Source organism: Pelophylax lessonae (genome assembly GCF_965119305.1).
Source record: "Pelophylax lessonae genome assembly, chromosome: 9".
NCBI classification, from domain to species: domain Eukaryota; kingdom Metazoa; phylum Chordata; class Amphibia; order Anura; family Ranidae; genus Pelophylax; species Pelophylax lessonae.
Window position 1 is genome coordinate 73,014,661 of NC_138776.1, and position 72,089 is coordinate 73,086,749.

A 72,089-nucleotide genomic window follows, 5' to 3' on the forward strand; every position below is an offset into this window, starting at 1 on the left:
GACCCTCAGAAGGTTTTAGCTGTTCTACAATGGCCTCACACCAGTGGTCTCCGTTCCATTCAGTGTTTCCTTGGGTTTGCCAACTACTATCAGAAATTTATCAGGAACTTTTCCTCTTTGGCCAAACCTATCTCAGATCTGACCAAGAAGATTCCCACAATTGGACGTCTGCTGCCATCCAAGCTTTCGAGGCCCTCAAGTCTGCTTTCGCTTTGGCTCCCATTTTGTCTCATTTCAATTCTGGTTTGCCCTATGTCCTAGAGGTGGATGCGTCTGAGACGGGAGTAGGCGCCCTCCTGTCTCAGCGTCAGATACCTGATGGACCTTTACTTCCTTGTGGGTTCTACTCCAAGAAGCTGTTTCCAGCTGAATGCAATTACGAGATTGGAGACAGAGAGCTCTTGGCCATTATCCTGGCTCTCAAAGAGTGGAGACACTTGCTCAAAAGTTCTGTGGTTCCAGTTCTCATTCTTACTGATCATAAGAATCTGACGTATTTCTGAGGTCAAGAGGCTCACACCCCATCAGGCCAGATGGGCCTAATTCTTGTCTCATTTTACCTATGCGATCTCCTATTTGCCCGGCTCCAAGAATGTTAAGGCTGGTGCCTTGTCTCACCAGTATTCTGAGTTGTCCAGGGAGGACTCATACCTTCAGATCATATCCTGGCTGCTATCTGTACCAACTTAACCTCTCCTGTTGGGGAACAGATCTTGGCTGCCCAACCTGATGCTCCCACTGAGAGACCTGCTGGCAAATGTTTTGTACCTGAGGGGTTGTGCATCAGACTGTGGCGCATGTATCACATTTCCAAGACTGACGGTCATCCTGGTAAGAACCAGATGTCCTGGACTATTTCCCGTCAGTTCTGGTTGGCATCTCTCCGCACTGATGTTGCTGTGCATGTAGCTGCTTGTTCGGTCTGTGCCCAGGACAAATCTCCTCAGCACCTTCCCTTGGGCCTACTGCATCCCATTTCCAATGGGGAGCACCCCTGGTCTCACCTGGTCATGGATTTTATTGTTGAACTTCCCACGTCTCGAGGTTACATGGTTATCCGCATGGTTGTTAGCCAGTTCTCCAAAATGTGCCACCATGTTCTGTTTAAGTGGCTGCCTATACCACTCAGGAGCTTGCCTTGGTGTTTGCCAGGGAGGTTTTCCCTTTTACAAGGGTTGCCTAAGGAGATTGTCTTGGACCCTGGGAGCCAGTTTGTTTGTCTCCAGGTTCTGGCATGCTCCCAGTTAGGTATTCCACTCTCCTTCTCGTCGGCCTACCATCTGCAGTCCAATGGTGCTGCTGAGCATTCCAACCAAGCTCTGGAGCAATTTCCCTGCTGCTACAGTATATCTACCATCAGGACAATTGGGTTGATCTGCTACCCTGGGCAGAGTTTGCCAGGAACTCTGCTATCAACTCTTCTCCTGGAATGTCTCCATTCATGGGCAATTATGGGTTCAAACCCACTGTATTGCCCGAGTCGTTCTCGCTACATGACATCCCGACTGTGGAGGATTGTCTTCATGCCTTTCGTTCCTCTTGGTTGTAGATTCAAGATTCATTATGGGTCACTGCACAGCATCAGAAGCTCTAGGCAGACCAGAGACGTTTATCTGCTCCTTTGTACCAGGTCGGGGAGAGGGTGTGGTTGTCAACCCGTAATCTTAACCTCAGGGTGCCCACTCCAAAACTGGCATCCAGTTTTGTTGGGCCTTTTTGTATCCTCCATAAGGTGAACTCAGTGGCCTATGCCCTTGGTCTTCCCCCTGGCATACGTATTTCCAATGTCTTTCACGTGTCACTTTTGAAGCCACTGGTTTGCAGTTGCTATACTTCCTCACTTCCTCGCCCTCTTCCCATTCCTGTGGGCAATCATGAGGAGTGGGAGGTTAACAGCATCTTGGATTCTTGTCTGCTCCGAGGTCAGGATCAATACCTGGTGCACTAGAAGGGTTATGGTCCTGAGGAGCACTCCTGGGTTCCCTCCACTGATGTTCATGCTCCCGCCCTTCTCCACGCTTCCCATACTCACTTTCCTCAGAATCCTTTTTTTGCTCTGCGGAGCAGGGGCCGTTGAGGGGAGGGTACTGTCAAGGTCTTACCTTGCCCTCCTGTTGGCAGCCATCTTGGACATGTGCAGAATGCTGCCTCCTATAAGTTCTGATTTCATCACCACTTGCCTGCTGCCTGGGTGTCTCACAGTGATTATGCAGCACACCTGACTATATCTATCACCTGATGTGTTGCAGTCCTTTCCCTTGTGTCTGTGCTCCAAGGTGCATCTCTGCTAGCAGTCTTCTGTTCTCCATGTATGACCTGGCTTGACTGAGAACTTTCCTGGCTCTCGACCCCGCTTCAGCAGACAACCCGGCTTCGACAGACAACCCGGCATCAGAAGAATACACACTTCTGGACTCGACCCCGGCTTGGATGACTACCTGCCTCTGGACTTGACCCTGGCTTGCTCCTGATCTCACTTCCTCACTCTTGCTTTGTGTTTATTGTTGTTTGCTCCAGTAAACTGCTTTATTTTACCTGCATACCCATGTGGTCTGGTTTTCTGGCACTCTGACAACTACATTGCAGAGTGCATGAACATCATGAGAAATGTAGTTCCAAAACATCTGAGGTGCCAAGGTTTGCCATCACTGCCCTAGGGCCTATATCAATGGCATTTTGGCTTGTCATCAGTTTGAGATGCCTCTGAGGTCATTCAGAATTCACTGACAGATGCATTATACCTGTAGGTGATCTCCTTCTGAGATGCATCTGGACAAAAATTATGTTTCCTTCTCTCCTCTCAAGCAAAACTTTCTGCCTGTGCCCTGAATGCTAGGTCCTGGCGGTAAACTAAGCTGTCCATGCACCAAACACCTGGAGGAAAAGAAGGAACTGCAGCACCCTAATGATGTCAATGTGCATAAATAGCCAAAATAGCAGTTCTTGCCTGAAGGACTGCCCCTTCCAATGCGTTTCACCCAATAGGGCTTAGTCAAAGATATGGGGAAGGCTAGAAGGAGGGTCTGACGTCAGAATTTGCACTTGCAGCCTGATGGATTTTATGTACTTACAATCTGCTGATGTGATCTTCACATGTGTAAATTTAAGCTTTTATTATTTAATAAAGCTGTTTTCTGCTACTATTGCCTCTTTATTTTATATTGTTGGGGACTCTGTCATAAGGGAATCCCCTGCAGTCTGGATGGATTAAGATTGGCGCTGTGCAGTGAAGTATAAAGCAACGTTAGACCTTCCATACATAGGTAGTCAATTATTTGGTAAACTGCTTTCTGATGGAGATTGACGTTGGGTGTTATTTCATTATCTGATTAGTGACCCTGAACATTTTTTCATCTTCGGACACTGGATATTTGCATGGGCTATTGTTTGGGCACTTAATCATAGGTTTGCACTATATAGGCCTCCTTTATGTGAGGAGGTTTGATGTATTCCAAGAAAAAATGCATTAAAACACTGGTCTCTATAAAGGGTTAAGAAAAGAAGAAAAGGAAAAGAAAAATATGTCCCACTTGGGACGTCATAGGCAAAGGTAATCAAAAAATTATAAATGAAATAAAAGAAACAAAATAAGAGGAATCTGCACATAACCATAGGAGAAGAGAAATGAACAGAGGAAGGGAGGAAAGAGAAGGGAGTTGATATTGGTGAGAAGGTGGGGAAGGGGAAGGGGAAGATGTAGTGGAGGGTGGGGTTGGGAAGTGGATGGAGAAAAAAAGGGAGATTGGGATGAAGGGGGAAGAAAAAGGGAGAAGAAAGAAAGCAGGGGGGGGGAGTGAAAAGTAGAAGGGCAGATAATCTGTGCAATAAACATAGATTACAGGGACGTAATCGGTGTGTGGCACTTTCTTAATTTACTTGTGAGCTGCATTTGACCTGTTTCAGGTGGGTTTTGCATTCCCATAGACTTGCATGGGAATGCACCATTTGCTTGGGGCAAACAAAAGCCCATTGACAAACGCCCTAAGAATGCCAACCAGTGTTGCTGAATGTTGGTAGCCTTGAGGTCCTCAGCAGCGTTGGAAAAATTGTTGACCAGCAGGTGATCCAAACCAGACATCTCCGATCAGCAGTGGGAACGCAATGCAGAGGTTTCCATATTGCCTCTAAAAGTGGAAGGAATAGCAAATACAGAGTATGTGCAAGAACCCATAGCAGCCTATCAGATCGTATGTTTTATCAGAGGAGCAATGAAAAGTGATTGTTAGTAGTTACTACCTATTGCTCAGTGTTGTTCTCCCTAATACAACAGACCTATGTATAATGTAGGAGGAGAAATTCTAGACTGATTGTTTTAATAATTGCATACTCTAGTTCCTGCATTATAACTTTGATTATACAAGACACTAATGAGGAATATGACAGTGCATAATCAAGGAAGGTTAATTAGATCACCTTTAAATGACAGTATATTTAATAAGTAGCATTCAAATTAAAAGAAAAAAAAGTTATAGTTTAAAAGGTTCTATTGCAATTTTGTCTGTGATGGTCCTCATTTTTTTTAGGTCATAGTGTATCTAGTTGTAGTTAGTCACAAAATATACAGTTAGGGGTAAAGTTAGGACACAGCCTAAGAATTCACATAGGGGTATAATAAAAAAATCTGAATAGCAATTTACCCAGTGAAAGTGCACATACACATGTACACTGAGCAAAGAGGGCAAAAATGAATGATAGGCTATTCCCCATGCTAGATGAATAATTTTAATGGAATTAAAGGGATAATACTGCATTTAGCCCCTAGAAGGCAATAATTACTATATGAAATTTCTAGGAAATTTAGCACCCTCTAGTGGTCAAATGCAGTATTTACTGTTTTAAACCAATGAAAAAGTTTGGATTGTCAGAGAAAAGAGCCTAATAACATTTGTTTTTCCCCTGTTTGAATAGAATGAATAGACATGTACTATGCTACGCTTTTTTTTTAAGGTATACCCCATCCTCTCAAACTTGAACTTTCAGTTATAAGTTGGCAAAGGAGGACTGATTCCACCAGTGGCTATTTATAGTAGTGATCGACCGATATTGTTTTTTGTTGCCGATACCGATACGGATATTTTGGCCATTGAATATCTGCCGATATTAGCAGATATAATTTAAATGTTTTTTATTTTATTACTTGACAGGTACTCTTGTGGAGAGATCTGTGGGTCTAAAAGACCCCAAACCCCTCCTCTGCCCTTAAAAGCATTCAAAACGCCAAGTTTGGCTGTTTTAATGCTGTCATTTTTTTAAATCTGGTGCCGAGTACCTGGAAGTGATGTCATGACATCACTTCCGGGTTTTTATATGGAGAACCGATCAGAGCCAAATGCAGCTTTGATCGGGTCTTCGGCGGCCCTGCAGGCTGGTTGCTCAGGTCTCCCAGTGGGACGGGAGACCCAGGCGAGCCGCAGAACGTCCCCTCCCGCTCCTTGTAATGACAAGACAGCCGGCCGTCGGCTATGGACGCCGGTACTGGGGTGATGCCTCTAGCTGCAGGCATCACTCCAGTACAAGCACTTTCCCGTTTTGCTGATAATCGGTCGATCCCTAATTTATAGCTCCTGGTTAGGCTGGCCACAGAAAGACAGATTATCACTGTTTGTTCTCATTAGAACATGGGGCTTTATTAAAGACCTTACATAAGACAATGCAATTGACAAGCTGTGTAACATAAGTAACAGGCTGCTTGCTAAACTGAGCGAGATATCATAACTTCTCACTTGTTGTGTAAAGGTAAAGATGATGATAAACAAATGCTCCATTCTATCAGGATGGGCAGGCTTGCGTTCAACAAGACAATGGTCATTATGAAGCTGAAATATTTATTGAAGATTCCAAAGAAGGCAGCCTATTTCAGGAATCTGCACTCCCTTCATCAGGGCTCACAGACAAATACAAATTGGATTATTGAATAAGTAGATAGATAAGCAGGTTCCACACACATTGTGTAATGTTTACCAAGAATTATTGCAGTATTCTCATGGTAGGCCAAAAAAAGCAAAATATGCTTACATGTTGATTTAAATCAGTGGTTCATCACTAGGTTCATACACTATTTGACCAAAAGTATTGGGACGCCTGCCTTTACACGCACATGAACTTTATTGGCATCCCAGTCTTAGTCCATAGGGTTCAATATTGAGTTGGCCCACCCTTTGCAGCTATAACAGCTTCAACTCTTCTGGGAAGGCTGTCCACAAGGTTTAGGAGTGTGTCTATGGGAATGTTTGACCATTCTTTCAGAAGTGCATTAGTGAGGTTAGGCACTGATGTAGACAAGAAGGTCTGGCTCACAGTCTCCACTCTAATTCATCCCAAATGTGTTCTATCGGGTTGAGGTCGGGACTCTGTGCAGACCAGTCAAGTTCTTCCACCCAAACTCGCTCATCAATGTCTTTACGGACCTTGCTTTGTGCACTGGTGCGCAGTCATGTTGGACCAGGAAGAGGTCATCCCCAAACTGTTCTCACAAAGTTGGGAGCATGAATCTGTCCAAAATGTCTTGGTATGCTGACGCCTTAAGAGTTCTCTTCACTGGAACTAAGAGGCCAAGCCAAACCCCTGAAAAACAACCCCACACCATAATCCCCCTCCACCTAATGATTTGGACCAGTTCTCAAAGCAAGGTTCATAAGACAGTTACAGGTACCATATATTAATTCGTAACATTTAAAGATATATTATAAAGCTTTTATTGGACATAGCACTGCACTGCTCTATTACAGAGATAGATAGATAGATAGATAGATAGATAGATAGATAGATAGATAGATAGATAGATAGATAGATAGATAGATAGATAGATAGATAGATAGATAGATAGATAGATAGATAGATAGATAGATAGATAGATAGATAGATAGATAGATAGATAGATAGATAGATAGATAGATAGATAGATAGATAGATAGATAGATAGATAGATAGATAGGATGTATCACTAGAGGGGTCACCTAAAGGGGGTCCTGACTCCTATATAAAGATATTTAGTTAGATATCATTTAGAATATGATGTCCAGTTCTGGAGACCTCAGTTACAAAAAGATCTGAGAAATAAAACATTTTAGGAGGGATTTCAAAAACGTAAAGTTATTGTAAAGTCTCTTTTTTTTTTTTTCAAACAACAATCATGTTATACTCACCTGCTCTGTGCAGTTGGTTTTGCACAAAGCATCCCGGATCCTCCTCTTCTCGGGTCCCTCTTTGCAGCTCCTGGCCCCTCCCTTCTATCGAGTGCTCCTACAGCAATGGCGCCGCTGCTGTGTCTCAGCCAATCAGGAGAGGGCATCCCAGACAGCCTGAGGGACTTGTGGACATGGCTGGACAGAGATCAGGTTCAGGTGAGTATTAGGGGGGCTGTGGGGGGTGCTACACACAGAAGGTTTTTAACTTAAAGCATAGAATGCATTAAGATAAAAAATCCTTCTGACTTTACAACTTCTTTATTGTATACAGTCTGGAGAAAAGAAGGAAAAGCGGAGATATGATTGAAACCTTTAAATACATCAAGGGGGTGAATAAGGTTCAGGAGGGCAGTATTTTCAATATGAAGCCAAGATCAAAAACACGTAGACAAGACCTCAAACTAGCAGGAGGAAAGTTCAAAACTAATCTTAGAAAAAGTATTATTTAACAGAAGAGTGGTTGATGCTTGGAATAGACTTCCAACAGCAGTGAGTCAGTCAACAGTCAGCCCTGGTTCACACCAGTGTGACTGAAATCATGCTACTTTAGCGCGATTTCAAAGCCACAGATCAGTGCGATTTGGATGTGTAAACTAATGGGCCACACACACTATAAGATTTTCTGAAGACTTTTTCCTTTAGACTTACCAAAACCATATAATATGAGGTCAAACCTAAACACTTTCAATTTGTATGCAATCTGGCAGGCCCTTGCACTACATAGAAAAGGTGAATCTGAAGGAAATCTAACCACAAAAGTTGGATAGTGTGTATCCAGCTTTAGTGGGGCTTGCCACTTAATTTAAGAGAAGTCAATACAAGTCCCAATAAAACTGAAGAAAAGTCGTGTAGGAACCTTTTTAAAAGTTGCTGCGACTTGAGTCACAATGATTTGAGCGGTTCCGTTGTTTCAAATAAGGAGCAACTTATCATACGATTTTAAACTGTCAAATATCATCATCTTTTGTAAGTGAGATCTCCATAATTGGACATGGTATTCTAAATGAGGTATAACCAAAGATATATATATAGAGTGATCAGGATTAGACAGACAGACAGACAGACAGACAGACAGACATCCTGACATCCTTGAATGTATTCAACCAAAAGTATGCACACATGAATGTGTACTTTTTTTTTACTTGCTACCTTCAAGAGCTGTCATCAAGGGCCCAATAAGTTTTTATTTTGTTTACAATGATTCCTTTATGCCATCACTCCTACACCTATGGCATGTCTTGTATCCATTTTTTCCTCTAAAAGTTTGCTAGCAGTAGTAGCATGGGATGTTCTAACTTCTTCTCAGCAGGGGTGCCTTTTTCTCACTACATTTGCTGTTTGTACCTACTTTGCTCATGGCATATGTACTCAAAAAAATATTTTATTAAGGCATATAAATGGGCTACCTCAAAGCAGAACTAAACTCCACAATACTTACCTTTGCTTCTATGGTCCAACGCCTGCAAGCTTCTTCGCTGGTGCTGGCATATTCTCCTAGGTGCCAGTCTTTTAGCATTTTCAAGTGGTTGTAAAAGCACAAGGTTTTTTATCTTTATGCATTCTACGCATGAAGGTAAAAAACCTTCTGTGTGCAGGAGTCCCTCAGACCCCCTAATACTTACCTTACCTGCCTCTCCTGGGACTCACACTCCTGATTGGCTTTTGACAGCAGTGGGAGACATTGACTCCCGCTGCTGTTAATCACAGCCAGTGAGTCAATTAGGAGGGGACAGGCCAAACCGCAGCTCCATGTGCAAATTGACACACAGAGGCACGGGTGGGGAGCGCCCCTGCTTGGGTGCCCTCAGAGCAAGCTGCTTGCTGTGGGGGCACCAGGCAGGAGGGAGGAGGCAGGAGCACCAGGTGGAGGACCCGAGAAGAAGAGGATCCGGGCTGCTCTGTTCAAAACCACTACACAGAGCAGGTAAGTATAACATATTCATATTCAGTAATACTTTAAGCCACATGTGTCAAAGATATCTGAATCCGGCCTTCTAGGCCATTTCATGTGGCCCTCACACCCAGGGGAAGGGGTGGAAGTGGGATGTGAGCAGTCTGTGAAAGAGAGCTGATTCCTGCACACTGTGCATAGCAATCCCTAAACCCTGCACTCAGTATGTAGCGCACTCCTCAATACTGCACTCTGTACACAGCACACTCCTGAACTCTGCATGTAGTGCACCTCTGAACTCTGCATACAGCGCACCCCTGGACTCTGCTCACTCTACATAGTGCATCCCTGGACTCTGTACTCTGTACGTAGTGCATCCCTGGACTCTGTACACTGCATGTACTGCATCCCTGGACTCTGTACACTGCATGTAGTGCATCCCTGGACTCTGTGCACTGCATTTAGTGCATCCCTGGACTCTGTACTCTGTACGTAGTGCATCCCTGGACTCTGTACACTGCATGTAGTGCATCCCTGGACTCTGTACTCTGTACGTAGTGCATCCCTGGACTCTGTACACTGCATGTAGTGCATCCCTGGACTCCGTACTCTGTAGGTAGTGCATCCCTTGACTCTGTACTCTGTAGTACGTAGTGCATCCCTGGACTCTGTACGTAGTGCATCCCTGAGCTCCGCACATATCGCACTCTTGGTATTTATAGCCCCTTTAGGTTCCTCAAACTGTTAGTGAAATTTGGTCACGCCCATAGTTTGATTCGGTTTAGTGGGGGGGGCATCTCTGCACCTAATCTCTTAGAAAAAAAAGCCCTACATAAATGTATATAGTCTTACAGATACAACCGGGCCTTTGAGGACAACCATAATGCTTGTGCGGCCCTCAATTAAATTGAGTTTGACACCCCTGCTTTAAGCAGTCATCCTGGCACACAGGCACTGTGTTTAATGTGAACTGAGCTGCACGCTGTGCATTCTGTAAAAGAATGTGAGCAGGCAGGTAGGTTTATTTCATTGCAGAAGAGACATTTTACATCTCTTCTGCAATAAACAGCCTGCCTACTCGCATTTTTTAGTATTAGATTTCCATTCTGCTTTAATCCAATGCACATTGTAATAACATGCGTCAATGCACAAATGTGCCAATATAGCATCACAAGGGTATAAATTGGCCCTTATGGTTCACATAAGGTGTTTCTTCACCTGAACCTGATTGAGTAAACATGACTTTATTAGCAATTCAGCCATTTAGCATAGGAGGCTTGGAAGCTTGTAGAGCAGCAGAGAATCACACTACAGTCAGTGGATTAGGAAAATGCATGTGAACATTATTAACCTCTTTTTGCTCCCTACCCTCATTTGGATCATCTGTTTTTTAAGGAATATAGATGTATTCTTCATTTAGGATTTCATGCTTCTTCTTCTTTGGACTCCAGCTCATTTTTGTAGCCCCCTAGACTGATCAAATATGGCAAACCGGAAGTTTTTTGCTTTATGAAAAACCAAAGCCAAGAACAATGTGTCTCCAAAGCAATACAAAAACCATCCTATTTATAAGCATGTTTTTATGAGCCATTCTGAAAATGGCTAAAAACCCACAGAGGTACAGTTGTACAGTTCAGCATGCAGAGAATCTCTTTGTAGGATATACATCTAGACAGGTGTATACACGTAGCAGAGGGAAAAGCTGAATACAGTCAGAGTTATCCATCATAATAGTAATCTTTCCAAATCCAACACCCGTAAACCTTTACAGCTGCAGAGGGTATACTATATGTTCCATGAGATTGTGTTCCACCAAGAAGATTCCCAAATTTTCATGATGAAATAAATATGTAAAATCTAGAGTGCGGTTTCAGTGAATGTTTCCCACCTCTTTGTACAGTTGAACACCTGTCATGCAGCTTATTACACGAGTGAAATTTATATACTATGTGTTAATTGTTACACCTGCCAAATAATTTGTAATTATGAGCAACCCAGTTTGAGATCTGAACACTCCTGCTTCGGCAGAATATACCACCAGTGTGCTGATTGGACAATGATAAAGCAGCAGCACACTGATGAGGTCATCACTCTGTTCTCTCCTCCTGTTAGCATGTTCACTGTTGGCAATGGCAAATATGCATGGGGCAGAACCTAACTGGACCCTTGTGCTGCAGTGCTGCCCCTCCCTCTCTTAATGTGAATGCTGCTGTACATGGGATTACAAGAGGCCAATATAAAACTTGGCTGCATTTTAAAAATTGTAATTGTTTTATAAATTCATGACTGTATTGATTGGTGTTTTTGTTTTCTATAAGTAAATTTCCACATTTTACATTATTTGCTTGACGTGTTCTCATTATAATATGTTACATAGCAATTACATAGCAAATTTTTAGTCCGTAATAGTCATCTATTTCATTATAAATGGTTCTCCGCATAAAAAAAAAAAAAACACTTGTGTTATAGTACACTGCAACACACAGATGTGGATATTGTTGACATAGTTGAAGATAGTAAAGGTGAGTTGAGGTACAAAATTAATGGGTTGCCTTAAAGTTAAATTCGGGGCACAAAAATTTTTATTCAAATACATTCCAGAATAGACAAAAAGGATACAAATCTGCTTTGTGTGCACCAAATGCCTTTGCAAAAGCAAGTATAGATTTGTAAATGTAGCTGTGACATCATCACCGTGCTGCACACAGCTCGTGGGGAGAACAAGGCTATGGGAGGGGTCCAGGAGGCGGTCCCACTACAGGATCCCTGCAGAAGGGGGCAGATACAAGACCAGTCAGCCTGTCCAATTAATGAAAGCAATAGTGACTGGCCTTTATCACTATGCACAGAGGCAAAGTGAGCTCCCTGCTGACCAGACAGAGGTTAGGATAGCAGTTCACTGCCCAAAGAGCAGGTTGGGAGTGGAAGGATTACATAGGAAGCTAAACTGTTTAACCAGGGAGATGAATTTCCTAATTAGTTACTACGTGCATCACCTGTCTGGCTATGCAGTCTGTTACCACTTTAAGACCAGGCTTTTTCTGACACTTTATTTACAAGTTTAAATCAGTATTTTTTTATAACCTCCAAACATTATATATATATATATATATATATATATATATTTAGAATTAAACATATAAATGTAAACATCCCTTGTAATAGAAATAAGAATGACATGTCCTCTTTATGGAGAGATCTGGGGTCAAAAAGACCCCAAATCTCTCCTTTACTTTTAAAATAAAAAAAATGTAAAAAATTTTTTTGATCTATTGCTTTTTAAAAAAAAAATGTACTTCATAACATCACTCTGATCCTCCAAGGCCATAGAGGCAATTGATCGCCTATGGGAGCAGCCAGCCATACCGTTGTGTCGTTTCGGGGGAAAACGGTGGAAACGGTAAGCCAGAGATGCCACTTTGGAAAGGGTTTCAGACGCTCTAAAAGGTTTCATGAGAAAGCCAGCCATCGGCTGCAAAAAGTGATACGGGGGTTATGACTGACAGCTTCAGCCATAATCCCGGTAAACCACTTACAAAAGGGAATGTATATAAAGTGCACCCCCTAGGAAACCGCAAGTAGAATGGAATCCCCCACCCTGCACAGCTAGGCACACCGAAATTTCAAAGTCTCCTAGAGTCAGGAAAAAGTCCAGCACTTTGTTTTTGCATTTTTTTTGAGGGGATAAAACTTGGATGGGGAAAGGGGTATGGGATGCCCACTTGATTTCAGGAACTCTTCAGGGACAAAGTTTCCCATGTACAGCTATAAACACTCCTCACTGCCTCCAGCACAAGTGCTTGCAGAACTTCAGACTCAGCTGGGAAACTTTTTGGGACTCTGGCAAAGCACTCAGCCAGGTTAAAGCAAAAGCCCTTTACAGGCCTTGGTAGTGTAGCAGTGTCAAGTCCAGTGTCAAGCTTACATTCCTATGGCTACTGATCCCAGCACCACCTCTTCAGGCATTGCCAGCCGGCCTGGCTGCAGCTGCCTCTCTCACTAGCCTTCCTGGCTACTTCCCACAGTCCTCCCAAACTGTACACTCACCATCCCAACCCAGCTGACTTCTCCTGGATAACACCTGGACGTGCTGACCTGCTCCTGCTGTCCTCACACTTGCTCCCATGTTTCCAGAAAGGATATCCTCCGTGTTATAGAGAGTTACTCCAGCACCAAGCCCCAAACCCAAGGTCACCCCCCCCCAGACTAGGGGGCACCCTCAGGGGCCACCAACAGCCTCTTTAGCATTCCTTCTCCATCTTCCACCCGACTGCCCCTTGCTGGTCCAACCCAAGAGTATTTAGGAGGTGCCCGCCACTTGCCAGCCCACCTGCTGGGGATTAGCTGGGGCCCTCATCAATACTCCAAACAACTCCTCCTGGACTCCCTCCTCCACTTCTGGAAGCTTCTCCAAGGTTCCAGAGAGCAGAAGGAGTTACCAGAGGTGCTGCTAGATGAGTCACCCAGCCTCCCTGAGTCACCGATCTCTGACCCAGATTCAACCCAGGCCTAGCTCTCATATACACTTCTACCACACTAGATGGTGCTACATATATATACATATTGCAGTCGCAAAGTGGTTAAATCACACGATCGACTATACAGAATTATGGCTCTTTAGAAAGTAAAGAGGTAACATATATATATATATATATATATATATATATATATATATATATCTTGACTCTGTATTTAGCTGTTTATCTGGAGTTTCGCTTAAGGCACATATAAAATTGATTAGTGACTTATGATGACAAGGAGAACTATCAATACAATTTTTCTTTTAGGTATACCTAAACCCAATAACCAAAATGTAATATATTGCAGCTTACCAGCCTTTTAATGTGGTGGCTGCATTTGTTTCCTTTTTTCTGCAGAAAATACCTGTTGATCCTGCCAAAATTTCAGTGTTCTTCTAACTTCCTGTGGACTAAAGTGAAATCTCAAACAATGGTATCAGCTTTCTTTGCGAACTTCTGGCAACTAAAAAGCAACACCCCTCTATGTAATAGAGATGAGGAAATGTGGGGGAGTTTGTAGTCCAAATCAGGACAACAGCCTAGGGTGACAACATTCCACATCCATGACGACAGTGCAGTGCATGAGCATTGCCGCTCTTGGACAGAAAGAGTTTCTTGGCTGAATCTTCAGGTCAGAATAGGGGAAGAAAGCCTGAAAAGGCAAATTAATGCAGCCACAACAACTAAAGGGGTTCTGTTTTTTGGTTTAGATACCCTTTAAGTTTCACAACACATGATTTTAATACATTCACAATGCGTGCAGTATAAGAAGTGGGAAGTGGGGAATAGAAAATATGTAATCACATGAATTACAGATTACAGAGAGAAACCATTGATAGACAGGTATGCATTAGGTTTATTATAAAGAAAACATGTAACACGCCCAAGGGCATTTTGACAAATAAGCCATTATTGCGACGCCAAACATAATCAAAATAAACAGTAATATTGGTGGAAAAGATATCTTAATTATGCTGCTAATATCTTAACTGCTGATCTGTTTCTCAGAGCTGCTTTATGTCAGTGTTCTCCAGCAAGGAAAGAGCTCCAGATTATTGGAAGAGGCGATTCTAGATCCTCCAGAAGTCCTAACTGTACCGTCTATTAATCATTCATAAATCACCAAGCCAGAGCTACTCCTAATTATAGATTTCCCTTTGAAATGGGAAATCAAAGTGGAGCAAGACTGCAAACATTCCACTTCATCAAAAGCTGTTGCCTATAAAAGAAGCAATCAGATAGCTACCGGATTATGCCTAAAATCATTATGACAGAACCAATTTCCTCCCAAGGACAAGATTTGCAGCAACTTTTCAAATCGCCCAGGAAATGTTTTCGTCTTCGTGGCTCCTAAGCTCATTATAGGAAACCTCTCATAATGTCGTGAAGGCATTATGGGTAGGATTGTATAATTAAGAGATATCTCCAGTTCAATTCTAAGCTCACCCTAAATTAGATTTTTCAGTTATAGGTGGATCCTGCTGGGCTAAATCAATCACTGCTTTCTGGCATCTTATATTTATCAGGGGCAATAGGTGTGTTGCACCCTAATATTTGACTATCCCCCCCACTATGGAGTTTTTCCTCCTGCTTAAATCCCAACATAAGGGCAGTGCTTAGAGCTAATTTAATAAAGAAAGCCACAATATTATAACAAAAGAGTCCATAAAATTATTTTAAAAATCAAAAAAAAAATTGCGTATATACTAAATAACTAAATACTGTATATAGTCAAATAAAGTGATGATGATTCCTCAACTCTAAAAATGTGCCACACACCACTAGTGCAGCCCTCCACCTATGTAATAGAACTCACCAGAGGGACTAACCTCCAAGTTATAGGCAGGCTATATAAGGCTCACTGTAAGGTTTTTTTTGGAGAATGTATGGGTAATATTAAATAACAAAATACGAGTTGTCGCAAAAAATGATAAGTCTTTTATGTGCATTTTTTATGATTCCTCAACTCCAAAAATGTGCCACATACCACCAGTGCAGCCTTCTGCTTATGGAAAATAATTTACCAAGCGGACTAACCTCCAGGGTATAGGCAAGTCATTTAAGGCTTAGTGTAAGGTTTTATCTGGAGAATGTATTGGTCATTTTAAATAATAAAATATATGAATTGTCCCAAAAGAGGAAAAGTCTTTCACATGGAATGATGAAAATTCCTCAACTCTAAGAAGTGCCACATACCACAAATGCAGCCCTATATCTATGTGAAGACAATTCAGCAGAGGGGCTAACCTTCAGATATGTGAATGTCATTTAAGGCTCAGTGTAAGGTTTTATCTGGAGACTGTATTGGTAATTTTAAATTCAAAATATAGAACTGTCCCAAAAGATAAAAAGTATTTTATGTACCACCAGTGTAGCCCTCTATCTGTGGAAAAGAACTCACCAGAGATACTGATCTCCAGGTTATAGGCAGGTCATATAAGCAATAAGCATCACTGTAAGGGTTTATCTGGAGAATGTATGTCATTTTAAATAATACAATTTATGAATTGTCCCAAAAGAGGAAAAGTATATCATGTGAAATGATGTTGATTCATCAACCTCTAAAAATATGCCACAAATAACTAGGGCAGCCCACCATCATTGTGAAGACAACCCACTAGAGGGGCTATCCTTCAGGTTATATGCAGGTCATTTAAGGCTCAGTGTATGGTTTTATTTGGAGAATGTACAGGTCCATAAATATTGGGACATTGACACAATTCTAATCTTTTTGTCTCTATACACCACCACAATGGATTTGAAATGAAACAAACACGATGTGCTTTAACTGCAGACTTTCAGTTTTATTTGAGGGTATTTACATCCAAATCAGGTGAACGGTGTAGGAATTACAACAGTTTGTATATGTGCCTCCCACTTTTTAAGGGATCAAAAGTAATGGGACAGATTACCAATCATAAATCAACCTTTCACTGTTTAATACTTCGTTGCAAATCCTTTGCAGTCAATTACAGCCTGAAGTCTGGAACGCATAGACATCACCAGACGCTGGGTTTCATCCCTGGTGATGCTCTGCCAGGCCTCTACTGCAACTGTCTTCAGTTCCTGCTTGTTCTTGGAGCATTTTCCCTTCAGTTTTGTCTTCAGCAAGTGAAATGCATGCTCAATCGGATTCAGGTCAGGTGATTGACTTGGCCATTGCATAACATTCCACTTCTTTCTCTTAAAAAACTCTTTGGTTGCTTTTGCAGTATGCTTTGGGTCATTGTCCATCTGCACTGTTCTGAAGCATTTGGCTTAATATGAGCAGATAATATTGCCCGAAACAATTCAGAATTCATCCTGCTGCTTTTGTCAGCAGTCACATCATCAATAAATACAAGAGAACCAGTTCCATTGGCAGCCATACATGCCCACACCATGACATTAACACCACCATGCTTCACTAATGAGGTGGTATGCTTTGGATCATGAGCAGTTCCTTTCCTTCTCCATACTCTTCTCTTCCCATCACTCTGGTACAAGTTGATCTTGGTCTCATCTGTCCATAGGATGTTGTTTCAGAACTTTGAAGGCTTTTTTAGATGTTGTTTGGCAAACTCTAACCTGGCCTTCCTGTTTTTGATGCTCACCAATGGTTTACATCTTCTGGTGAACCCGCTGTATTCACTCTGGTGAAGTCTTCTCTTGATTGTTGACTTTGACACACATACACCTACCTCCTGGAGAGTGTTCTTGATCTTGCCAACTGTTGTGAAGGGTGTTTTCTTCACTAGGGAAAGAATTCTTTGGTCATCCACCACAGTTGTTTTCCATGGTCTTCCGGGTCTTTTGGTGTTGCTGAGCTCACCGGTGCGTTCTTTCTTTTTAAGGAAGTTCCAAACAGTTTATTTGGCCACACCTAATGTTTTTGCTCTCTCTGATGGGTTTTTTTTTTTTTTTTCAGCCTAATGATGGCTTGCTTCACTGATAGTGACAGCTCTTTGGATCTCCTATTGAGAGTTGACAGCAACAGATTCCAAATGCAAATAGCACACTTGAAATGAACTCTGGACCTTTTATCTGCTCCTTGTAAATGGGATAATAAGGGAATAACACACACCTGGCCATGGAACAGCTGAGCAGCCAATTGTCCCATTACTTTTGGTCCCTTAAAAAGTGGGAGGCACATATACAAACTGTTGTAATTCCTACACCGTTCACCTCATTTGGATGTAAATACCCTCAAATTAAAGCCAAAAGTCTGCAGTTAAAGCACATCTTGTTTGTTTCATGTCAAATCCATTGTGGTGGTGTATAGAGCCAAAAAGATTCGAATTGTGTCAATGTCCCAATATTTATGGACCTGACTGTATATGAATTGTCCCAAAGAAAAAAAGTCTTCCATGTGAAGTGATGATGATTTCCCAACTTTATAAATGTGCCACACACCACCAGTGTAGCCCTCTACCTATTTCACCAAAGGGGCTGACCTTCAGATTATAGGCAGGTTATATAAGGCTATTTAGGGAGAGCAGCTACAGTGGGTACGGAAAGTATTCAGACCCCCTTAAATTTTTCACTCTTTGTTATATTGCAGCCATTTTCTAAAATCATTTAGGTTCATTCTTCTTCCTCATGAATGTACACATAGCACCCCATACTGACAGAAAAACACAGAATTGTTGACATTGTTGCAGATTTATTAAAAAAGAAAAACTGAAATATCACATGGTCCTAAGTATTCAGACCCTTTGCTGTGACACTCATATATTTAACTCAGGTGCTTTCCATTTCTTCTGATCATCCTTGAGATGGTTCTACACCTTCATTTGAGTCCAGCTGTGTTTGATTATACTGATTGGACTTGATTAGGAAAGCCACACACCTGTCTATATAAGACCTTCCAGATCACAATGCATGTCAGAGCAAATGAGAATCATGAGGTCAAAGGAACTGCCTGAAGAGCTCAGAGACAGAATTGTGGCAAGGCACAGATCTGGCCAAGGTTACAAAAAGATTTCTGCTACACTTAAGGTTCCTAAGAGCACAGTGGCCTCCATAATCCTCAAATGGAAGACGTTTGGGACGACCAGAACCCTTCCTAGAGCTGGCCGTCCGGCCAAACTGAGCTATCGGGAGAGAAGAGCCTTGGTGAAAGAGGTAAAGAAGAACCCAAAGATCACTGTGGCTGAGCTCCAGAGATGCAGTCAGGAGATGGGAGAAAGTTGTAGAAAGTCAACCATCACTGCAGCCCTCCACCAGTCGGGGCTTTATGGCAGAGTGGCCCGACAGAAGCCTCTCCTCAGTGTAAGACACATGAAAGCCCGCATGGAGTTTGCTAAAAAACACCTGAAGGACTCCAAGATGGTGAGAAATAAGATTCTCTGGTCTGATGAGACCAAAATAGAACTTTTTGGCCTTAATTCTAAGCGGTATGTGTGGAGAAAACCAGGCACTGCTCATCACCTGTCCAATACAGTCCCAACAGTGAAACATGGTGGTGGCAGTATCATGCTGTGGGGGTGTTTTTCAGCTGCAGGGACAGGACGACTGGTTGCAATCGAGGGAAAGATGAATGCAGCAAAGTACAGGGATATCCTGGACAAAAACCTTCTCCAGAGTGCTCTGGACCTCAGACTGGGCCAAAGGTTTACCTTCCAACAAGACAATGACCCTAAGCACACAGCTAAAATAACGAAGGAGTGGCTTCACAACAACTCCGTGACTGTTCTTGAATGGCCCAGCCAGAGCCCTGACTTAAACCCAATTGAGCATCTCTGGAGAGACCTAAAAATGGCTGTCCACCAACGTTTACCATCCAACCTGACAGAACTGGAGAGGATCTGCAAGGAGGAATGGCAGAGGATCCCCAAATCCAGGTGTGAAAGACTTGTTGCATCTTTCCCAAAAAGACTCCTGGCTGTATTAGATCAAAGGGGGGCTTCTACTAAATACTGAGCAAAGGGTCTGAATACTTAGGACCATGTGATATTTCAGTTTTTCTTTTTTAATAAATCTGCAACAATGTCAACAATTCTGTGTTTTTCTGTCAGTATGGGGTGCTATGTGTACATTCATGAGGAAGAAGAATGAACTTAAATGATTTTAGCAAATGGCTGCAATATAACAAAGAGTGAAAAATTTAAGGGGGTCTGAATACTTTCCGTACCCACTGTATATCCACACAGGTAACATCCAATAACCAAGGGAAGGCAGATGTGTTGGTATGTTCCTGACACATGTTAGACCTAAAGAAGTGGCTTTAATAAGCTACAAATGTCTTCCAGTTGAATATGACTTACCACTACAAGTTACAACATGACCTGGATAAATAATAACCTTCACAGACATTTAATAATGAGGCTAACTAAGCATCATTTTTTGACATAAGAACAGGTCCAATATAGTTGAAAGCAGCTTCCATAACGTCAAGGAGCCATTTAAAGCAAATGAAACCTTTAAAAACAAATTAAATTTGCCTTACATGTTCATCCCAGTGTATTTTCTGGTCAAACTCGCCTAAATATCCCTATTTTCATAGAACTTTTGGTGAAATTAAAATTTCCCTTTTCATTAATAATAACAGACTGAGCTGAGGAGTGATGACCAAAATGTTTTATATTTTTAGTCCTTCCACATAATCATTATATCATTATCGTTAGATGCATGGGAACCAAAGCACTAAGTACAGAGTATAGTAACACATAACAAACAATCAGAATCTATCTTGTACCACTGTGACTTCAGGAAACTTACTTTTGATTGGTCATTATGGGTCAGTGTGATTTGTACATGTAAATGGCGTAGAGAGGTGAGCCCATGTTTCTGTGTTTATTAGCAATTTATGCCTGATTTTTGAAGAGGCAGGCATGCTGATTGTACAGGTGTGGGCTAGGTTTATTATAATCCCGGGGCTAGCGCTCAGGGCTCCCAGTTGGAGACGGCTCCACCCCAGCAGATAGGAGGTCTGGCCCAGGAGTCAGGAGGGCTCCATGTTGGAGTCAGTGCAGCAAGAGGCTGCTAGCTGTGTGCACCAAGTTGGTCAGTAAACAGTCTGTAGGAGACAGACACAGGCCCGGAGTATAAGGCAAGAGCAGCAGTCCTACCAGTACAAGCCAGGAGGGTTGAATGTTGTTTATGGTAAAGGAGAGGAAATGCTTAAAACCCCCTGGGTGGGAAAGCTATGTTTGTAATTGCTGAACTTTCTTTTAATAAAAATGGGCAAGAAAAGCCCTTAAAAAGAAGACAATCGAGTGGCGGTGTCCTTTCTACCTTTGATGCTAGTTCTCAAATATGGTGGAGTATGCGGGCACAGATGGCCTTGGTCCAGATCCTTGCATTCCAGAAACTGTTAGTGTCAGAGACTGTCTGTTTGTGCTTTGCTGTATGAGCAAAGAGTTGTGTGTTGTCACCCAGCCTTAAGGAGACAGTACACCAAAACATTTTTTCTAAGGAACTGTGTGTCCCTGACTGCAGAAATGGGGCAGTCAAAGAGCAAAAAGGGAGCAAGTCTTACTGAAATGAAAGACAGAGATGTGTGGCTGGAGGAGTTAGAACTGACCAAACAAGCCCCAGACTGGTGCAAGATTCATATGGCCACACTAGAGCTAGGGAAAAAGGAAAATAAGCCATCACTTAGTGCAAGGACTGCACAGGTGGGGGTGGTTGCCTGCGGCAAGGAAGAAGTGATCTGTGTGTCTGAGTTCATACAGCCTATGTTAACTGATGATCACACTGAGGACTATTTGACAGAATCTGAAAACATGGCTTCATTTGAAGCGTGGCTGAAATGGTGCAGAGGAGTACAGAGACGTGTACCGCTAGATGGTTCATAACCAAGATGATTATGACCACTACAAAGTAGCAATCCGGTCTAGAGAGCGCTGTGAAAGTTCTGCAGGGAGAATGTGGACTCCCATAGCAACCACTGAAAGTCTGTTTGCAAAAAAGGAGGAGTTACAGTGAAGATGTTTGTGCAACACCTATTTGGCCTGCTGGAGAGTTCAAGAAGGCTGCAATGTCGTCCTATCTCCATGCCGAGGCATTGACCTGTGAGAACACAACCAGGGAGGGACTACTCCTTCAATTGAAGTTTCCAATTCCAACGCCTGGAATGGTAAGACTGTTTCTTGTGTGAAAGAGACTGATTACTTGTCTTATGCCAGTGAAGTAGTGACAAGTCCGGTGAGGTGATCTGCTTCCAAGAAGAACTTGCTGCTGTGCAGTGTAAAAGATTAGTTAATGCAATGTGGTGTCAGAGCTGATAAGGACTTGTCTTCAGGCAGATTAATGTGTAGCAGGAAGATAAGTGGTAAAAATGAGTATAATGTGTGGCTTACTAATGAGATTAAAAATGCTGGGAAAAATAGTGAGTTGATGCCACCTCTTAAGCCTCAGACAGCAGAGTATTGTGTAGTAAATAAAGCATTGTCAGTGGCTGATGGTGAAAATGTGGTATTTCATCCAGATATGTCAGGGGTGACCACTGAGAAATGTGTACAGATAGAAAAGTGTAGCGCTCTAACACATAAACATATAAGTTGTTTTAAAAGGGTCCATATAACTGTGTGTCCAAGACGACAATCATAGATGACACAGCTGTCACTTAGAGGTGCAGTAATGTAAATTTATTGTGAATCACCACCACCACTGGAAAGATTGGACACTCACCAGATGGCATTGCTACCATTACAATAGCAAAAAAGCCTATAAAATCGTACATAGCTAAGGATCATTCAGGATGTCAAAACCGAAGGGAAACCTCCACTGAATCACCACAAATGTATCCAACTGGGAATAAAATAGCTTAGCCAGAGCCCAAAAGTAAAATCATGGTGCAGTACGTTTATTGAAACAAATCATGAAATAATACACACAGCAAACTCATGTAACTCACATAAGATGCTGTTGGCAACCCGGAATCTCACAGCAGTGAGATGTCAATGCCAAAAAGTGGCACTGATGCATTTCTGTCTAAGGGACGTGGTAACAGGGTCATTTGGCACCGACATCCATGTAGATATATACACCCTGGTGTCCCCAATCTGCAGGTTTAGATCATTAGTGTGAGATGCCCCAACCGGAAGTAGAGGAGCGGCCACCTTTCCATAGAACCGGATGTGGTCAGGCGGCCATAATTGCTTAGTCACAGGAAATGGATTCTCGGCCATCTTGGAGCCACAACAGGAAACTCCAAATTGGCCATATATAAAGAGGGACAAAACGACAAGTGCCGCAAAGCTGTATCAATATTGTCATACATCCTAAATCATTAAACAATGAAGTCATGTGAGACATAGCTCAAACCGACAGACCCAAGCTGTCACAAAATAAAAATATAATGTATAATTATAATTATAAAACCTGAAAAACGGGTAAGTCCACCATACGTTATAAAATAGGCTTCCAATATCAGATAAGTAAAAAAAGTGCATGTGAATATATAAAAGCAAACAATACTTAATGTACTGTATAATAAAATAAGTTATATAAAAAAAATAATACAGACTGAGACATGAGAATATTTTACATACACCTGCTTGAAGATACATCAATCTCTAGATATATATACAGTATCTCACAAAAGTGAGTACACCCCTCACATTTTTGTAAATATTTTATTATATCTTTTCATGTGAAAACACTGAAGAAATTATACTTTGCTACAATGTAAAGTAGTGAGTGTACAGCTTTTATAACAATGTAAACATTCAAAATAACTCAACACACAGCCATTGATGTCTAATCTGGCTGGCAACAAAAGTGAGTAAACACCTAAATGAAAATGTCCACAATGGGCCCACAGTGTCAATATTTTGTGTGGCCACCATTATTTTCCAGCACTGCCTTAACCCTCTTGGGCATGGAGTTCACCAGAGCTTCACAGGTTGCCACAGGAGTCCTCTTCCACTCCTCAATGACGACATCACTGAGTTGGTGGAAGTTAGAGACCTTGTGCTCCTCCAGCTTCCATTTGAGAATGCCCCACAGATGCTCAATAGGGTTCAGGTCTGGAGACATGCTTGGCCAGTCCATCACCTTTACCCCCTCAGCTTCTTTAGCAACGCAGGGGTCCTCTTGGAGGTGTGTTTGGGGTCATTATCATGTTGGAATACCCAGTCTCCGAAGGGAGGATCATGCTTTGCTTCAGTATGTCACAATACATGTTGGCATTTATGGTTCCCTCAATAAACTGTAGCTCCCCAGTGACAGCAGCACTCATGCAGCCCCAGTCCATGACACTCCCACCACCATGCTTGACTGTAGGCAAGACACACTTAGCTTTTTACTCCTCACTTGGTTGTTGCCACACATGCTTGGCACCATCTGAACCAAATACATTTATCTTGGTCCCATCAGACCACAGGACATGGTTACAGTAATCCATATCCTTAGTCTGCTTGTCTTCAGCAAACTGTTTGCAGGATTTCTTGTGCATTATCCTTAGAAGGGGCTTCCTTCTGGGACAATAGCCATGCAGATTAATTTGATGCAGTGTGTGGCGTATGGTCTAAGTACTGACAGGCTGACCCCCCACCTCTTCAACTTTTGCAGCAATGCTGGCAGCACTCATACATCTATTTCCCAAAGACAACCTCTGGATATGATGCTGAGCACGTGTACTCAACTTCTTTGGTCGACCATGGCGAGGCCTTTTCTGAGTAGAACCTGTCCTGTTAAACTGCTGTATAGTCTTGGCCACCAAGCTGCAGCTCAGTTTCAGGCTCTTGGCAATCTTCTTATAGCCTAGGCCATCTTTATGTAGAGGAACAATTCTTTTTTTGTCAGATCCTCAGAGAGTTCTTTGCCATAAGGTGCCATATTGAACTTCCAGTGAACTTCCAGTATGAGAGAATGAGAGCAATAACACCAAATTTATCACACCTGCTCCCCAGTCCCACCTGAGACCTTGTAACACTAACATGTCACATGACATCGGGGAGAGAAAATTTGCTAATTTAGTTCAATTTGGACATTTTGAATTAGGGGTGTACTAACTTTTGTTGCCAGTGGTTTAGACGTTATTGGCTGTGTGTTGAGAGGGGACAGAAAATTTACACTGTTATACAAGCTGTACACTTACTACTTTACATTGTAGCAAAGTGTCATTTCTTCGGTGTTGTCACATGAAAAGATAAAAGAAAATATTTACAAAAATGTGAGGTGTGTACTCACTTTTGTGAGATACTGTATATACAAAAGGAAGTGATAAAGATATGCAATCCAAATAGCCTTATTTGGTATCAATAAAACAATTAATGTCCCAGTCGACATTTAAACCATAGGGGGCATAAGAACGTAACTCATAAATCCATTTTGTTTAGAGTTTGGATATTTCTCTGGGGTTTTTTTTTTGCATCCTCTCCAGTGGGGTTCAAGTTTATCAATACCCACAAACAAAATGTCTTTAGGATTTTTATTGTGTACATTCCTAAAATGAGCTGAAAGGCTGTGATCTTTAAAGCCCCATCTGATATTATAGACATGTTCTCTGAGACGATCACAAAAACACCTTGTGGTTCTCCGCACATACTGTATACTATATGTACATTGGAGGAGATAAACCACGTTTGTGGAATTACATGGTATAAAAGAATCCACATCATTGGATTTTTTGGTGTTAGTTGAATAGAAACGGTGTATCTTTTTACAATTATTACCCATAACCTCACTTATAACACATTTATTGCACAGGAAAAAACCTTTCATGTCTGAAAAAAAACTTAGATCTCAATGGGAACTTCACAACATTAGGAACTAGCCTGTCACATAAATTAGGTGCCTTTCTAAAACTACAAATGGTTTATCAGGTAAGACAGTATTTAAAATGGTATTAAGAGGGATATGAGGAACAATGGGAAGGGAAGGGGATTGGGCAAAATGGGAAAAAAAAGGGGGGTGGGACTTTATATGAGACCCGTGCTAAGGAGTCTCCATCCCTAATTAATAAATATAAAGCATAGGGAACACATAGTGTTCAAACTAAAAACGTGGGACTTTGTATGAGATGTGGCCAGTATACACGTGATGATATATTAGTAATACATATACAACTGCTGGTAAGCATAAAGAGGCATATGATTAATCATCACATATTTATTAGCAATTACTATAGCACTTAAACATTAGTATAATAGATATACATTGATTCAATGGGGATGTACACAGTGTACAGAAAAATACAATGTTAAGAACATAATAAATGATACAAACATATACAGAATAGACCAACAAACAGGAATTCGAATTGGGAATGGTAGTTGGATGCATGTTGAAATTGGCATATAGTTCAATGGCCTCTTAGGCTCTACGCGTTTCATGAAAGGAGTTTCACTTCACCAGGAGCTGGCACATGTGAATTTCTAAGAAATATAGTATAATTAGTATTGCATCCAATCAAAGGTTGTATTCAGAGGTTAGAGGTATCATGGAAAAAATAACTTACAAAAAAATTGTATAAACTGTCAAAGGAGCTGCTGGCCACCCAGGAACACGTCCATGACGGGAACTGAGGGGGCGAATGCTCCGCACAGGGTCAGTGTGCAAGGTCCACAGGCAATGTGTGAGTATCCATGGGTCAGATAGGGCTGTAATGTAATCTAATAAAAGAGGTAATGGATAATCAGGTAAGACACAGTGGTAATGTAAGAATACAATACTGGTACTAAGCCCAAGACCAAAAGTGAAAAAAAGTAAACCAAAAGCCAAGGATGCAAAAATAGGAAAAGATAAAGGAAATAAAACTATGTGTCAGGGGGGACATTGCCTGTTACCAATTTGTTATTATGCACAGTGATCGTCAGATTCAAAAAAATTAATTTCTTGTGGCCTATGTGTGTGTGTTAACACAATGGTGACATAATTGTTATTAAGATAAGTGGTGAAATTGTCTAAAGAGTCACCATGCCAAACAAAATGTATGTCATCAATATAACGTTTACAAAATATCAAAGCAGGCCAATGTTTCCCATATATTGTGTCATGTTCCCACCTGGCCTATACACAGCGCAGGAAATTTCTGTTATTGTTTATGGCTTACTGAAAAATGTGTGCCATTGCCCCTAACAACCATGACAGGCACAACAGAGGTGTCCCTAGAAATCTCCAGAGAGCTCTATGGGTTGGAGCCAGAGGTTAATTAAGACAACTATGGTGCTGCTCTGATGGACAAGAGGGTAATTGAACCTGGTTATAAGAATTTGTTTAATGCCAAAAATGAAATGTGTGAAAATGCTCATGGTGATAATGGCTTAATGCAGTTCATGTGTTGAATGCTTCTCCATCTGCTCACTGAGGTAAGAGTGGGGTACTGCAACCTGCTATAGTTAAAAAGGTATTGACACAGTTTATCTTGAACCAAATGATATGGGCAATGTGTCTCCTTGGGTAGATGGAGCAGTGATGCAGAGTGCTGCTGATTGGAGCACAAACATGACAGACTGGGATAGTATGGCCATAAGGATATTAGCGTGGTGGAAATACATTTCTGAAGGTAATAGTGAGTTGGACATTACTGCTGCTGTGACAAATGGAGAGGCTGCAGAGCCAGTGTTCACAGGTGCCTTGCCTGTTGTAGAGATTATCTCTCTCATGACTGAAAGTCTAAGCGAGTGTGAACGCACAGCAGAAATTTTGTCCGCGATCCATACAGAGAAAAATGATGTGTATTTTGTGACAGACATGCTGAAATAAATGCTAGCACCATGGCACCATGGAGTAACTGCTTGCCTATATGTGGTCCCTCCACAGACACTGTCCTAGCAAGCAGTGGGACAATTTTTCTCAACGTTTTTGACAATGTTGATGTGTATATTTCTGAGAAATTGGTGGCCAAAGGTAACCCCACAGGTAGTAGTGAACCTGAAACACAGATCGTGCTGGTTGAATCAGAGACAGGTGTAATAGAAGTTCCCCTCCCCCCCTCCCTAGATCTGAGGAAGGTGAAAAGAAATGTAGGAACCCAGGGCCAAAAGGTATATTGGATGATTGAGAGATCAATGGGACCCCAAAGGTCAGGAAGAAGTGCTCTTTAAAGCACACTGTAAGAGACGCTCAGCTGGACCCAAACAGACGTTTGTGCGCATGCCCAGGCACACAGGAAGAAATGTGCGCATGCGCCAATGCGTGAACACGCATATGCAACGTGCGCACGTAATTGGCACCAAACGGCCTATTTATACTGAGCGGTGACAGGAGCACATTGCTGAGTGGTCTTTCAGCTTGTTCCTGTTTACCTGTGCCCTGACCTGCTTCTGGATTACCTGTTATACCGACCCGGCTTGCCCTTGACTCTCCTTTGGATTCCTGCCTGCCTACCTGGGACCTCAGCTTGTGTCTGACCTTGCTTTTGCCTTATGCTTTTGTACCTCGCTGCCAGACTGTGTACTGACTTCGGCTTTTATCCTGACTCCGTTCCTGTCTCCCGTTCCTGTACCTGTGCTGTCCGGCTGTTGACGACTCCTTGGCTTGTGTTCCGGCTTCGCTCCTGCCTTCTCATCCAGCATCACTGAGTTCCAGTTCCAGGTGTTCATGCGGTGATCCACAGCCATCAGTCTTCTGTCAAGACACCACCTGCTATACCGGCCCTCGTGCCACTCTGTGTCCTATACCGCCTGTCATCTCTACCAGGGGTGTTGGACAGGAGGTGCAAGAGAAGCCCTCTCTACAGCTTGGTCTCAACCAGGTACGTGATACACATCCAGAAAAAGATATGGGTGGAGTGCCGCTTTAGGAAGAAGGTCAGGTTTGAACCCCTGGGGGTGGTAGCAGGCACAGGGGTGTCATTGTGAAGCATGATATGTTTCTTCCTCCGTTGCAAAACAAGGGAAGGGATATGTAGAGAGGCGAGCCCATGTCACGGTGTTTATTAACAATTTATGCCTGATTTTTGGAGAGGCAGGCATGCTGATTGTACAGGTGTGGGCTGGGTTTATTAAAGTCCCGGGGTTAGTGCTCAGGGCTCCCAGTTGGAGATGGCTCCACCCCGGCAGACAGGAGGAATGGCTCCATGTGGGAGTCAGTGCAGCAAGAGGCTGCTAGCTGTGTGCACCAAGTTGGTCGGTAAACAGTCTGTAGGAGACAGACACAGGCCCGGAGTATAAGGCCAGAGCAGCAGTCCTACCAGTACAAGCCAGGAGGACTGAATGTTGTTTATGTTGAAGGAGAGGAAATGCTGAAAACCCCTGGGTGGGAAACCTATGTTTGGGATTGCTGAACTTTCTTTTTAGAAAGATAAGGGGGCAAGAAAAGCCTTTAAAAAGAATAAAAACAAGTGGCGGTGTCCTTAAACGCTCTACCTTTGATGATAGTTCTCACAATGGGTTCTAGCTACTAAAAACAGGTATAACGATATAGAGGATATACATCCATTCTAGCAGGGTTAGAAAGCAAAAAAAGATCTGTTCCAAAAACAGAATTTGCTATTGTTTCATTGTTGACAAGTTTCATGAATAAATTACTACTCTAAATTCCCGAAAACACTCCCTCCCTAAAAACAGACAGATGGAGAAATCCACAAATTTTCTAGTGGAAGCAATCCTTTAGTCAGACAGAACACAAATATTTGCTCATTATTTTTCAATTACAATGTGAATAGACAAGGCTTAGCAAAGAGTTCTGAATAATTCAAGAAAATAGGTAGAAGTGGAAGCAAAAAACAATAACAAACAATGTTTATGTGAGTGAGTCAATAACCTCATGATAGTCTATAATTTTAAAGAATACAAAGGTACGCCTACACACACACTATTGGGATCTACATAGTTTTGGTGGAATGATGGATTGGACTGCACAGTTAGGAATGGGTTCCTGAGCTGCTGGTTTAATCTGTAAACTGCTGTTATTCAATGTACTGTATTTTCTGGCATATAAGACTACTTTTGAACCTCAAAAAAATCCTCCAAAAATGGGGGGTCGTCTTATACACCGAGTATAATATCTCCAAGGTAACCTAAGTATAAGTATTACCGGTAGATCATGTAATAGGGGGGTCGTCTTATACGCCCAGTCGTCTTATACGCCGGAAAATACGGTAATATATGCCACACTGAACATGGTCATCCACACCCTAGTATAGAGACAGAATTAGAATGCATATGGAGCACCAAAAATGCCCATTCATCTCCCAGCACAAAGTTCTATATGAGAATGCATACGCTTCACTGAAAATGCCCATTAACCTCCTAATACAAAGGTCACAATTTGAATACCTATACCACAGTAAAAATGCCCATCGACTTCCTATGGCATAGTGAAAATGCCCATCCATGTCCCAGTGCAAGGGCTTGAGTGTGAATGCATATACAGCACTGAAAATGCACATCCAAGTGCAAAGGCCCAAGTGGGAATTCATATGTCACAATGAAAATTCCCATTACTGTCCTATTACAAAAGTTAGAGTCAGAAACCATATTCCCCACTGAAATGCCCATGTTTGCCCCATTACAAAGGTCCGAGTGAGAATGCATATGCCTCATTAAAAATGTCCATCTCTGTCCCAGTATGGAGGTCAGAGTGAGAATGCACACAAAATATATAATAAGGCAAAGTTAAAATGCAACCAATACCTCGTTAAAGAGGAACTGCAGTCTGCTTACATAATTTGTAATAAAAACATCTTTGCAATTCTTTTCTTCCCACCAACCACTTTGCAAATTATTTACTGTGATTCTGTACTTGCCAAATATGCTGCATAAATCTTCCTCCACTAAGTCTGACTGCAGCCATTTTAACTGTGGGCAGCTGAAGCTGCTGTCTGTTCACTTCCTGGATTTACACAGACACACAGAGGCACACAGACACACACACAAACACACACATACTATACAGACAGACACACACACACACACACACACACACACACACATATATATATATATATATATATATATATATATATATATATATATATATATATATATATATATATATGTATATACATATATATATATATATATATATATATATATATATATATATATATATATATATATATATATATATATATATATATATATATATATGTATATATATATATACATACAAAAACACACACATATATTTACAGACACACACACACCACTGTTTGCCTAAACATTTCTCCTCTCTGGAAGAATAGATCTCTGCAGTGTCCTGTTATCTCTGCCCTCATCCAGCCCCCTCCTGCTCTGCAGCTCTCATTAGCTTTCCTATGACTCATCCTTCCCTCCCTTTCTGGCAAACTCTCATGAGAGTGAAAGAGAAAGCTGTGCATGATGTCATTAGCCTAGGCTTTTTACAAGACAAGAAAGAGGAAGTAGGCTGTATAAGGTATTTACTGGCAGAAAAAAATGTTTTACTATCCAAAGTTAAAATAACAAGGGCAAAGGATTTATTAGATGGAAAGATGAAAAAAATGGCTGGAAAGCCGCTCTAAATCTAATAAATAGTTAAGAGGAAGGATGCTTAAAATTTCTTCAGAATAATGTCACGTTGAACTAATATTTTTTGTAGAGTGGTGATTTGCTGAGGCTCTATATAAAGAAGCGGCATATGGTCAGGGCCAGATTTGTATTTTCTGCCCCTTCCTTCAGGCTAACTGTCTTGTGTCACTGTATTTGTACCCCAGTCCAATGGCTGGCCTTAATATCACAATAACAGGATCAGATGACATAGTCACACAAGGCACAATGAGGCTGGGTTTAAAGAAGCTAAAAGAGACTATTTGCAGACTCCATATACCTAGAATTGACAAGTAAAGTCGGGCAAACAATCAACCTATTCTGGTAGCAGATTATTTTTGTATGGATGAAAAGTGGGTGAAATACACAGAGCACTATTCCACCAAGAAAAATTTGACAGCAACAATAAGGAGATTGTTGTTTGGATAGTAATGGAGACTGGGGAAGTAGCTTGGATAGTAATGGAGACTGGGGAGGAATTTTGCTATGGAAGGGAAGGGAAGGGAAGGGAAGAAGTGAGGGTAGCTGAAGACAGATGAAGATTTCTAGAGGTTTGATATTGGTGTTATAACTGTATCGGGCTGAACAACAAAATAAATTGCAATAATACTCTGATGCCGACCATACATGGGTCGAAATTAGGCCAGTTCAGCAAGAACTAGCCAAGATTCATTCCATCTATGAGCAAACTGAATTGGCTCAAGGCGATCCATCGATCAACTTGACTACAACCAGTGTGTCAGATTTTTTACATGCAGTTACTGCCAGCGATAGTAATCATTGTGTTCAGCCGGCAGGGAAGGCTCGCCACACTCCCCTGCTGGCAGAACACAAAAGCGCAGGAGGGATTGAAGATTGGGAATCAAGTGATTTTCTTTCCTTCCACCTGCACTGGAAGAAGAAAAAAAATGTAATCATCTATGTGCTGCTTTACTATATATTTATACATGAAGCCTGCAACCACTGTTTACAGATTACATTCACACAGGAGTTGCTGTCAGTCCTCCTGATACACAGAGCAGGGACTGTCTAAACTTAACAGCCATGCCCCACAGATTTTACCAGGATGGCTGTTCTTCCCCTATAATCTGCAAGAGCAATGGGGTAGCTACCCTACAAGCTTCTTCAAACATCCCCCTGTCCCTAAATATATACTGCAGAGCCGGTGCCTCCTACCTCTAGGTCAGCCCAGCACTAACTCAAGCAACTCTGCGGCAAGTGAATTCCACATGAAGTCAGAATGCCTCATATGGATATTTGTTCCTGGTCATGGATTGCAAGTATTGAAGCCTTTAGATGAGCACAACAGCCAAGCAACTAGTATTTTCTGCAGTACAGGTCAGTAGTGGCAGCCTTCATATTTCTTTCAGTCCAGGTTTCTTTGAAGAGGCCAGCAAATATTCATATTACACCTTTTCCCAGACTCAGAAGCAACATTGGTAATGAACCATAATTAGAGCTTTATAGACAATATATTACCAAAAGTATTGGGTCACCTGCCTTTACACGCACATTAATTTTAATGGCACCCCAGTCTTAGTCTGTAGGGTTCAATATTGAGTTGGCCCACCCGTTGCAGCTATAACAGCTTTAACTCCTCTGTGAAGGCTGTCCACAAGGTTTAGGAGTGTGTCTATGGGAATGTTTGACCATTCTTCCAGAAGCGCATTTGTGAGATCAGGCACTGATAAAAACAAGAAGGCCTGGCTCACAGTCTCCACTCTAATTCATCCCATTCTTCTAGTTGAGGTCAGGACTTTGTGCAGGCCAGTCAAATTCCTCCACCCCAAACTCGCTCATCCGTGTCTTTATAGACCTTGGTTGGTGCACTGATCCAAATCATTTGGTGGAGGGGGTGATTATGATGTGGGGTTATTTTTCAGGGCTTGGGCTTGGCCCTTGAGTTCCAGTGAAGGGAACTCTTAAGGCATCAGCATACCAAGACATTTTGGACAATTTCATGCTCCCAACTTTGTGGATGGCCCCTTCCTGTTCCAACATGACTGCGCACCAGTGTACGAAGCAAGGTCCATAGAGACATGGATCAGCAAGTTTGGGGTGGAAAAACTTGACTGGCCTGCACAGAGTCCTGACCTCAACCCTGATAGAAGGCCTTTGTGATAAATTACAGTAGAACAAGGACTGCAGGCCAGGGCTTCTCATCCACATTAGCACCTGATCTCACAATGTGCTTCTGGAAGAATGGTCAAACATTCCCATAGACACACTCCTAAAACTTGTGGACAGCCTTCCCAGAAGAGTTGAAGCTGTTATAGCTGCAAAGGGTGGGCCAACTCAATATTGAACCCTACGGACTAAGACTGGGATGCCGTTAGAGTTTATGTGAGTGTAAAGGTAGGCGTCCCAATACTTTTGATAATATAGTGTATCTCCGTAATTATAAATTATTGAAACATTTTTACTTAGAATTCTTGTTTAAAACCGTAATACCCAAAGTACAGGATTTCCAATAATGAAAGTACTGCTCTGTGGAAGAGATAAAAAAACCCTTTCATAATCTGGTTAGCTAGTTACTATATGGAGGAGATAGCTGTGACATTTATTAAGTACTGTAACCTCTGCTGTGTATTATTTTGTAATCCCTAATTCCAGTTTAAGCTAATTAAATGTTAACTTGTCAGAGTCTTGCTCAACAAAATGACTTCATCTGCTAAACTCATCCCATGTCACGGTTTTATTTGCATGTGTGTATGGCAGTTGGAAAACACTTCTGCTCTGCAGATGAACTCTGTAATAATGTTAAATGCATCTTTTTATCAGTGAAAGTTGGATGTGAGTTTAGATTAAATTAAAAGGGGAACATTCAATGTCACAAGTCCCTATAATAATAAATTCAGTGCAGCGCTCAACAAATCAATAAAATATTTAAAACATATTATTAATAGTCCCATGCAGTGACATAAGTGCTCCAAGTAACGTTCTTGAGTGGTCAACTGCCAGAGATCCTCCACCATTGAATTAAGCCTCTAAAGCCCCGTACACTACACACGTATCGATTGTCGGCCGTAAATATTCGGCCGACGACCGATCGGCCGATTGTAGGCTTGTTAGTATAATGCTTCCGACAGCCGACAGCGCATTTTCGGCCGAACAGAATCTGTCGTGCAGGCATTAAAATTTTTGTTGGCCAACACCAGAACGGCCGATTGCTCGCCAGTCAGCACAGATTTCGGCTGACAGACAGCAGATTAACAAGACTGGGCATGCTCAGAGAAGAAAAAAGTCAAGGAAAGTTAACCATTACATGACATCACTTCTGCAGTCGGCTGTTGTTGGCCGACAAAATTCGTGTGCAGTCTTTTGCAGTTTTCAACAGACACGACAGCCCTGGACAAAAGACGGCCGTTCGTTAGGCCGACGATCGGTACGTGTGTACGGGGCTTTACATTCAGGGATGACCCCTGAATGAACAGATGGGTCAAAAAAATTCCTGTCGCCATTAAGGCAGCATGAAAGCCCCAGCAGAGATCCCAAATCCAGACAAACGTATCCAGTATATAAAGGAATAGTAGATATTGAGATATTGGCAGATCGAACACTCCAATGGCTCCCAAGACAGGAGGAGGTCACCAGCGTGCAGGCTCCGATAATCTGCACAGTCCCCCGGACAGGAGCTCACACTCCACAACGATCTCCTCTCTGCCTGCTCCTGCTCCTTCTATCTATATGTTTTGTGTATAGTACATGTTATATAAAAACAAGAGACGTCATTATGTATCAAAAGATTATGTACAGCATGCCAATTAAACCACTTCAGCCCCGGAGGGTTTTACCCCCTTAGGCCTCTTGCACACGGTACTCCTGTTCGGGCATCTTGCGGCTTAAAAATGCTTAGTACAGCTTTTGAGCTAAAATACAGCCCATTAATTGTAATGTGCCTATGCACACAGGCGCGTAAACAAGCGCTGTGTATTCTTCAGTAAGAACAAAATAGAAAAATCTGCATTTTTGGTCAGTAATTTAAGCCTCAATACTCGCAAATACACGCGAATACACGCGAATACTCTCAAATACTCGCAAATACATACAAGAAAAAAGGTCTGGAAAAAAGTAGATGCTCAAACAGGAGTATTGTGTGCAAGAGGCCTTAATGACCAGGCCATTTTTTACTATTCGGCACTGCCTTGCTTTAACTGACAATTGCACGGTCGTGCGACGCTGTACCCAAATACAATTGATTTCCTTTTTTTCCCACAAATAGAGCTTTCTTTTGGGGGTATTTGATCACCTCTCTGGTTTTTCGTTTTTGCGCTATAAACAAAAAAATATCGACGATTTTAAAAAAAACCCAATATTTTCTATGTTCTGCTATAAAACATTCCTAATAAAAAAAAACTTAAAAATCTAATCTTTTTATTAGTTTGTATTCTGCTAAATATTTTTAGTAAAAAAAAATCCTAAAAAGCGTATACTATATGGTTTGCGCAAAAGTTATAGCGTTTACAAACTACGGGATAGAATTTTTGGACTTTTTATTTTTTGTATTAGCAATGGTGGTGATCAGCAATTTTTATCGGGACTGCGACATTGTGGTGGAAAAATCGAACACTAAGTGACACTTTCTGGGGACCAGTGACATTAGTACAGTAATCAGTGCTAAATAATATGCACTGTTACTGCATAAATGATCTGGCAGGGAAGGGGTTAACACTGGGGGTGATCAAGGGGTTAAATGTGTTCCCCAGATGTGCTTACTAACTGTGGGGGGGGAAGGATTGAACAGAGGCAGAGAGAGATCTGTGATTTAGTGTAGCTGAATCACACATTCTTTCCCTGCCTCTCTGACAGGAGAGCCGTCTTACATTTTTTACATTCCAGGCGGCTCTCCTGTCAGTTTTGCTGAAGATCGCGGGAGGCCGTCGGCGATCAAGCCCACTCCTCCCGCGGTCTGCCTCCCACTGTGTCTAATCAAAACCAAAACCGTGTGCACATAATCACGTAGATCTACATAATTATGCGCAGCCAAGCCTCCCTGACGCAGTAAATCTACTTGGGGCGGTCGGCAAGTGGTTAAAGTGTTCCAAACACAGACAAGCCTCACTGCTCACTCCGTCTCACATCCAATGGTATAAAGCAGTGTTCCAATGAGCGGGAAAACTCCAAAGCACTATAAAGAAACAAAGGGGGGCGCAAATGCCTAGTGCATTACCTCCAACACAATAGCAATTTATTAAAGGGCCAAAAATCATACTCACAAATGTGAGGTAGTTTCGCGCATATAAAAGCACAACTTCGGCATGGTGGATGACCAAATCATTATAGTTGAACTCTGATGCGTTTCAGGAGACATGCCCCTTTCCTCTGAGCTCTGAGGAAGGGGATTTGTCTCCCAAAACACATCAGCATCCAACTACAATACACACCAAACTGAGCATGTGAAACTTGTCCCCTAGCCTCTGTACTATCCGGGGATGAATTGGGGACACTGGAAGAAGGTGAAGATCAGAGGATCAAACAATCTTTTTTACACAATGCAGACTATTAACCCCTGCTTTACTGATCGGTTCCAGACCTGGCTTCTTTACTGACCATGCTCCTGCTTGTGCCCGGTACCAGATCTATCCTGTCTGTGTATGGCCTGGCCTGCCTGACTCTGCTACTCTGCCTGCTGTCACCAGTACTTGCCTACCACCCTGCTGTTCTTTTTTTTGGAAAATACATTTTTATTAAAGTTTCAACATATAACAATTAACCGATAAGTAACATGTATTATAAAGTACAACAAGATAATTACGTGAAGTAAGGATAAGTACAACATTAACCGCTTGCCAACCACCGCACGACGATTTACGTCGGCAGTCAGCCCCACACAGGCAAAGTGACGTAGGACGTCACTAGCCTGTGAGGGTCTAGGGAGCGAGCGCGCACCGCCGGAGGCGCGCTCCCGCTCCCACGCAGTCACGGACCCCCCCCACGCGTGTGCCCGGCGGACCCGCTGTAAACAAAGCCGCCTGTCATTCTTCCCTGTGTAAGAATGGAGATCAAACGGTTCTGCTATGTAGGACCGTTGATCTCTGTTCTTACACTAGTAGCCACAGCCAATCACAGTTAGAAACACGCCCCTAGGGACACACTTAACCCCTCCTTCTCCAATAAAGTTAGCTCCTTCACTGCCAGTGTCATTTTTACAGTAACAGTGCATATGTATAGCACTGATTACTGCAGTAATGTCACTGGTAACCCCAAAAGTGTCAAAAATGTCAGTCAAGGGTCCGATCTGTCCGCCGCAATGTCTCAGTCCCGCAAAAAAAATCGCAGATTGCCGCCATTACTCGTTAAAAAAAAAACAACAAAAATGACAAAAATCTTTCCCTTAGTTAGTAAACGCAATAACTTTTGCGCAAACCAATCAAAATACGCTTTTTGCGATTTTTTTTTTACCAGACATAGGTAGCATAAAACAAATTGGCCTAAAATGTTAAAAAATTTGGATTTTTACATATTTTTTGGGAATTTCATATAAAAAAATGTGAAAAATATTGTTATTTTTGCAAAATTGACGCTCTTTTTTTGTTTATAGCGCATGATCAAAAAAATCGCACAGGTGATCAAATACCACCAAAAGAAAGCTCTGTTTGTGGGAAAAAAAGGACGTCAAATTCGTTTAGTTACAGCACCGCACGACCGCACAATTGTCCGTAAAAGTCACGCAGTGCCGAATCGCAAAATAGGCCCTGGTCAGGAAGGGGGTAAAATCTTCCAGGGCTTAAGTGGTTAACGACATAAAATGACCAGGAGAAGGTGAAACATATGGTTACACACATGAGAGCTTGCCACCCTGCTGTTCTGGCTGACCTACAGTCTGCTACCAGCAACCAATTTAGCCACCCACAGTCGCCAGTACCAATCTGCCTCAGTCTGCTGCCTGCAAGCTGCCTACTAGCTTGCCTGCTTACTGGAGCCTTCTGACGACTTCACCTGCCCAGCATGGACACCTGCCCTGCTGCTAGCAACACTTACAGGCTCTCGTGCCACTCTTTACTGCTGCACCTCCTATTTACACTACCAGGGGCCCTGAGTCAGAGATGTAAGAGAGGTCTTTTTTATCATATCAGCCTTTGCTACCAGGTACATAATACCTCCTATTATTTTAGGTTTCCTAAATACTGACATGAACAGTTGCAATGTGAAAGCTCAAGGATCAAGGAGCTTACTGGCTTAAAAGGGTAAAAATCCAGGGAAAATAAAAATAGTTAAAAGACGCTGATGAGAGTCTTCATCAGATTACCTTCATTAACCACTTAAGGACCAGGCCATTTTTTGCAATACGGCACTTCGTTATTTTAACTGAAAATTGCGCGGTCATGAGACGCTGTACCCAAATAAAACCCAAATAAAACTGATGTCCTTTATTTCCCACAAATAGAGCTTTCTTTTAACGGTATTTGATCACCTCTGCAGTTTTTATTGTTTGCGCTATAAACAAAAAAAGAGTGTCAATTCTGAAAAAAAGACAATATTTTTTACTTTCTGCTATAAAACATTGTGGTTGTGACCCTAAGAAAAAAAAATAGTATATATATATATATATATATATATATATATATATATATATGGATCCTGTTCCTTTAAAGCATGTTATACAGCACAGTGCTTGTGCTGTGTAATTTGTCTCTTTGTAAAATCTAAAATACCTGGTTGATCCTGCCTGGTTCTGCCCTCCCCTCTGAAAACTGACCACGATTTACATGGCTGCTGAGCCCTGACAGCATGGTCAGTTTACATGCTGCCACCATCTGCTGTCTTTCCTCTGTCCCCCCCCCCCCTTCATGCCTGTCAGCTGTGATCCGCTGCCCGGCCCTTCCCTTCTGTTGCTATCAAAACTGTCTTATGCCTACAATCTCCTCTGTTATATTAAATGATGTGCCCCAGTGTAAGTGTTTTTGTAAAAATAAGCCATATATACCTTTTTCATAACGCCGCTTGGCGCTCACATGACCGTCCACCTCTCTCCTCTCCTTCTCCTGGCTGACATCAGCGGGGAATTCTCAGCCCCTCCCACTGTAGCTGTTAGACCTGGAGAGGAGAGCAGCAGGCAGTCACGTGAGCACTGAGCGGCACTATAAAAAAAGTATAAAGCAGCTTATTTTTACAAAAACACATACACTGGGACACATCCATTAATATAACAGAGGAGATTTTAGGCATAAGACACATTGGTTTAACAACTGCTTTAAGTTAACCTGTGGCCAGAATATGAACACTCCTAGCCTTCCTCCCCACTTATACACGCACAGTCCTCTCTCCTTTTTGCTCTTGCAAAAACGCTGAGCTGCAAGAGAGAGAAGACATGCATGCATGTATTGGAAGGGAGGCCAACAATGCTTGAATATCAATATATATTCCCCTTAAAGTACTAAAATACTATCTCTATTCCTAGCAGAGTGGCAAATATCGGTCTACATTGTTTCTTCAACATTATAGAAAAAAATAATAATAACCATCAGATTAAGAAAGTTAGCCTAGGTCAAAAGGTGCAATGGGTTTATTTACTAAGCTGGAGAGTGCAAAATCAGGTTCACTTCTGCATTGAAACCAATCAGCTTCCAGGTTTTATCTCCAAAGCTTAATTGAATAGGTTAGAGACTGATTGGTTTCTATGCAGAAGTAAGCCTGACTTTGCACTCTCCAGCTTTAGTAAATAAACACCAACGTGTGCACAAAGGATTAAAGGGTGTGTTTAATCACATTGCCAAAAAATGTCTCCATGCACCACAGTGTCCCCAATTTATTAAAATGCTGTGTTCCATTCCCCAAACAAATGCCCACCTCTTCAGCTGATGAGACCATTGTCCTACCTGATCTGTCCTGAAGATGGCAGGATGCACCCAGCGCTGGATGTGCAGCACTCCCAGACTCCCTCCCACCCATGCATGCACAGTCCACTCTCCTTTATACTCTCATAAAAATGCTCAGCTGCAAGAGAGAGTGGACAGCGCATGCACACTGGGAAGGAAACCAACAATGCTTTTTTTTGTAGATTTCAGGGGATGCCCATTCAGTATTGGGTGCTCTCTCTTTCACTCGTGCAAAAACATTGGGCTGTGAGAGAAGGTGGACAGTGCAGGTGGGAGGGAGGATGGGAGTGCTCATTCGTGGATTTTAGGGGCTACAAGTCCAGTGCTGGGTGCGTCCTGCCATCTGTAGGGTAGATTGGGGAGGACAATGTTATCAGTGGTTTAAAAGATGGACAATTGTTTGGGGAACAGAGAACAGCATTTTAATATATTGTGAACACTGTGATGCATGGGGACCTTTTTGGGAAATATGTGTAAAGGTGAACTTACTCTTTAACATTTTTTTTCCTGCTGCCTGAATCTATATGTGCATCTGGATCAACTATGAGAATACTGCCATGCAGTTTATCAGTGAGTTACAATTATTCTGACTGCCAGCTATAAAATTTAACCCTTTCAATCCCTACACCACAAATGATGATAAACCCATACCCACGTTCGACCAAAAAAACAACACGGACTAACAAGTGAGCCGCCCAATAGTAATGCTCCTTGAAGGCATCTTGACAATACACCTGCCATAATGAGCATACTCCTGGGATCTCATCCTGTAGGAGAAAAAACACCGCTTATCTATTCCATTATCCATCTACAGCAACTGATTCTTAACATCGCGCCCTTGGCTATTTATACTTACGCAACTAAAACAACCGCTGCTTCCAATTAGTCGTAAAATGCAGTTTTGCTAGGAACCTTGAATGCTTCACATTCGCTATTCAGTTCATCAAAGGCTATGAATTAAACATAAGAGCGACGGGGAGATGTTTATATTAAAATAGTTACTGCAAACACATATTCTTAACCGAGTGAAGTATGAGGAGTAAAACCCAGACTACCAAGAGCAGTCTATGTGACTACAATGGAATCAAAGCTGTCTACAGAAGGAGACAACTGCCCAGGGGATCTTCAAATATAGCTATACAGCGGGAAAATTCATACGTCTTATGCAAAGTCAACAAATTCATAACTCTATAGGCAAGAGACTACCTTTGTTATGGTTACAGTTACTTCATTTGAGAGTTTTAACAATTTAAAGCTCCAATACAGCTTGGACAAAAATAAACAAATTGATATTTCAGCAGCTGTTAAAAATATAAAACAGCTCTGCTTGCCATACTCATCTTCTATCTGTGTAATGTTCCGGTACCTTTGGTACCCTAAATTACACTTTCCACAAGTGTATGCGCCCTACCATTTACTTTTGGAAAGGTGCGCATACACCTTTAAGACTGGAGCTGTCATCACTCAGCGCCGGACTAGATGGCCTGGGCAGATTCTCTTTTTGAGAAAAACGACCAGCTTCTCAACTCCTATGCCTTGTTCCTGGCAGAGCTCACTAGCCTATATGATGACCCCAATAGGCAGAGTACTGCTGATCTTCAGTTAAGATCCTTGAAACAAGGAAGGAGGCCTGCGGAAGACTTTGTCGCAGAGTTCAAGAGATGGACCCTTGATTCAGAATGGAATGATGCATCTCTGAAAACCCAATTTAGGCTTGGCCTATCAGAAGCCGTTAAGGACGAGCTCGCCCGAGCGGATCTGCCAAAAACCCTGGATGCATTAATACAACTCAGTATTACCATAGATAGAAGACTACGAGAAAGAAAGGCTGAAAAGATGGGAATGCCATTATCCGTTTCCTCTCGGAGTCTGGCCGTTCCTATGGAGGTAGGAACCATACGCCCACCGCTATCAACTATGGAAAAAGCCAAAAGACGAAATGAAAATCTCTGCTTGTACTGTGCATCCCCGGATCACAAGATAAACGTCTGTCCCCTAGTCAACAAAAAGAAGGGTGAGTGTTCACATGTCTCTCTAGGAGGATTGACAACTTCATTCACTAACCCCTACATTTCTGTTTTTTTGACATTACAGGGGGACCAGAACAGGATTACTACTAAGGCCATGATTGACACAGGATCTTGTGGAAATTATATGGATATATGTTTTGCTGCTTTAAATAAAATTCCTATTATTTCTAAACTCAAACCTGTCTCAGTAAGTCTTATTACCGGTGTTCCGTTATCCTCTGGTCCGATCACCGATCAGACACAAGCACTTCTAGTCACTATTAACGAGTCTCATAGGGAGACTTCTACCTTCGATTTAATACCATCACCCCACTTTCCCATTGTGTTGGGACTTCCCTGGTTGCACACACACCAACCAACCATAGATTGGAAGAAACGGTCCTTGACCTTCCCTTCTTGTTATTGCGAGGAAACGTGTAACCTCCCGTTTTCCGGGAAGATTCTGTCTGTGGTGACAGATGAGATTGCACCACTATGTTATCAGGATCTTTCTGAGGTTTTTCTTGAGAAAAATGCTCAAGCATTACCTCCTCATCGAGACTATGATTGTAGCATTGATCTACTCCCAAATAGCAAATTGCCGTTCGGTCATGTTTATCCTCTTTCACAGGATGAACTTGCCCATCTCAAAATCTATTTGGATGAGAACTTGGAAAAAGGTTTTATTAGACCTTCCACTTCTTCCACAGCAGCAGGACTCTTTTTTGTTCGCAATAAAGATTCAAGTCTCAGACCTATCATCGACTACAGGAAATTGAATGCTATCACAATAAAAGATCGCTATCCTCTACCGCTTATCCCTGAGCTCATTGAGCAGGTGCATGGAGCTACCTATTTTTCAAAATTAGACCTGAAAGGAGCATATAATCTCATTCGAATCCGTGATGGACACGAGTGGAAGAGTGCGTTTAAAACTAGATACGGATTGTTCGAATATCTTGTGATGCCATTCGGCCTATGCAATGCCCCTGCAGTTTTCCAACGATTTATAAACTATATTTTTAAAGACTTACTAGATGTCTGTGTTGTGGTATATCTGGACGATATACTTATATATTCACGGACCCTGTCTGAACACATAAGACATGTAAGACTTGTATTATCGAGATTGCTTGCACATAATCTTTATGTGAAGCTGAAGAAATGCTTGTTCCATAAAGATGAGGTAATCTTTCTAGGCTACATCATATCCAAAACGGGAATCGAGATGGACATGAGTAAAATATCCTGCATTCAGGATTGGCCTACACCAACTACACGCAAGGCGCTACAGCGATTTCTGGGATTTTCAAATTTCTACAGGAAGTTCATAAAAAACTTTTCTGCTATTGTGAGACCCCTCACACAGCTCACTAGCATAAAAATACCATTTAAATGGTCAGAAGAAGCAAATAAGGCTTTCCACTTGTTAAAGACAAGGTTTACTTCCGCTCCCATATTACGCCATCCAGACCCATCCCTCCAATACATTCTGGAGGTAGATGCGTCAAACCTGGCAGTAGGAGCAATACTCTCCCAACGACCTACCCCCACTTCACCACTTCATCCAGTCGCCTTTTTTTCTAAATCCCTGAGCAGTCCCGAGATAAATTACCCCGTGGGTGAGAAGGAACTGCTTGCTATAAAATTGGCTCTGGAGAATTGGCGACATTTACTCGAAGGCACCCAATTACCAATAATTATATACACGGACCATAAAAACCTCCAATATCTTCAGACTAGTAAAACTCTCTCACATCGACAGGTACGATGGTCACTATTCTTTCTAAGGTTTAACTTCCTAGTGACCTACACACCTGCAGATAAGAACAAAAAGGCGGATGCACTATCACGACTAACTGAAGAAAACTACTTTGAAATTCCTTCCGTTCCTATAATACCTCACAAACGCATTATTGGAGTTGTCCGTTCCTTGAAGGAAGAGGTTTTGCATGGTATAAGGTTGGATTCACCCCCACCACAACTAACTACCGATGCAGAAGGCTTCCTCTACTACAACGACAAACTTTACATACCACCTACCCTACGCACCAAGATCTTGGAATTATCGCATGATGTGCCTATGGCAGGACATATGGGTATGACAAAGACTTTCAATTTGATTTCTCGGCAATTCTGGTGGCCTGACATGAAAACATCTATACAAAAATTCGTCTCTTCATGCAATGTCTGTGCCAGGTCCAAAATTGACACTACGAGGCCATCCGGTCTACTATGCAGTCTACCAATACCCCAAACTCCATGGGAGGTTCTGTCATTGGACTTCATCGTAGAATTGCCTCCTTCCAAAGGATTTAATACCATCTTGGTGTCAGTGGACCATCTGACAAAGATGGCACATTTCATTGCTATTCGCAGACTACCTTCGTCCAAACAAACGGCAGAACTCCTGATGAAACATGTCTTCAGATTACATGGTATCCCAAAAACTCTTTTGTCTGACCGTGGATCCCAATTTATTTCTAAATTCTGGCAAGAACTATGTCACATACTACGGATTGAGCGGAAGCTCACTTCTCCTTACCATCCGCAGACCAACGGACAGACTGAAAGAGTCAACCAATGCATCGAGCAGTATTTACGTTGTTACACTTCTTACCAACAGGATGATTGGTTGGATCTTCTCCCCCTGGCAGAATTTGCCTACAACAACGCAACTCACAGTACAACCAAGCAGAGTCCGTTCTACTTGAACTATGGGTTCAATCCCTCTATTCTCCCTCCACGCATCCTTCCTTCAAATAACCCAGTAGCCTCAGACTATCTTTCCCAAATAAAGGATTCTCTGGGTTTACTAAATACTACCATTGCACACGCTCACAGTCAACAAAAGAAGTACTATGATCTTCGTAGAAGACCTTCTCCACAGTATACTATCGGGGACCTCGTTTGGCTCTCAACAAAAAACTTGAGACTGAAGATCCCTAGCAAAAAGCTTGGACCTCTGTTCTTGGGACCTTTCCCAATCAAGAAACTTATTGGAAAAGCTGCAGTGCAGCTTACATTGCCAATGGACCTAAAAATCCATCCCATTTTCCATGTGTCGCTACTAAAACCCCATGTTCCGGACCAAGGAATAAGGCCTAATATTCCACCTCCCCCTCCTGTACAAGTTGAAGGTGGAGAAGAATACGAGATAAAAGAGATTCTGGATTCTCGTATCTACAGAAGAAGACTTCAGTACTTGGTTAGATGGAAGAACTATGGGCCCCAAGACGACACCTGGCTAAACACCTCTGACATACATGCCCCTAGATTAATCCGCAATTTTCATGCGAGATACCCAGACAAACCAGCTCCAGAGGCCTTCAGGAGCAGGCCTTAAGGGGGGGGTATTGTAATGTTCCGGTACCTTTGGTACCCTAAATTACACTTTCCACAAGTGTATGCGCCCTACCATTTACTTTTGGAAAGGTGCGCATACACCTTTAAGACTGGAGCTGTCATCACTCAGCGCCGGACTAGATGGCTATTTAAGGCGTCGGTTCTCACTCACATGTGTTCGTTCAAACACCCTTATCTGGATGCTAACCTTGCTTGAAGCTTCCATGCTTGCAAGCTTACTTCGCTGACGGAACCTCGCTGCGCTGATCCCTGTATCCCGCTACTGGATCATCCGCCTCTCCTGAACCACCCTTCGGCTGTATCGCTAATAGTGCTAAGTACCCCGCAGGGGAATTCTCTATAAACTTATACTAAGCTTACACTATCTAGCTCTGCATAGTAGAGACTGTTTATCACATCTGCATAAACTAGATTGCTAGCTCTTGAGACTACTGCTACTTTTCTGCACTGGATTGATCTCTTTTGTATGTCCACCTGCTATTCTATCATCTGCTATCATACAACATTGCTAAACCTTCCTGCATCCATCTGCTACTGTCTCACCTTCAAGTGTCTATCACCTACCACCTCCACTCAACCTATCCCTCAACCTTCATCATTGTGTTACCACATGCATAAAGTCACTCTAGGAACCAGCTTGCTAATTGTGTGTATTTACTGGCTGAAATAAGACCTTCCACACATGATGAGTCATTGAGGTTGGGAATGGTATCTCAGCATATCTCTTACATGACTGCTGACGTGGAACTATTTCTGCAGCTGAAAATCCACACCGTATAAAAACGCAGGAGCGTTACAATCTGGTGATGTCACTTGTAGACTTAAAAGGAAAGAAATGAAATTGAAAAGTCACACATCACACAAAACCCTCCGACAAAGAGTAGAAGCAGCTTCTGCCTGCCCAGACCATGCCTCCCACTGCCTTTCACCCCACCCACAGGGCCTAGTCGTCAGCGGGGCAAAATGCGTCAGGGCGTGGTCTTGATGGATTATAGGCTTTGGAGCCTGCTTTTACTCTTTGTACAAGGGTTTTGTGTGATGTGCTGCTTTTCGATTTCCTTTCTTTCCCTATTGAGTACTCACCTTCTCTCAGGTGATGTCACCTGTAGACTCAATAAGGAAAGAAAGGAAATCGAAAAGCCGCACATTACACAAAACCCTCATATAAAGAGTAGATGCAGACTCAGATGCCGATACTCCATCCAGACCACGCCCTGATGCATTTTGCCCAGCCCACGACTAGGCCCTGTGGGTGGGGTGAAACACAGTGGGAGGTGTGGTCTGGCCAGGCAGAGGCTACTTCTCCTTTTTGTACGAGGGTTTTGTGTGATGTGCAGCTGTTGGGATTTCCTTTCTTTATTGATTTCTAAGGAGCTGAGACAAGCCCTTTCTCTGCCTACACTCCTAGTGGTTGATAGCCGATGAGGACCTACTGGAGATTGAGGCAACGTATGCGGTCACCTGTAGACTTACCTACTCACTGATACAGTGCCTAATGCCTTCCAGGTTGAATGGTGCCCAGCATATTTCAAACCACATTCTGTGAGCCTAGGGCATTAAGACTTTGGGAGTCACTTTGGGAATCAATGGCCCACAACAGGAGTTCTGTCTTTCCTGAACTACATGATTGTTCCAGGACAGTGACCCAGATAGTACTGGAGCCAGAGGCAGGTAGGTAGCTAGCTTTCAGAAGTTGGCAAGCCATGTTAGCTTTCACATTTCTCATCTCAATACAGCTTTTCTTCAACCCTTTTGAGATCACAGATGCCTAGATGACCAGGCAAAACTAAGAAAGAACTAAGAAACATCAGCAAGTGTGTGTTAACTAAACAATAAATCTAAAATAAAACCAGCAAAAAAATGGTGCTTTGTGGTTGCTTAATATTGCAATAAGCAGGTATTTCATTAAAAAAAAAAAAAACCCAAAGGAACACATACTTTTTTCAACTATTTATTTCTGGTCTAGCTTAAAATTTGAGTACTGAACAGAACATTAAGAATAACATTATTATTATTATTATTATTAATATACAGGATTTATATAGAGCCAACAGTTTGGACATTGCTTTACAATATAAAGGGAGACAATACACCAACAATACAATTTAATACAAGAGGATTAGAAGGGCCCTGCTCCTGTAAGCTTACAATCTAAGAGGGAGGGGCTGGTGAAACAAAAGGTAGTAACTGTGAGGGATGAACTAATGGGAGAAGTAGAAGATTTGGTTGTTAGCTGAAGGCAGGATAAGCCTCCATGAAAATATGAGTTTTCAGGGATCGCCTAAAAGTGGACAGAGTAGGAGATAACCGGACAGATTATGGTAGTGAGTTTCAGAGGATGAGAGAGGCTCTGGAGAAGTCCGGGAGATGAGCATGGGAGGAGGAGACAGGGAAGCTAGAGAGCAGAAAGTCTTGGGAGGAGCAGAGAGGATGGTTTTGGTGATATTTGGAGACAAGATTTGTGATGTAGCTCGGGGCAGAATTGTAAATGGCTTTGTATGTTATTGTTAGTGTTTTGAATTTTATTAGTTGGGCAATGGGAAGCCAGTGGAGGGATTGGCAGAAAGGAATGGCGGACACTGAACGGTTGGTAAGGTGGATGATTCTGAAGGCGACATTCATGATAGACTGAAGAGGGGATAGCTTGCAGAGAGGTAGACCAATGAGGAAAAAGTCAAAGTGAAAGATAATAGGGGAATGGATAAGTTGCTTATTGGTCTCAACGGTTAGAAAGGGGCGTATTTTGGAAATGTTAGGGAGGTGAAGTCTGCAAGATTTTGACAGTAATTGGATTTGAGGCTGAAAGGACAGGTCAGAGTCCAAGATGACACCTAGCACCCTGGCATGAGGTGAAGGACTGATGGTTGTATTACTGATCTTGATGGAGAAAAATTATGAGCTCAGTTTTAGAAAGATTAGGTTTGAGGAAGTGGTGTTACATCCATGCTGATATGACAGTTAGTAAGTTATTAATGCGAGAGGAGACTGAAGGAGGAGTAGAGAGATAGATTTGTGTGTCATCAGCATAAAGGTGGTACTGGAAGCCATGGAAGTACATAATAATAATAATAATCATAAATAATACAAAAATATATGTGCCAAACCTTGAAGGTGTAAAACCTTCAATATGATTTCACATCTTTCGCAGGTAATGAATACGTATTACAACTGCGAAGGTTACTTGGAAGGCAAGGCAGATTGTATTATTTCTGATGATAGTGACCAACAGAGCAACGATTCCAGCACATGGAGTATTATTCTTTCATTATTTGATGCCCTAGCGTTGATCTGTCATGCTCATACCTCTGTACATAATACCTAAAGTATTAGCCCCCTGCCACCTATTGTGGTCTCCCCATGTGGTGGATTGAAGTGGTCACTGGCTCCCCTGAACCCAGGATGTATGCACTCATTGAAAGCAATATACAAGGGCTTACAACTAACTGTCATACAAATATCCTCCTCAAGAAGCAGGGCTCCCTACTAAATGCATCAAGGATATATTTTACTGTTACCCCTGGATGGGATTATCACATTTGGTATTTTGTTATTACTGTAAAATCCTGCAAATCATGCTAAGTGGTGTGTGCAACTATTTTTGTGGCTTTTCCCGTTTAAGGATTGCACTGCCCTCCCCTATGCATGGAATTATTCTATATAACATTTCGGCATTTTGTTGGTACTGATATAAAGCATATAAACCCTAACGGGGTTTGCATTTGCTATAACCTTTGGATTTCTAATATGTATTCATCGTCTATGAAAGATGTGTACTATTGACGGTTTAACCTTCGGCACATATGTTTTTTCATGGATATTCTTAATATTCTGTTTATTGTTGTATCTTACGATTCAAGATAGAGTATATATAAATAGCTGAAAAGCATAAAAGTATGTCTCTCTGGTATTTCGTATGAAATATTTGCTTATGGCAATATTAAGCACCCATAAAGTAACTTTTTTGTTGGTTTTATTATTTCTTAGTTCTGGGGATGTAGTGGCCTGAGACCTCGCCAATTAGACTAAACAACAACTGTAGGAATAATTTATATATATATTTAACCAGTTGCAGACCGATTACCACATATATACTGTGGCAGTGGGGCTCTCCCAGGCAAACCGACTTAAGGCTACGTCCGTCGCCTGGAGGCAGCTAAGGGGCGAGCCCGCACCGCCAGCGGTGTGCTCCCGCCCCCCGCTCATTAGCAGGGAAGCCGATGCACGGGTCAGGGGGCTCCGATTGCCGCCTGACACCCGCGATCGTTCCCCGCTGAGAGAGAAGAACGGTCAGCTGTGTTTTCTTCTCCCTGGAATGATCATAAACCCCCTGTGATCCTTTTATATAGGATCACAGGTCTCTATGGTCATGTCAGAAGCCACACCCCCCACCGTTAGAATCACTCCCCTAGGCTCACATTTATCTCCTTGATAACCCACAATGTTAACCCCTTCCCTGCCAGTGTCATTATTACAGTAACAGTGCATATTTTTAGCACTGATTACTGTAGTAATGTCACTGGTCCTCCCCAAAAGTGTCAAAAATGTCAGTCAGGGGTCTGATCTGTCCGCCGCAATGTCGCAGTCCTGCAAAAAATCACAGATCGGTGCAATTACTAGGAAAAAAACAAAGAAAGCAAATAAAATTACATAAATCTTTCCCGTAGTTAGTAGACACAATAACTTTTGCCCAAACCAATCAAAATACACTTATTGGGTTTTTTTTTTTTAACAAAAATATGTAGCAGAAAACAAATTGGGCTAAAATGTTAAAAAATTTTGATTTTTAATTTTTTTTTTGGGAATGTCATATAGCAGAATGTGAAAAATATTGTTTTTTATTTCAGAATTGTCGCTCTTTTTTTGTTTAAACCGCAAAAAATAAAAATCACACAGGTGATCAAATACCACCAAAAGAAAGTTCTATATTTGGGAAAAAAAGGACATCAATTTTATTTAGGTGCAGCGTCGCACGACCGCGAAATTGTCCGTTAAAGTAACGCAGTACCGAATCGCAAAATATGGCCTGGTCATTAAGGGGAAAAATCTTCCGGTCCAAAAGTGGTTAAGGACATTTAAGCTTTTTATTTGGTACACTGTTTTGTTTAAAATACCCTGCTCTGTTTTTTTACAGGTAGACAAACACCCAAACATTTTTTAAAAATGCATTTTTCAAATTTTTTTAAAAATTTAATTTTTTTATTAATTTTAATAATATTACTGTATTTTACAGTTACACTATTAAATTGATGGCACTGCAGGTGAACATTGCAGCCTGAAGGTGACAGTGTTAGTCTACAGACTATTCTAACATCACCACTTGTAGGGTGGAGGACAGGGGTGAGGTGAATATATTTACTAACTTATTTAACCCTCAGGTTTTGTCTTTATAACTTTCATGCAGAAATTTCTCATAATGGAGAGGCCATATAGTAGACCTTACTTGTTAGTGCAAGGTCCACTTTGTGGTTAGACTGGGTTACTATAAGGCCAGCCATACCCCCATAGATTTCTTTTGTTCAGCCTGTGGCTCACAGATTCCTCCATCCATGCTAAACAGAGTAGATGAACTAATTTCCAATTACTAATTTACAACTACCCAAACAATGCCGGCATCTCGTTGGATGCAGGTGCTGTTTGGCCAACAATTTCCTGGCTGGAAAACCATCAACCAGAAAAAATTATCCAAAAAAAAAATCTATACGTCTATGGCCAGCTTGGGGTCATTAAAAAACAAATATATCTCACAAAAAGTATCTCACAAAAGTGAGTACACCCCTCACATTTTTGTAAATATTTTATTATATCTTTTCATGTGACAACACTGAAGAAATTATACTTTACTACAATGTAAAGTAGTGAGTGTACAGCTTGTATAACAGTGTAAATTTGCTGTCCCCTCAAATTAACTCAACACACAGCCATTAATGTCTAAACTGCTGGCAACAAAAGTGAGTACACCCCTAAGTGAAAATGTCCAATTGGGGCACAATTTGCCATTTTCCCTCCCCGGTGTCATGTGACTCGTTAGTGTTACAAGGTCTCAGATGTGAATGGGGAGCAGGTGTGTTATCGCTCTCACTCTCTCATACTGGTCACTGGAAGTTCAACATGGCACCTCATGGCAAAGAACTCACTGAGGATCTGAAAAAAAAGAATTGTTGCTTTACTTCAGTGGTTCTCAACTCCTGTACACAGGAACCACTAACGGGCCAGGTTTGCAAGATAACTGAAACACATCACAGGTGATATAATTTGCTGCTCAGTGCTTGCAGTATTCTAATCTGCATCTCCCCAAGGTAATACTTAAAACCTGGCCTGTTAGTGGGTCCTGAGGACAGGAGTTGAGAACCACTGCTCTTCATAAAGATGGCCTAGGCTATAGGAAGATTGCCAAGACCCTGAAACTGAGCTGCAGCACGGTGGCCAAGACCATACAGCAGTTTAACAGGACAGGTTCCACTCAAAACAGGCCTTGCCATGGTCAACCAAGGAAGTGAGTGCACATGCTCAGCGTCATATCCTGAAGTTGTCTTTGGGAATTTAACATATGAAGGCTGCCAACATTGCTGCAGAGGTTGAAGACTATAGGCCGCACACTGCATCAAATTGGTCTGCATGGCTGTCATCCCAGAAGAAAGCCTCTTCTAAGAATGATGCACAAGAAAGCCCGCAAACAGTTTGCTGAAGACAAGCTGACTAAGGACATGGATTACTGGAACCATATCCGGTGGTCTGATGAGACCAAGATAAACTGATTTGGTTCAGATGGTGTCAAGCGTGTGTGGTAGCAACCAGGTGAGGAGTACAAAGACAGGTGTGTCTTGCATACAGTGAAGCATGGTGGTGGGAGTGTCATGGTCTTGAGCTGCATGAGTGCTGCCAGGACTGGGAAACTACAGTTCATTGAGGAAAAAATGAATGTCAACATGTACTGTGACATACTGAAGCAGAGCAGGATCCCTTCCCTTCAGGAACTGGGCCGCAGGGCAGTATTCCAACAAGATAACAGCCCCAAACACACCTCCAAGATGACCACTGCCTTGCTAAAGAAGCTGAGGGTAAAGGTGATGGACTGGCCAAGCATGTCTCCAGACCTAAACCCTATTGAGCATGTAGGATCATCCTCAAAACAGAAGGTGGAGTAGCGCAAGGTCTCTAACATCCACCAGCTACGTGATGTCATCATGGAGAAGTGGAAGAGGACTCCAGTGGAAACCTGTGAAGCTCTGGTGAACTGGAAAATAATGGTTGTCACACAAAATATTGACACTTTGAGCCCATTTTTGGACATTTTCACTTGGGGATGTACTCACTTTTGTTGCCGGGACAAGGAGGTCACCTAGAGTCCAGAGCGAACATGGCAAACTGTGCCCCCCCCCCCCCCGAAGATGTATGTGCATTATGTGTCAGCAAAAATCCCCCCCCCCCCCCAAAAAAAACAATTGGTACTAATCCGCATTATTTAACCCCTAAATATAAATGATCCCTCCTCCCAGTAGAAATCATCCTCCTGCTGAAATACCCCTGCCCAGTACAAACATTTGCCCGTTCCATCCCCAAATCCCCCCAGCACAAATGCCCCCCCCAAATCCCCTCTCCCGGTATAAATATTTGCCCCTTCCATCCCCAAATTTCCTCCTAGCACATATCTGCCACCCCTCCAAGTACACATTCTCTCTTCCCCGCTTCAAATCCCCCTCCTTTAACAAATACCACATCACCCCCTCCAAGCACAAACACCCGCCAATCATCCCTGCAAGCACAAATCCCTCTCCCCTCTACCATTTTACCTCTTCTAGCACAAACCTCCCAAATCCCCCCTCCTAGCCAAAATCCTCTTCTCCCTTCCCCCTTGCAACACAAATCTCTCTGAATCACAACTCCTAGAACACACACACCCAAATTTCCCCCTGCGGCCCCCAAATTCCTCCTTCCAACACAAATCCTTTTCCCCCTCAATCTCCTCCCAGTGCCCCCCCAACCTCACATAATACCACAATGCCCGGGGCAGCAGCCCCTCCTGCCTACCACTTTTCCTGGCCCTGCTCATCGGCTCTAAGACCAAGAACTGAGTGTTCATATGACCGCAAATCACTCAGTGGACAGCATTGACTATCAGTCATTGCTTTCCATTTTTCTCATTCAAAGCTCGGTGGAGCACCAGGCTGGGTAGTATTTGGAAGCAGTTGATGTGACATCATTGCCCTGCCTCTCTACCTTGTCCAATCAGAGAACACTTTGCATTTACTGAAAGAATGCAAAGCAAGCTCTGAATGGTGCCTGTGCCAAGCATGCATCCTCCTGTGCTCACAAGCAACAGGGTAGCTTGACAGAAGCGAGTTGAGATCATTGGAGTAGCAGTGTCCACCACAGAAATGTCCAGTTTCTAGAGGAATCCCACAGGTACAATATATACATAGTTACATTGCTCCAAGCTGGACTAATGTAACTATGTAGAAACATCCATACTTGGCATTCTTCCTTAATGACAGCAGGTGTGCATATCACCTGCTCTGCCATAGTGCAGAAAGTAGAGCAGTGTCGTATTTGGTTTTATTGATCAGCTTTAATGCCAAATAAATATAAAGCCCAATTGAACCTTATAATTTTAATCACTTTAATACATTCCAGGTACCTATCCAGTCAGAGATCCCATGTTCCCTGCTGATTGAATCGCTCTTGCACTGACTCAGCATGGGTGTCTTGGACCTCTGCAGAGAGACTGCTGCTTCAACACATAGAGCAAGGATCTTTCTCTACAGTATGTTGGCCAGGGGACAACCTTTTCTACTTAAGCTGTGGCTACTAACTAATAAAGTAACCATAAAACATTGCACGCCTTTTGTTTTGACACACCTAGGATGTATTTAACTGATTTAGGCTGAAGGTTCAGTTGGGTTTTAAAGCATTTTCACGTTTTTTAATTAAACTGGTGTTCTTCTCTAAAACTATAAAAAAAGATGATATCCATCTTGCCAAACAAGTTACTTAACTGCCACTACAATCTATGCACAAGATAATCATAATTCAATTGACCAAATCCGGCTAGCGTGACGGCTCCCTGCTAGGCGCATCTTAGGGGTCTAATCCTAGTTTGATTGAATTTCATTTAGTTTCATATAGCAATATAAATAATTGAACTTCAGAGCCTTTCATCACAGAATCCTGCCATTTACCGTGAAATTTATAGTTATTAGTTTTTCTCATAATCTGAGCACCTAAGCAGATGTTTCCAGCCAGGTTGTTGTATAATTGGAAGTGAGATATGTAGTCGTTGGTGCATTCCGAGGAAAAAATGCCCTCCGAGACTTTGCCAGCCTGCAGTATGTAATCTCGTCAACTGCGGGGCTATGCTGTGCTCAGCAATCTGCTTTCATCCCTTTTTGACACAATGTAAACGCCATTATTGTTGTATTAAAAGCCCATCTATTTCAAGGGTTTCATTTCCAAGCCATGAAAGGTTATGGGTACAAATTACCGAGACATTTATAGTGTTTGTCTCTGTTTTTTTAACCTCTTACTGCATTCTGATGGCTTATTAAAGCTAAAATCCACACAAACAGGTACAGTAGATACACAGATGGAATACATACTATATTTATGAAGTGTTCTGTCCATCCAGCCCGGTGATTTACACAGCTCTGCTCCACAATACAGCCCTGTCTATCAGGGGAAGCAAACTCATCTTTCTCTGTTGCAGTTTGACTTTTACTTACAGGTCTCCTCCTTACTCCCACTCTATGGCTTGTAAGTGAAAGAAGAAGCAACACACTGATGAGCCCTGTCACTCTGTCTCTCCTTCTGTCAGCATACTCTTTTCATTGCAGTACACCTGACTGTCTCCTTGTGCTGATTTTCCCTCCGCTACATGCAGTAGACTTCAAAAAGCTAACACCAAATCAAATTTAGTTACCTACACCATCTGCTTTAAATTAAATCATTACAGACCGGCATTAATGGCAATTTTGCATTGTGGGACTGTGCCTCAACTGGCTCGTGGTTGCAGCACAGTTCCATGTACTTGGGAATGATAGGCTGTAGCACCTGTAAAACTCAGCATGTTGGGTTAAAATTGCCGCTGTGGCAATGAGTTCTCACATGAGCGTCACCATGTCTGCTTGTAGGTGGATGGTCAGGGGGCAGTAAAAAAACAGATCAACCCCCTGTTTCACCACCCCATATGAAAGGAGCCTTAAACAAACCCTCACTAACCATTGTTGCTGCAGGAACTAGAGAGCAATTCATTTGCACAGCTCACAGCAGGAACCCTGAAGTCCTTCATTATCTCACCAACTAAGCTCACCTTGTTACCCTCTCAAAGCAGTGACTCAACAGTCTTACATCCTAATCTCTAATGTAAACAAAGAACAAAAGTGCTGTGGAGGGGTGAGCAGGAGGGAGCTGAGCTACTGAGTGGCAAGTCACTGCTCTGAGTAGTGAGCAGAGGGAGCTGAGCTGCTGAGAGAAGCAGTTGAGCAACTTCAGTGCTTCTGCTGTGAACTTTCAGGATGCAAACCAAACCACAGGTTCACAGCTCAACCTATAAATATTATGATTGCATGATCAAACTATCGGATTAGATATTTATATGAATGTTTAGGGGCTATTGTACACAAAGACTGTCAGTACATCTCTTAAAGGCATTGTAAACTTTACTACCTGCACCTTGTATTTTACACCTGCATAAGATGTACGTTGATCATGTAATTTCATGGTGTCATTTTTTCTGTATGCACAGCCTATAGTAGAGTAAATCTTCACATTCCGGTGTCAGAAGTTTCTTTTTGTGATCAAATATGTGGCATGCATGCAGGTTAATGCGTGACCCCTGTCTGTAATCTGGGAACTGTAAAGAAATGATATATCCCACAATCACTGGGTCTTTTGGACTAGTGCTGGTGCAGGTGAGAGCTAAACAGTAATTTGAACTGACATGGACACAAACAGGCAGAGAAAATAACAGAGAGCTCACCACGCTGGAAGAGATGTATTTCATCACATTAGAACGTCCACCTTTTTGAGGCAACACAGAGGAAATAGCAAGGCATGGATTGGATGCTGTATGACTCGGAGCAAAAAGTTGCCCATCCGTTAGGGGGAATATGAACAAGCTAGGTGAATGAATACATGGACATAGGGGAATCGATCAGTCATGACACTACTAACTGCAGCCACAACATGTGAGCCCATCATTACAAGGGAAGGCAAACAAATAAAACAGGGATTATAAATACACTACTAGCTAAAACAACAAAGACATTTGAAAATGTACAATGTCTTTAAATTAAAGTATATTAGTGGCCCAAGATGTCGGTTCAGCAAAGAGATCCTAAAATCCAAACCATATAAAAGGCCATAAGATGAAGCCATTTTTTGGGGCACAAAATTATTTTCATTCCAGTAAAAGGTCTATTGGTTTTAAAATAAAAGTTCTCCATGTGTAATCCTGCAGTTTATTTTTTATTGGTGTTCAAAATTGGTAATATTTCTTTGCTCGAATAATCATATTTTAATCATGAGTGATGAGGCTTCGAGGAACAATCATCACGTGCTTTCTGCTAGACCAATGAGGTGGCCGCTTTTTGGAACAACATATATACATAAGTAAAAGATGTCTGGTCCCTTGTCGTCACTATTGAGTAGCGAAGAGGAGGAAATTAGGGCCAGACCTCCTTCAAAACTCTGTAAAAAGGATTATAAACAATGCTATATGCATCTGACATCCATAAAGAAAGAAGAAATAAAGGATTTTACCCACACACGGTGGGATACATTCAGAAACAGCATCAAACTGTGGCTTGGCTGGCAGGACGAAAGTCAGAGAATAGCAGAAACATACAAGCATTATCTAGAAGATGAGTTAAGGAATGTTCCTGAAGACCCTGGGTTTTACTCCACTTGCTACAGGCGTTTCATTGACAAAAAGTGCTTGGATGCGGCAGAGAAACAGAATACACAGCGTCCTGAAGCTTATAATGATCACAAAGACCAGTCTGTGTTATCGGGTAATCGTACTTCCAACAATTAATTGTCCAACAAAGAAGCCTAGGTCCATGACGGACCTGCCAGTAGGTTCTGCAGGTCCCGTGCTTCCTGCATTGTGTATAATTTGTAAGAAAACTGACAAGTACATTACTGTGGCAGGTAAACTCCATAAGGATCATCTTTCACAGGCAGAAACGTTGTCAGCAGGTAGGTAAATACAAAGTACACACAACACCATGCCTGCTGCACAAATTGAACTGGCATATGTTTTTGTAAAGGCCATAGATGCTGAACGATGTACAATCCCAAGCTGGACAGGTTTCCATACATTGCTTCAAGGTGATGGCATTCTGCAAAAGCCAGGGCTGTATTATCTTCCAATCATTGAGGCTTCACTGACAGAGATGTCAACTGTAAACACAACCCTGAAGCGAAGTGAGGAAATTGCTGATTAGCTAGAACTGGACCATATAGTGTTAATTTTTGACCAAGCTATATATGCCAAGGCTCAGCAAGTCAGCTGGAAAGACAATGAGCTTACTCAGGGTGTAATAATTAGACTAGGTGAATTTCACACATGCATGTCCTATCTGGAAATTCTAGGAAAAGGGTTTGAAGATGCCGGATTGCAAGATATACTCATTGAGTCTGAAGTTGTTGCCCCAGGATCCATCAATGGAGTGATCAATGGTCATCACTACAACCGCAGCATGAGGGCACACAAACTTCTGTATGAGAGTCTGTAACGCATCAGACTTCTCACCTTCTTAGACTCTTTGACACCAGAGGAGAAAAATGAATGTATAGATGTCATAAATTAGATCTAATGTGCTTCCAGGACAGAACAATTGATGTTTTGTGTGCAAATGATAAATTTGACAAAATGTGTTCCAAATATGTAGACTTTGTGAAAAGAAGAAGTGCAGAAAACCCAACGTTTGCCTTTTGGCATTCATATATTGACATGGTACAGATACTCCTTCTGTTTGTGATAGGAACACGAGAATCAGACTGGCAACTTCACCTGTGAACAGTGCGCTTGATGATGCCATGTTTTTTTGCGTACGATTGTGTAAATTATGCTAGGTATTTACCTGCATACTGAAAAATGGTCAATTTGCCCCGCACACATCCTTCTTGCCATAGTGAGTTTAGTGTTAAAGGCCAGGGACTGTCCAACGTCAAAGTGTCCATGGATTTGCCTTGATTGCTTGTGACCAGGCCATTGAGCAAACATGCAACAGAGATTCCAAGACAAAGGGTGGTTTGACAGGGTTAACACAGAATTGAGCTGCAGTATTTAATTGGATATTGTTGCAACATGAAACGGCTGCCATAGCAAGACAATGTGAGGCAATGACAGGTAAATGTCCTCATACAAGGAAGTGAAAAGACCTTGACAGCACACAAATTCATGCTCATATAAAGGCTGTGATCAGAATAATATCCACCCTGGATTTCATGCTAAATCCTTTTGACACACACCAAGATTGCATTGTATGTATAAGCTCTGGGACAATAACATGGTTTTCGTTTTATCCTTGCTGAGTTCATTCTCAGCACATGTTTTCATTATGTTTCACATTGCCTTATATGTCAATGGGGTTGCGATCCACTCCATGGCTTTGTCCATCCCTGGGAACTGCGATGTGCTCCGGCCACTTCCGTTCCCTCCCCCTCTTACCTGACTCAGCTGGGCGGGGTTGTAGGTGTGGAGTTGGGTGGCGGCCGCAGTGCATCTGCGCCACGCCTTTCCTGTGCAGGATGTGGCTTCAGTGTTGGAGCCAGCGCCCCGTCACATGCTGTCCATCAGTGTTTAAACGGGGAGGCTGCCTTTGGCGGCTTCGGTCAGTCTGACAGCTTCCCATATGTTTAAACACCAGCGTGACGCTGGGTGCGAACCCGGCTCTGGCGCCTGTGCAGATATACATTCTTTCTTTCTGTGGCTCACTTTTTAACATTCACATCACCCCAAATTCACTTGTGGCATTTACCTTATATGGCTGCGCTAGCCAGCACCATTACTTAGATACCTTTCCTTGTTTCTGGTTTATATCATCTTCACTAGGCATTTATTTCCTGCACCCCTAATTTCTCACTCTGTTTTTCAGTCCCTTGGTAGTCATTTATGGTATTCACTCACTTCTATACCCTCATTGGTTTATCTTTTTCACTATGTGGTTGTCTCACACATTACTATATAATTAGTATTTGCTTTACGTCTTTGGGTTTATCAAAGGCAAAATAAAGGCATTTTCTGTTGCTTGCGAGAAAGAGAAATACCTGACTTAATTTACAAATGCAGTAGTAGGTTTAACCTAGGCCAGTCTACCTTTGAACTACTTTGTAAATATGTTTGCCACCTGTATGGCCAGTCAAATGCACAAAATGTGAATGATGCAAGATACAAAGCATTCTTCATAGCATCCTCAGCTTTGCCAGAACTATCCATGCCTCAGACAAGTGACGCCCTTTACCAACACTGTAAAAGGGCAAACTACCAAGCAGCCATAATGAGATATTCTCTGAAAGGTATAATGTGTGCCTTGTCACTCATTGGCAATGGATGGCAACTCGAGGATGGGAAGTTAAGAGTGACCTGGATGACTAGAAATCCTGCCCCTGAAAGTGTGTTGCAGGTAGTCCGCTGCAGTTGCAAGCAAGTCAAATGTGAGACTTGGAGATGTTCCTGTATGTCTGCAAGGCTGTCTTGTACTGATTTATGTTGGTGCAAAAATTGTGCAAATGTTTCCAAAGAAGAAGAGGAAAGAGCTACATTGGACAATAGCTCTGATGACAGTGATAGGGATTCAACTGATGAGTGAAGACTCACTGTTTGATATTTTAGGGTGATTTTTTGAGCTGTAATGCATCTATTGTAGAATGGGGTTGCATTTTGAGTCATTTCAGCCAACTTGTGGCAACGTGTGCTGCTGTTATAACTTTCTGTGATTACACAGTGCCTACTGAAAATGTTGATGAAAATAATATCCCAGCTTTGGTACATTTACAATATGTATGTTTAATTGTGCTTGGTGTCAATCTGTGAAGTTGAAACATATTTTCTACAAATGTGCCATATTTCATGGTCTACATTCACTCTTGAGTACTGTATACTAATGCACCAATACCTGTCTCAAACGTTACGCCCATGTGTAAATGTGAGTTTGAGAGATATTTTGTGTTTCTTAAATGAATAGAAATAAAGTTACAAGCAAAACCAGCACCATATGATTTTGTTTTTTTTGGTTCACAATTACATACATTTAAGATCGTAACAAAAACACTGCAGGATATTTTGTGGACAACTTTAACATAAAGTCCAGGGTCTAGGGGTGTTGTCTATGCAAAAATACATTTAAAAAGTAGTGCCCAAGTGTGGGAACGAAAATCATTTTCTAGCCACTTTTTTCAAGTTCACCTTATGGCCTGTAAGCATTATCAATGTGGCTGTTCCTAAGATTTTTCTTCTTCTTGACCACTCAGGAAAATAACTTAACTAGGTCAAAAGGTGTTTAAAACTTGTGGTGTCTCGCCAGAAGTAAAACCAGAGATTCTACCAGCCAAATATCATACATTTGGAAGGTGTTAGATTTTTCTCCAGTCCAATGAACAGCAACATTTTTTTTTGACTTGGACTTTGGAACCTTTTTGCTGTATCTGTTTTTTGCTTTTCCTATAAGATTATATGTGCCTTTAAAATATGTTATTTACTTGCAGACATCCAAAAATCTAAGACTACATTGCCAGCTTGGATATGATGTTTTAAGTAGTGGATTTGATGGTGCTAGAACCTTAGGTGGATGTTACTTGGTACATGTGATTGGTTTTATCAAAACTATAAATTATATCTACAATTATAAAAATGTTAACAAAAAAGGGTCAAAAGACTGGTGTCAGGACCTTCTGATGGCACTGTGGTTTTGAGAGTGGAAAGGTGTAATTCTGGTGGCCACCAGCAGGTGTCTGCCAGTAGCAAGATGACCCCAGTAATCAGTATTCACACAGTTACATAGTAATATATATATAAAGTCCATCCAGTTCAACCCAAAAAAAAAAAAAACAGTATTGAAAACCCAACCATACAATCCCATATACACAATCCTATACCCGCTGTTGATCCAGAGGAAGGCAAAAATAAACCCCAGCAAAGCATGATCCAATTTGCTACAGCAGGGGAAAAAAATTCCTTCCGATCCCCCAAGAGGCAATCAGATATTCCCTGGATCAACTTTACCTAAAAAAAATGTAGTACCCATTTACATTATGTACACCTAGGAAGAAATCCAGGCCTTTTTAAAGCAATTTAGTGAGCTAGCAAGAACCACCTCTGGAGGGAGTCTATTCCACATTTTCACAGCTCTTACGGTGAAGAAACCTTTCCATATTTGGAGACTAAATCAGTTTTCCTCTAGATGTAAAGAGTGCCCCCTTGTCTTCTGTGTTGACCTTAAAGTGAACAACTCAACACCAAGTTCACTATATGGACCGCTTATGTATTTATACATGTTGATCATATCCCCCCTTAATCTCCTCTTCTCAAGAGAGAATAAATTCAGTTCCTCGAATCTTTTCTCATAGCTGAGGTCCTCCATGCCTCTTATCAGTTTGGTTGCCCTTCTCTGCACTTTCTCCAGTTCCCCGATATCCTTTTTAAGAACTGGTGCCAAAACTGAACTGCATATTCCAGATGAGGTCTTACTAATGATTTGTACAGGGGCAAAATTATATCTCTCTCTCTGGAGTCCATGCCTCTGTTAATACAAGAAAGGACTTTGCTTGCTTTGGAAACAGCAGCTTGGCAATGCATGCTATTATTAAGCTTGTGATCTACCAGAACACCCAGATCCTTCTCCGCTATGGATTCCCCCATTTCTATTCCACCTAGTATGTATGATGCATGTATATTCTTAGCCCCCAAGTGCATGACTTTACATTTATCAACATTAAACCTCATTTGCCACATAGATGCCCAATGAAACATTGCATTGAGGTCAGCTTGTAAGTTGGAGACATCCTGTAAGGAAGTTATTCCACTGCAAAGCTTGGTGTCATCTGCAAAGACTGAAATGCTACTTTTAATCCCAGACCCTATATCATTTATAAAGATATTAAAAAGTAAGGGTCCCAACACTGAACTTTGGGGTACACCACTGATAACTTTAGACCATTCAGAGTAAGAATCATTAACCACTACTCTCTGAATTCTATCTTTTAGCTAATTTTCTATCCAATTACAAACCCATCTTTCCAAGCCAGTAGACTTTACCTTACACATTAGACGTGTGTGGGGAACTGTGTCAAACGCTTTTGCAAAATCCAAGTATACTACGTCCACAGCCACCTCCTCATAAAAAGAAATCAGGTTTGTTTGACAACTTCTCTCTTTCATGAATCCATGCTGTCTGTTGCTTAAAATATTTTTTTACAGCAAGAACTCATCTATGTGGTCTTTTATTAAACTCTCCAATATCTTCCGACTATAGAAGTTAAACTAACAGGTCTATAGTTACTTGGCAAAGACTTTGATCCCTTTTTAAATATAGGCACCACATTGGCCCTACGCCAATCAAGTGATACTATTCCAGTCCTTAAAGAGTCCCTAAAAATTATTTTAGGATGTGTGGGTGGATGCCATCTTGTCCAGGCACTTTATCCACCCTTATTCTGTCTAAATATTTCTGGACCGTATCACTTTTGAGCCATTGTGGATCATTTGGGGCGTTTCAATACCGTCCTCATTATGGTCATGAGCTTCCCCATGCTCCTTTGTATATACAGAGCTGAAGAACGTATTTAATAGATTTGCCTTTTCTTTGTCCCCAGTCACCCACTCCTGATTATTTTGTAAAGGGCCTACATGCTCAGACCTAACCTTTTTACTGTTAATATATTTGAAGAATTTTTTGGGGTTTGTCCTACTATCTTTTGCAATCTGTCGTTCATTTTGAATTTTTGCATCCCTGAGTTCCTTTTTACATATCCTGTTATATTCTTTGTAACAATTAAACAATGATAGTGTTCCCTCATTTTTATATTTTTTAAAAGCTCTTTTCTTTTTATCTATAGCTTTTTTAACTTTTGCCATGAGCCACATAGGTTTTATTTTTAGCCTTTTAAACTTATTACCCATGGGAATATACTTTGCAGTGAGTTTGCATAAAGTCTTTTTGAAAAATTCCCATTTCTGTTCTGTGCTCATCGATGCCAATATTCCTTCCCAGTCTAAATCCTGGAGAGCAGCCCTCATTCTTGGAAAATTTGCTCTCTTAAAGTTAAGTGTTTTTGTATTTCCTGTATGCGTTTTGTGCTCACAGCAAACATTATATGAAATCATGTTATGGTCACTGCTACCCAGATGTTCTTTTATATGAACATTGTTAATAATCTCTGCATGGTTTGAGATTACCAGGTCCAACAGAGCATCATTTCTAGTGGGGTCCTCAATAAACTGCACCATAAAATTGTCTTGTAATAGGTTTCCAGCAGTGCCATTACTCCAGTCAATGTCAGGGTAGTTAAAATTCCCCATTATTAACACTGTCCCAGCCCTTTCTATCTGTGCCAGTCCCCATGAACACCCATGTACATTTCAACTCATACTGATGCTGAATGCTGGGAAGGTATATAACCCTTTGCCTACCTTCCTTTGCTGTCTCAGTGTTTTGCCTGTGTGCTTTCTACTTGGGTATTGATGCACTGCCCCAGACCTGATTTCTGCATTCCTGTACCTGCATTCTGTGCCCCACTACTTTATATCTACTTCCCTTGTTCCTGGTCCCTGTTCTGGCCTCTTTCGCTATCCATCTCCTCGCAGCTCATGTCTTACCCTGTTTATCAGTGTTCTCCATTTTGTATATATTGTATTATAATTAGGTTGCTGGTTAGGTATATTGTCACTTAGTTTATGATTCATGTACAGTACTGTTCAAAACTTTTTGGCAGTAGTGAAGAAATGCTGTAAAGTAAGAATGCTTTAATAAAACATATATTTTATTTGTTTATTTTTTATCATATTACACAATGCAAAGTGAGCCAACAGTAGAAAATTTTAAATCAAATCAATATTTTGTGTGACTACCCTTTCCCTTTAAACCAGCATCAGTTTTTACAGGTGTATGATTAACAAATTATACTATAAGCAGGTGCTAATGATCATCAATTTCATATGCAGGTTGAAAAACAGTCATTAACTGAAAGAGAAACAGCTGTGTAGGAGCCTTAAACTTGGATGAGGAACAACTAAACTCTGCTATTAGGTGAGGCTGGGGAAGACCGTTTCATCTCAGGTCGTACACCATGGCAAGACTGAACACCGCAACAAGACACAAGGTGCATCAGCAAGGTCTGTATCAGACAAAGATTTCAAAGTAGACTGGTGTTTCAAGATGTGCCATTCAAGTGCTTTTGAAGAAGCACAAAGAAATGGGCAACTTTAAGAACCGTAAAAGGAAATGTCAGCCAAGGAAACTTAATACAGCAGATGAAAGACACATCATGCATACTTCCCTTTAACAGCAGAAGATTTCTAGCAGCACCATCAACACAGAACTGAGGGAAACCAGTGAGACCCAGGCACACCCATCTACTGTCCAGAGAAGTCTGGCCAGAAGTGATCTTCATAGAATAATTTCAACCAAAGAGCCATACCTCCAAAATGAAAACAAGGCTAAGTGACTCAGTAATGCATGAAAACATTAGGAATTAGGTGCAGGAAGCAGGAAAATGACAGCAGGTGCTCTGGACTGATAAGTCTAAATTTGAAATATTTGGCTCTAGCAGGAGGCAGTTTGTTTACCGAAGGACTTGAAATCGGTACAATAATGAGTGTCTGCAGGCAACAGTGAAGCATGGTGGAGGTTCCTTGCAAAATTGGAGCTGCATTTCTTCAAATATAGTTGTTTATGATCAATGGTGTTCTCAATACTGGGAAATACAGGCAGATACTTATCCACCATGCTACACCATAAAGGAGGCATGTGATCGGCCCCAAATGTATTGTGCAGCAGGACAACGACCCCAAACATGCATTCAATGTCATTAAGAACTATTTGATTACGATGAGTCACCCTGGTGATGGGGTTCTGGTGCGGTCCAGAATTGGGGTACCTGCTATCTTGAGGGGCTTGGGGTGTCAAGGTTCATACATCTCTGATGATCCAGTCAACCATCAATTGCCACACCTTGGCAGCAGGGTATCCAGCAGGTTGATGGACTTTGGCCTAAAGAGATCTGAGATGCCTTCATTTACCCTCCCTGGCAGTCTGATTTTGTCAGTATTTTTGAATGCCAAAGCGGTACATTGATTTGCATGGAAATGGAGAGACAAGTAATGTATTAGTTGTCCAATACCACTTCTGCAGGGGTTTCCCCACCACTCCCTGAAATATTATGAGGCCCAGAAATTTCCATTTGTCATCTTTGGTCACTGGTTCCCACTTTCTGCTTCTTCTGATGCAGAGTAGCTAATTGTTGCTCTTTGTACCAGTTTGTCTCAAAAACAATTTTTTCAATAACTTCATCGGTCAGAAATAATTGTAAATTTGCCAAGGTTATGTTGTGTTCAGCGTCTACTTTCATACCAGATGCTCCAGTAAATGGGAACCTTGGGGGCGCTGCCTGATCTGTACCGCAGTCAATAGAACACAAATTTCGCACATCACGGAGCTCAGTCAGAGAATCGTCGCTGTCGTCACTTTCAGTGTCTGGTGATGAATTTCCCCACGAATCACTATCGCTCAATTCTGCAAGTAATTCTAATTTACTGTCGCTGTTTTCTAGCTGGTCTAAGACTGCATTTGACATAAAGGGACGCTTTTTGGATGCCATGGACATTCTCAAGTTTCCAGGCAGAAATAACAGTAAAAGTGCAGGCAGGACAAAGCACTAGGGACAAAACTGAGGTGAAATGGTTTTACACAGTAATGTAATCCTAACAGATGACAATGTATTACAATGTATCATGTCATGTTTTGTTTACTGTTTTTTTATTTCCCGCCTGGTTCCACTCCCCTGCGTCGCTGGCGCTCGCAGGGAAGGGAACCCGGAAGACGGATGCCGGCATCAGTCGGAGGACACAGCGGGAGGGCATCAGGGGATCGTAGGGACAAAGTAAGTGTCACTACAGGGATACTATAGTGTAACTAGCTTTTGGAACTGAAAATTAACCCCGAGCTACTCTCTGGAATCCCGGTGAGGAAGGGCCTTTTTTTCTGACTTATCCAGCACAAGGGTCTCTCAAATTGATTTTATGAGTAGGGCTAGGTGAAGTGTCTGGAAGCTGCTCTTAAAGTGGGAGGGGACTGTGAGGACCTGGATCAACTGCTGGTGACACTTTTGTCCCCAGAGCAGAATCGTGTAGTTCCGGAGGCCACCAACAGGTGTCCACCAGTAGCCAGCTGCTGGGTTGCTGGAAGGGTATAACCCTTTCCCTAACTTCCTTCATTGGCTCCTGATTTCTGCTGTGATTGCATTTGAGTACCTGCAATCTATGCCCTGCTAATTCATGTCTGCTCCCCTTGTATATTGTCACTTGGTTTATGGTTCATGTGTATCTTCAATTTCGCTATGTATTCTGTTTGCTGGTGTTGAATGTGTTTTGTTTCATTATTAAAATATCTTTTTATTTAAAGGTAATTATTAATATATCCTACTTTAATCATACATAGTCTGGTTTCAGTTGCCCAATGTTGGCACACAGAATTGTATTTTGTGCAACAACTACTGTACATCAGTATTTAGTAGAGATATATTCTTCAACCAGTGGATGGCAGTGTTTATAAGTTTGTAGCTGCATCTATGGTATGTTTTATGTCTTTTCCCTGAATAAAACATTTCCTGTTTCCTGTCTGCAGTTAAGCAGCAAAGCCCATGTGGACTGTTCTATAAGGCTATATACAGAATTTCTAAAAGGTTATGGGCCCGGGCATAGCCCAGGCACCCACCTAGAGAAAAGCTGAGAATCCAGTCATAGCCAGCTACAGCAAATGCTACTGCAACCGAATAAAAGAAAATGGCCACTAACACTGCTGCAATAAAGCTTTCATTTTCAAATCTAACAAACCAGATCTACCAGCTTTGGAAATTCAAGGTTAAAGTGCTGCTAATAAGAGAAGGTACATGGAAATGTATAAATTAAGTCAGGCCAGAACAATCAGGTGAGTGACTAGAGAAAGATCAAAAAGCTCAGAGCACAATCTCTCTTAGCATAGAAGATGATCAAATGATTAGAAAGCTATACCAAACCAAGCTGATGAAAGGTCAGGATAAGCAGGATTACATAAGGCATACTTTGGAAATGGTTGGTTGCCTGAGAGATATAGGAGAAAAAATAAAAGATTTTCATTCCGCAGCACTATTACTAAGTGGTTTACCAAAAAGTTATGAAAGGCTTGACACAGCCCTTGATGCACATTCAGATGATAAATGGATATTGGAATATGTTAGGGGCAAGCTTGCGGATGAATAAAAGCGAAGAACAAAAACAAACTAAACTACAAAAGGCCAAAAGTGTGAAGGAAGAAACTGATTTTGGATAATGAATATGTTTTTCAATTCAAAAGTCACACCTCATCTTTTCAGACATCGTGTGTTTTTTCAGAGGCTGCGAGCCACATGACAAAAAACAGAAATTTCTTTATGCACCTTGACAATAGTAAAAAAAAAATTACCATAGGTAATGGGCAAACAGTGGAATTAGAAGAAATAGGAGATGGTTTTCTTTTCTGTCCTCGTTCACGGAGTGTCAGCAGAAAGATACCAGTGAAAAGTGTCCTCTTTGTCCCTTCTCTTGAAACAAATCTTTTGTCAGTGAAGAAGCTCCCAAGATGACAGTTGTGCCATCACAAAAGGGAATAACCTAATTGTAAAGGCTAAAATTACAGATGAGCTGTATCAGCTTAACTGCAATGAGGTGGTTAATACTGCCAAGGAAAAAACACATTCAAACTGCATTCACACATGGCACAGATGCCTTGGGCACAGAAGTCCTGACATAATAAAGAAATTAACTGAGTATGGCTATGCAAGTGGAATAAAAATTACGCAATGTGATCAAACAATGAAATGCTCCACCTGTATACAAGGAAAAATGACAAGCAAAGCCTTACCAAAGTAGAGTAACAGCATGGCTAAGAAACCTCTGGACTCCATTGAATCTTTGTGGTCCAATGGAAAAATTGACTTCAGGAAAGAAAAGGTATTTTCTCTTTTTAATAAATGATTACTCCTGGTATACTACACTATATCTGTTACACAACAGAAGTACCAGAGAAACCTGAACAGTATTTAGCTCAAGTAAACCACAAATTTGTCAAATTGCCAAGTGTATTACACAATGAAAGAGACAATGAAACTGAATGTACAGGTGATAACACACAGACGATTCTCAGAAAGCATGGCATAATATTTCAAACTACTGTACCATAGTACCCAGAACAAAACGGGGTTGCAGAAAGAATGAACCGTACTCTATGCAAGAGTGGAATAACCATGCTGTTTGATGCAGATATGCCAACCACATACTGGGGGTAGGCAATTATGACTGCATGCTATCTCCTAAATGGACTACCAGGAAAATCAACTGAGAAAACTCCATATGAACTGTGGACAGGAAAGGCCCTGAATTTGAACCATCAAACATTTTTTGGAAGCAGAGTCTATGTGCACATCCTAAAAGAAAAATGTACAAAATTGGATGCTTGCCCGAAGGAAGGTGCACTTGTGGGGAACAGTGAATCCTGAAAGAGATACAAAATTCTACACCAAGACACAAACAAAGGAACCATCAGTAGAAGTGTAACTGTCGATGAAACTTCAGAGTGTTCAACATTTTATGAACTAACACAAACATTTTAAACTGAGGGAAATTCCACATCAGTGTCACGTGAAGATAAGCAACAAAGTGACACATAAATAGAAATTACCGCAGACAATCTAAATGCAGTAAAAAAGGAAAACAAGTAGCTTCAAACAGGAAATCTACCAGAAGGAATGAAGGCATCCCAGTCAAACATTTGTCCTATGTTAATCATGTAGCATTAAAGCCAGAGCCAGATTCTTGGGATGAGATGCAACCAATTCCAATGCATGAGAAACTAAAGTGGATCAGAGCATTTGACAAAACTGCTTACAAGAAACAGATTTATAGAACTGAGACCTGAAATGGGACTAAAAAAAAGAGTAGTTGTTGAAATACAAGAGGGGTGTTGGAATACAGAATTGTACCTTGTGCAACAAATACTGTACATCAGTATTTAGTAGAGATATATTCTTCAACCAGTGGATGGCAGTGTTTATAAGTTTTTAGCTGCAACCATGGTATACTCTGTGTCTTTTCCCTGAATAAAAAGTTTCCTGTCTGCAGTTAAGCAGCAAAGCCGGTCACCCCTGATGTTGCTGGCTATCTGCACTCACTTTCCCTTAAAATTCGACTGCCACACCGAAATGTTAAATCCAAAAAAGAGGTTCTTCTTTTTGATCAGTGAGCAAAGAAGTGGTGAAGTCACTGGATCAACAAAAACCCCAGAAAGCCAGTATTTTTAGGATGAGTTGCATAAACAGATGAAAAAGGTTAACAACATGATAGGAAAAAATGGCAATTGTCTCTGATACACAGTGCTTTAACAAGCTAAATGTCTTAAATTTAAGATGATTTAGATATACCCTAAAGGTGAACTTCAACCGGGGACCAAGCCAATGGAACCCCCCCCCCCCCAGCTAATCCCCCCAAAAGATGGTCCTGACCAATTGACCTCCAAAAGTATATATACCACTATACACAAGTTCAGATGTTTTTCCTGCCTCAAAAGAACCCCAAAAATGCCCGAAAAAAACGCCTGCTATTAAACCGGCAAGGTGTGAAAAGCGAGAAGCCAACATCCTGTGCTGAAAGTGTTCTAATACAAACAATCTTTTTTTTTCTGATTCTGGACATGCTACAGAGCTGAAACTTCACACGTACACTTTTTAGACCCCCCCCCCCCCCCCCCCCCAGATACTAAATCCAAAGAATTTTTTTTTTTTTTAATTTTTTTTTTTTCAATAATTGGCTCTCTATCAAAAATCTATCAAAAATTACAATTTTTAAGAACTTTTTTTGTGTGATTTAGTGTCTGGGGGGTCTAAAAGGTGTACCTGTGAAGTTTCAGCTCTGTAGCATGTCCAGAACCATAAAAAAAAGATCATATAGGTGTAAACGTTGGGTCCCACCATCCCTGCTCTAATGAAAAATTATCTTTTTTTTCTGGTTCTGGACATGCTACAGAGCTGAAACTTCACAGGTACACTATACACAAGTTCAGATGTTTTGCCTGCCTCCAAAAACCCCCCAAAAAATGCCTGCAACAACACTCCTGGGCGTTTTTTATTTTGACGCTAGCGTTTTTTGGGTATTTTTTTGGGTTCTTTGGAGGCAGGCAAAACATCTGAACTTGTGTATCGTGGTGTATATACACACATACTTATATGTATATACACACCTAGCCATATATAGGTGTGATAGGAGCAGAAATATATTGGTGTTAATTATTTCATTAGCCATTAGCGCAAGTAGTTTTTTCTGCTTCTTTCACACCTATATATGTCTAGGTGTATATATACAGACATGGGTGTGTATATATACACCCTATACACATGTTCAGATGTCATGTCTGACTCCAAACATGTGCTCAAAAAAGCACTAGCAACACCTGCAGCCAAAAATGCTGGCGGCGGCGAAGCCATATTACAGAAACGAAAGTGACTTCAGAGAAACCAGCTTTTCTCTATAGCGGTCACCCTGCTATGGAAGGGTTCAGTCACCCTGCCATAGCAGTCACTGTCAGTTCACCCTACACTACATTACGGTCACCCTGATATGGAAAGGTTCGGTCACCCTGCCATAGCAGTCAGTTAACCCTACACTACATTACGGTCAACCTGACACTTCATACTTTCCCTACAGAAACTAAATTTTTGAAGCTAACTAAAGTGTAAAGGAGCACTCTAACTACACTAGATATCCCTTTCCTCACACTAATAAATGCTAAATGACACTTTTAAAGTAAAATTAACAGAACTGCTTCCACTCTCTTCCATGTCCAGTATAACAATGCTAGGAATTTGGCGGGGCTATCTTATATACTGGGGGGCGTATTCACTAATGATTGGACTATGGACCCCCTAGTCACTCCAATCACATTCCTAGCATTCTTCTGCCCCCTCAAGTGGCTTTTGCTAATGGTTCTGGTCCAATCACGGGCTTTTAAAGCCCATTTCCTGAACCATTGCATTTTGGTCGGTTCTGGTTGCCGAATTCCGAACTTTTTGGGCAAAAAGTTCTAAATTTGGCCGAACCTCGAACACCCAATGTTCGGGCTGAACCGATGGTCGACCCGAACCGTTCGATCATCCCTAGTGATAACTTTACAACGGGGGACTTCAACATGACCGGGTGGCAAAAGTTCTGGACTGCAGCAGTGGATGACAGGCTTTCGCTGGCCAGAGGGAGCATCTTAGCGGGTCACTTGACAGGCAAGTTAAAAAGAGATTTTTGAATGGGCAAGAACAGGGTGAGTGGGAGGGATGGGGGATTCTAAGTTTGCCTGGAGATGGAAATTAATATTATAATGGAAGTTTTACAGTAAGTATGTAAAATGTGTAAAAATACACAAATGACTTCAAGATCAAAATAATAATAATCCTACTGCATCTATGTTCATTATAGTTTTTTTTTTACTTTTTTTGTTTTAAAAAAGACTCTTTATTTAATTATGGCCACATGGGTCGCATCGGTAACACAAGAGGGTTCCCAACTTAAAAGGGAAGTACAGCCAAAGCTATTTTGGCTGTACTTCTACGGATCATAGGAGTGCAGTTCGTTCTGCACTCCTGTGACCCATTTTCAGCCGACAGTGGGCTAAAGCCCACTGTCGGCTGACATCACAGAGCAAG